Below are 60,948 nucleotides of genomic sequence, written 5' to 3' on the forward strand. Positions count from 1 at the left end.
TATGCGGTATAGGCTTTGCTCATTGTTGAAGGCCGTACAGTTACCTATAACTGTTAATTTCTGTATCAATTTGGTCTCTTGTAGAAAGTTGTCTCATTGGCAATCATACCACATCTTTTTATTATATACTTTTGAAATATGAGCAAAAAGGAGAGAATTTTCATATTTCAGGTCCTAAAATTACCTTGACCTTTGACCTTTTCACCTCAAGGTTGAAGTTAATCTTATATCTAATGCATAAATCATAAAGTTATCATAATTATCAAATGAAATGAAAGATTATAGTACATAAAGGTAAGTTTACTATAGAAAATTGAGCAAAAAATGAGATCGTTGTCTAATTTTAGCTCCTAAAATTACTTGACCTTTTGACCTATTGACCCCTAAATAGTGAAACCAAACCATAATCTTTTGAATATCATCAAATGGTCTTTATTTACAAAGATTCTGAAGATTATGGGACCAATAGGTAGAAACACTTTTGAAAATTTAGCAAAAAAGAGATTTTTGTTCATTTAAGCTCCAAAAAATGACCTTGACCTTTGACCTTTTGAACTGTATATGTTATAAATATCATAGTTTATTCTTATTATAAAATTTTAGGAAGTATGGTTAGTTTTGCTAAAGATTTACATAAATTATACCAAAAAACATCAGAACAGGGATACCAAGTCTCCATTTAGGAATTGTGACCTTGACATTCTAAATCAAAATTTCTCGAAATTGGTACGGTAAAAGTTTCCAAATTTTTTTTTTAGGATGGAACAATATATTAAGTTTATTTAAATGTCATTTTTTAATGCTCTGCTAAAATATTCACTTTTGAACTAGCGAAGATATAAAATTGGCAATTTTTAGACTTCTCTCCTTTTTCTATTATTAGTAACAATAAAACAGTTCTAAAAATAGAAAAGCAAAAAACAATTTTTTTTTTATTTTCAATTTTACAAGGTTACATGTCAGGTTCCTTTTAAAAGATAGATTAGTAAATTATACTATACAGATTTTTTTAAATTACATACTACTTAAACCCCTTATTTGGCATTTGAGGACAAAAAAGGGGGGGGGGCACTGTAACCCAGCTCTGCTGTTAACCCGAAATATTTTGCGGATTTTTGTTTTCATAATAAGAATTCTTAGACCCCCCTTCTCACAATCCTTGATAAAAATGTAAATTATTTTCCTTCTTGTATATTGGCCTATTATGGGACGAATACCTTAAGTATTCATACAAACAAAAAAAATATCCTTTTAAACACAACCGAAACAATCAAATTCATAGAATAAAAACAAAAATAATTGTTTACAATATTTTACCTTCTGAAACACTGCGGTAGGCAGACTTCAATTCAGACATAGCATGGCTATGAAACCTTCATTTTGTTTTAAATACAAAATATCATAACACAGTGCGATTGTGTACAACGTCCATTTTATGTAACTTTACTTGACCCCACAAGAAGCTTTCTTGAGATGGAAATATTTTTGGGTTTCCTAATTTGCATGCTATGTTCGTAACAAATGTAAGCTGCATTGTTGATCTATTTCCAATTAATTTCAGTCGAAAGATCAACATTGTCTTTATAAACCAGGAAACTACCGTGTAGCTATTGGCCATATGTCACACTGCCTTTAGTCATCTGAAGCCTACAAAATCACAAAATCATTATTTAGAGTCTACGTTTGTAAAACTTGTATGCTTTTTGATGTTTCTTGTGTATATTTTGGAGTATAGTATAACGTCCGTTATCACTGAATTTGTATACATTTTTGTTGAGGGGGCCATCTTAAGCAAGCTTCTCGGTGCGGGAATTTCTCTCTGCATTGCACACCCATTGGTGGCCTCCAGCTGTTATCTGCTTTTTGGTCGTTTTTTTATCTCTCTGACACATTCTCCAATTCAATACTCAATTTTATAACATGGGTCATAATATTTCCAAAGAATTATGTCGTCTAGATTCAAGAATTATATTGTCTTCTCATTATATTATTGACGTGTTGTTATATGTATCATGTGATGCAGTAACGCTCATTAAAGTATGAATTAACGTTTAATAAACATGACAAAATATATATGATTTAATAATCTTTAATTTTTCAATAGTCACATGCCTGCCTATTATTAGTATAAACATATTAATGAGCAGTGTAAAAATATGCAATTTGAGGACGAGTTTCATTTTTGAATAGAATGCGCTGGAAATAAAAAAAAAAGAATAAGATTTTATTCCTAATGTAGCAGTCATTCAATGTAAATACCTCCCTTATATTACAAAGTATGAACAATGTATTTGGCTGATGTCGTATGAATCTAAAAACGTTAACACGTCAGTGTCAAGATTAATAAGTACTCGTTTTGAAATAAGAGAAAATCTACATTCCAAAAACTCAATATACATGATATACATGGTGGTGATGTAGTATATTTTTAATTTTGATTTTGTTTGTGTATAATATGATTATAAAGACTGAATATTCTTTTTTTAAATTCATTTATTTTCAAACACCATCATGTAGTATGGATTATAGTTATTTAATCATTTATGATTAATGTAATATATCTGCAAAATGATTGTCACGCAAAAATAACCACGATCGCATTTTACATCGTTATCGGTAGTCAAAGCTAAAAAATAACGTACGACAAACCGATACATTGTCACGTTGAAATTGAGTTTTTTTTTAGTAAAACGTTAACATGTTAGCATACGAATCGAATAGTATATTCTTATGACATTGTTTCTGTAAACAAGGATTCAAAATCTATACATAGAATGATTTCAATTTTGCGATAAAATTCTATAAAAACCTTTTAATTTCTTGTTTTAGAAATAAACGGTATATTTTTTCTGCCTTTTGTTAAAAGTAAAAAAAATATATACATATATATATATATAGGCGTATAAAATAATTTTCACATGTGCAGATATATATATATTCATGAAATAAATTAGTAAAATACATAAATACATCAGTTATCCTGTAGAGTCCCAATGGAAGGATGAAATCGATAGAATGGAACTGTTAACTGTTTACTTATTTTACTATTTAATGAACATATATACAACTCGTCTAAACATCAATCCAACAACGTTAGATCTGTAAATTTGCTTTCACTAATGTTTTGTTCCTTCCTCGCCGAGATTCGAACCCATGCTACTGTGAAATCGTGACACCAAATCGCCTGCACTGCAGCCGTCCCGCTAGACCACACGACCACCTGGGCTAACGGCGTACTACAGTACATGATATATAAGGCATGGAGATGTTATTGGTACAGATCAGCTCAATTATCTATAATATGTACATATGTACACAGCCATGTATTACCATCATTGGCACTTACTCAGACGTACTCATATATATATATATATATATATATATGGCCTTCCAAATACCTTTTCGATCCCTAACATCACTGAAGAGACATTTATTGTCGAAATCCGGATCTGGTGTACTAAAAACATATTGACACCGTATGTTTGTAGCATAACATCGTCGCCACAAAATAATGTTTATCTGTTTAGTATTAAATTGATATCAAGATCCATTTTGTTACATCTTGTGATCAATTTTATTTGGCAATCGCCAATGGCAGTCAGCAGGGTTAAAGAACATCTGTTGTTCGACCTGTTAGTCAAATGCGTTTTGTTTAAATATACTTTTCACTTTTTTGGTCTTTTGGAAAATGTTGTTTTTGCTGTTTTTAGACCCTCCTACAACGAAATTTGTTTTACATGCACACGTATAAAATTGCGGTTTTTATCCATCGCAATCATAGGTTTGAACGTAGTTTTCAATTTAGACTCGTTTATATATAGATATATACATATATACTGTATGTTTGTGGCATAACATCGTCGCCACAAGTTAAACAAATATCTGTTTAGTATTAAATTTATATTAAGATCCATTTTGTTACATCTTGTGATCAATTTTATTTGACAATTGCCAATGGCAGGCAGTAGGGTTAAAGAACATCAGTTGTTCGACCTGTTAGTCAAAAGCATTTTGTTTAAATATACTTTTTCACTTTTTGGTCTTTTGGAAAATGTTGTTTGTGCTGTTTTTAGACCCTTCTACAACGAAATTTGTTTTACATGCACACGTATAAAAATTGCGGTTTTTATCCAACGCAATCATAGGTTTGAACGTAGTTTTCAATTTAGACTCGTTTCTATTATATGTTTTTGGTTTGGGCTTGTATCATATTTTCCCTCTGGTTTATATGATCCGTTCATCTTATATTGACTCTTAAAATTCAAGTGTTTATCTAAAAATGAGGGTACTTTTTCTAAAAATATGGGTACTTTTTCTAAAAATGAGGATACTTTTTATATGGCCTTCCAAATACCGTTTCGATACCTAACATCACTGAAAAGACATTTATTGTAGAAATCCGGATTAAGTGTACTAAAAACATATTGACACCGTATGTTTGTAGCATAAAATCATCGCCATAAGTTAACAAAAAATCTGTTTTGTATTAAATTCATATAAAAATCCATTTTGTTACATCTTGTGATCAATTTTACTTGGCAATCGCCAATGGCAGTCAGCAGGGTTAAATAACATCAGTTGTTCGACCTGTTAGTCAAATGCGTTTTGTTTAAATATTCTTTTTCACTTTTTTGGTCTTTTGAAAAATGTTGTTTGTGCTGTTTCTAGACCCTTCTACAACGACATTTGTTTTACATGCACACGTATAAAAATTGTTTTTATCCAACGCAATTATAGGTTTGAACGTAGTTTTCAATTTAGACTCGTTTATATTATATCGAACAACTGATGTTCTTTAACCCTGCTGACTGCAATTGGCGATTGCCATATACATGTATATATATATATATACAACTCGTCTTAACATCAACCCAACAATGTTAGATCTGTAAATGTATATATATATATATTATGTGTTTAAACAAGTTGTATCAATAGAATGTACACAGTCATATATCACCATTGCCATAAGATAGGACAATTTTATTTTGTTATTATCTTTTAAAACACCAAAGCTCAAAAAACTTTTTTTTATTTCATAATTAGGAGTTATTTATTGACAGGGAAGTCTCTGATTAAGTAATCACCAATCAATCGCTAGTTGTTCATTCAATAAGGCATTATTAAGTTTTTATTAACCAATTTGAAACAACACGTTTTTTAGCGAGAAAAAAATATTGAAACTTTAGAGAACATTGATAAAGAAAATATTTAAAGAGATTTAAAAGAAAATCATACTGGACAGTTTAGATATATGTACACTACATGCCTTAATATCAGAATATTCAGAATTAAGTGGATTCTCTAGTTTCGTTAGTACCAATTTTCGTTGATTGAGAAGAACTTGCATTTTCATGTAATTTGATTTCGTGGTTTTGTAAAAATTCTGCATATATTCCTAAATTTCCGGGCATCCAACGAATAATAATGAATCCACAATATATGTTTTGTCCTTCCAGCATTAACAATAGTCACAGTTGCAACGTTGATTAACACTGCATCCATAACAACAACAAGGACAACGTCAACAACAACAACAACAATGTCTACAACCCCTGCAATCACGGCACCAGCGATTACAACGAATGTCCTTATAAAAACTACGACAAGTATTAAATTATGTCTGAATGTAGTTTTAACACTATCGTTTTATTTGCTACTTTTTCAAAATTATATAATCTTATATATAAACATCTTAACTGGTTTTCCTTAAAGAAATCAAACGGAAAAAGTATGGCAACATTTCAAGGGATTTTCACTGTACCGAAAAACTGAAGCAGGCGTTCCTTCAGTTTCCCTGACAATTATGTGTAGATATGTTAAATTTTTTTTTCACATTTTCTGCTCTAATTAATATTGTCTTTTGCGTTAGCAAAGTTCGAAAAATATTCCTAATAAGGGGGAGAGTATGGCTCTAAATAATTTATGTTATAAAGAACCAAAAGAAAAAAAAAGAAAAATAGAAGACAATATCACGAACAATAAAAGTAAGTGTTGCCACAGATATAAATACATATATCTAACCATGGCTATACATGTAGAAATATTCTCGTTTATAACTTTTTCAATTCCTACGGTAAAAAGTTACAAGGATTACAATTTAATATGCCAGACGCGCGTTTCGTCTACATAAAACTCATCAGTGACGCTCAGATGAAAAAAGTTATAAGGCCAAACAAGTACAAAGTTAAAGAGCATTGAGGACCCAAAATTTCAAAATCTTGTGCCAAATACGGCTAAGGTAATCTATTTTTGGGATAAGAAAATCCTTAGTTTTTCGAAAATTCAAAATCTTGTAAACAGGAAACTTGTTAAAATGACCATATCATTGATATTCAGGTCAACACCAAAGTGCTGACTACTGGGTGATACTCTCGGAGACGAAATGTCCACCAGCAGTGGCATCGACACAGTGGTGTAAAACGTTATCAGAGATACCGGATTATAATTGAATACGCCAGACGCACGTCTATATAAGACTAATCAGTGACGCTCAGACCATAAAAGTTATAAAGCCAAATAAGTAGAAAATTGTTTCAGGCTTTTGCCTCCTTTATGAGAAGGGTTCTTAAAAACATCCATACATACTGAAAACCCAATGGCACAAAGTGAAGACCGCCAAAAAGACAAACACATAGAAAAATGAAGACTAAGTGATCACAGGTGCTATGGAACTGTGACCAAACCAAGATTTACACATTTTTAGTGTGTGCTATAAACGTCAACATGGGTAAGATACCAAACAACAAAGCTATAATTAATTTTTAATTTCAGATCCATGTGCATCCGATCCTTGTCTGAATGCCGGTACTTGCCAACCAATGGGAGAGGATTTCATGTGCATCTGTCAACAAAGATTTGATGGTATCAGGTGCGAAATAGATTTAGGTAGGAAATATAAGACTGCTAAATTTAGAAAAAAAATCAGGCGAATTTGATTGATTGATTTAGGTGGGGTACGTTGGATTGTTGATTATTATATATACCATGTATACCATAGATCAGATATTGGTGTTTGTGGGGTTTTAATTCTCAATAGTGTATTTATGTGTGTTTTCGAATTACAGTGTGTTGCCCTTTTTTTATATTTTTTTGTTATAATTATTTTGAAATATGACATAGAAAAATAGAAAATATTATGTTTATCTATGTGTTTCATTTAATCATATATTCTTTTTTTAGTCTAAGCCTTGGTAATTGTTTTTGTTTGTTAGAGACGATGAAGTTTTCTATAATTTTGATATAATTTGTCCCAAAAGTATTTTAACACACTGTAAAAAATTCATTGAGAAAGCGCTGGTGGGATTTTTTTAATTTTCATTTATGTTCTAAAAGAAATGCACTACGAATGTATTGTGGTCTCGGACCTAAGAGGTGAAGTCTGTAAATATAGAATCTGTACGTTAGCAACTTCCCTAAATGATTTGGTGGTGTCAATTTGTCGAATAGCAGGAAACTAAAGGATTTAAACTTTTATTTTATAGAATTTCTGCAAAAATTGACTAATTTTGGCATTTTATGGTCAAAATAGGCCTTTTAAGGCTTTTTCAATATTGATGCATACATGACATCCTGCCTTTCTATTTGACAGGTTTTCATGTGTCAATACTTGTGTTTCTATGCCTTTATCTAGTTCTTTTACTTGTTTATGAACTCAGAATCTACAGAAAAGAAGATTATCTCAGACAATATGTGCAAATGTGTTGTATAAATGACCCTTGTCTAACGCCCTGTTTGGATGAAGTCAAAAGTAGGGTTCTTGGTACATAAAATTTGAAGTCCACAATTAAGACCTCACTAAATGTGTATCAAAAGCACTTTACAATGTCTATTGTACCTGTTCCATTTTCACATTATATATTTCTTTTCTTCTGAAGGATAGCAAGTGGTTTAAATATAAGCCTGTTGACACTAAAATTGCATTCAAGTTTTTCACTAAAAAGGCAAAAATATTTTTATCAGACCATACTGTCTGCAAGAAAAGTTAATTGCAAGAGTCTGTTTGTGCTCAGATTTGTTGCATCATGTCACATGAGTGTACAAGTGATAAAAAAGACATATTTTTTTTAATTTCTTATAGTCTCAATATGCATTTTTTATTGTGAATATGTGGCACGGCCTAAATTGACCCTTGATTTTTTCCAGTCTAACCTGGCCTAAGACCCTTTTAAACTAATATGAAATGTTATTTGTAACTTTTCCTTCCATTTAAAGTACATTCAATACATATGTACGGATTATCTATAACCAAAAAGCTTCACACATTTAAAATTGCTGGAAAATGTTACATCTTCATGTAAGGCCCCCTTTCATTAAAAAACCTCAATTGTTAAGCCCAGGCTGATATAAATTAGACTTTTGAAAAATTATGCTCAGTCTGATAAATCAAATGAGTACTCTTCTGCTTTCAGTACATAATGAATGATATATCAAGGCATTCAAAAAGTTTTTTTTGCAATATTTCAATTTTTAAAGCCCAAAATGTTGATACTAGTAGTTGAAATTTCTCAATGTTAACGTCAAAATTTTACACGCAAAGATGATTACAGAATTTAACATATTGTCTATAATATATATCCTATAGTTATGAAACTTTGCAAGCTGTGTTATAATTTATACAGCTTTGGTCATACCAAGTTTGTTAAAGATTTGTCAACTCTTTCTATCCTATTAGGTCCGAGACCACAATTGTCGTCCCTTGATTTTCGTTGTTCACGAATATAGTCCCCTGTGTTAACAGTGGGTTACTTGATATTAATTTTTATAACCCTTCCAAATTTATTTCTCCATGTTTAATGCCTCAAATTGTAAGTAAGGGATGAAATTACACTGTACAGAAATTTGGGTCCAGAATTTTACAGGAAAGTAGTGATTTGGTCCAGCTGAAAAAGGTTAAAAATTAGCACTTCGGAAGCTGTCAAAAGATTTCAAGACACCCTTAACACAAGTTTGTCCATATTTTAGGTTAGAGACAATGAAGTTTTCTATAATTTTGATATAATTTGTCCCAAAAGTAGTTTAACACACTGTAAAAATTTCATTCAGAAAGCGCAAGTGGGATTTTTATAATTTTCATTTATGTTCTAAAAGAAATGCACTACGAATTATTTGTGGTCTCGGACCACCTGGCGTAATATAAATGTAATGAATAAAGAAATGCATGCATCATACTGTGTTATAGTCATACACTATAGTAATAACCTAACGATAATGTGACGTTGATTTTTAGACAAATCTTAACAGGTATATGTGATATCATTAAACAAACTGACTCTGATAAAAAAAAAAAATAATGTCAAATTGTTCATGTGTAATTGAATGAAAGCATACCATTTGGTATGTCTTACACTGTAAGATCCATATAATATTTAACAATCGTATTGTCATAATGTGCTAACATGTTAATCATGAACTATAAACGTCAAAATAACAGACAACGTAAACTGCATTTTTTTGGTAATTTCAGAGCCATGTGCATCAGATCCTTGTCTGAATGAAGGTACTTGCCGAGCGATAGATGGGGGTTTCAAGTGTGAATGTTGGCCAAGATATACTGGTGTCAGATGCGAAACAGATACATGTAAGAAATATGCAATAACCAAATAACTCAAAAGACAGGCGAATTTGATTGATTGATTTAGGTTAGACACATTGGATTGTTGATACATATGTTCCAGACCGTATGAGTATTTGGGCCGTACACGTACGGTCTGGACCGTATGCGTACTTTTTCAAAATACTTATATGGTCGGAATAATGTCATTAAGAAGTTGCTTAAGTTTATAGCTTACAAATGCATGTAACATATCAACATATCTCAACTCTCAAATTAATATGGATAAGTTCATTTGTAATTGAAATAAAAACTTTATTTTTTAACTACATGTATTTAAATAAATCACGCTAATTAAATCTGTTAATATCTTGTTTTTATCATGTCAATCAGTAAAATTGAATACATTAATTGATTACATGAAATGCGATCTTTAAAATTGACTATATCGGAAGAAAACATAACGTGGGAGGACAATTGTTTAGAATAGTAAAAACTTTACAAAAAACTGCAAATGCAAAGTAACATGAATGAATTGCAAACATTTAAATGTAAAAAATATAACATAACTTGTGGTAGCAAGTTTTTCCTTGGGCGAGAGTACCAAAATATAATTCAGATAAACAATTAAACAAATATTTAATTTCAATTGTTCATGTATTCATTTTATCCATCCAATTATAATAATTACAATTTATAAAAATAAAGAAAAATATTGTGAGAAATGTTTGTTTAAATATAACCCATATGATCCAATAACGTGTATGGTCTTCTCGTACTGGAACATACGCGTATTCGCATACGGTCCGGTCAAACGCGTATGGTCGGACCGTACGATTATACGTATACGGTCCGGACCGTTCGCGTACGGTCCAAATACTCATACGGTCCGAGACATATATAAACCATGTATACCATAAATCGTTAATGGTGTGCATGGTGGAAGTCTTTATTTTAGATTTGATTTCATTTTTGGTCAACACGACTATCAATTAAACGTTTTTCTTTTATCTTACTACATTGTAGTATTAAATAAGTTTTGAAATGCAGATCTTTTTTACTGATATTGGTGCGGGGTTTTATTGTTTTAATAGTAAATGTTGTGTGTTTTCGAATTAAAGTTTGTTGCTCTTCTTTTATACATATTTTTTAAAATCATTTTACATTGTTACCTGGAAAATATAAAATATTGTGTTTACTTAGATTTTTCATTCAGTCATATATTATTCAGGCTAGGCCTTGGTAACGGTTTTCGTTGACCACGCGTTACAGACAAATGTGATGAAAAAAGAAATGTATTCATCAAATTGAGTTAAAGTCATACACTATAGTATTAACCTAAAGATAATGTGACGTTCATTTTAGACGAATCTTAACTGGAATATTTGAGAACATTAAAACACAGACTCTGATAAAATAAGATAAATCATGTCAAAAGGTTCAGGTGTCATTTGACAAAGCATCCCATCTTGTATGTCTTACACTGTAAGAGCCATCAAATATTTAACAACTGTATTGTTATAATGTGTAAACATATTGATTTTTAGTTATAAACGTCAAAATGCCAGACAACATAACAGCAATTGATTTGTAATTTCAGCTGCTTGTGTATCAGATCCTTGTCAGAATGGCGGCACTTGCACACCGTCGGGTCAGGCTTTTTTTTGCAAATGTCGTCAAGGATTTACTGGTTTCTTTTGCGAATCAGAATCAGGTAAGACAGATGTGATACCAAATTTAGAAAAAAAATCAGGAAAATTTGATTGATTGATTAAGGTGGGGCAAATTGGATTGTTAATTAATATATACTAATTATACCACATATCATTAATGGTGTGCATGGAAGCAATCCTTATTTTAGATTTATTTCTTCATCATAGGTCAATTAAACGTAACAAATTTATTTATCTAATTAAAACACTTTTTGAATGCATATGTGTTAAACTGATATTGATATCAATAGGGTATTTTGTTTGTTTTCGAATTACAGTATGCCCTTCTTTAACAAATGTTTTTAAATGATTTTGCAATGTAACCTGGTAGTATGAATCGCAGTGTATTATTTATGTGTTTCATTCAATCATACATTTTTATTTTGTAGGCTAGGGATTGGTAATGATTTTCGTTGACAAGGCGTTGGAGATAAATGTAATCAATAAAGACATCAATTTATCAAAATGTGTTATAGTCTTTAACTAGTGTATTTATCTAACGATATTGTGACAATGATATTTAGACAAATCATAGTAGGAAGTTGTAAGAACATTAAAAATCTGACACTGATAAAATAAAATGATCAGTGTCAAAATGTTTAGAGTTTAAAGAATTCTTTGTTGGCTTTTTATGCTGGGTCTTTCAACAAAACCTCTTTCTTAATTATCATCATCCATTTCATCAGCAATGAAGGTCGGGTTCCGAATTTGTTGTGAAACTGCATATTCTAGAGGTGACGTGAATCAGATGTCAATACTAAAAAAAAATCAAAACATGTTTTAGAGTTCATACATTGAGAATGGATAAATCCTATTTTGTAAACAACCACTCTAATTCAAATTAATAATTTTCTGAAACTGACATTATCTAGATGGTTGATTTCTTGATTGACAACATATTTGTTACGTTTGGATGACTTGCCTTTATATATATTGTCAGCATTCCAATGGAAACTAAATGTGCCCCTCTTTTAACCGACTTGTTTCTTTATTATTATAAGGCTGTTTTCATACAGAAACTTGTAAGGACGAAAGACAACAAGCTAGCAAAATCCTTTACCATCACGATCCGCTATATAGATGATGTTCTCTCACTAAATAATACAAAATTCGGTGACAATGTTGAGAGAAATCTATCTCATCGAACTAGAGAAAAGGGAAACTACAGATACAGTTAAGTCTGCCTCACATCTAGAAATTAGCTATTTGGGTCGGTTGAAATAAAACTCTACGCCAAAAGAGATGATTTCAGCTTCCTAATTGTGAACTTTCCATTTCTGTGTAATATTCCAGCAGCGCCTGCATACAGCGTATATATATCTCCCAATTGATACGATATTCCATGGCTCGTCATTCCTATCAGGATTTCCTGGACAGATGATTGCTGGTCACAAGAAAGCTATTAAACCCAAAGTTTCAAATTGAGAAGTTGAAATCATCCCTTTGTAAATTTTACGGATGCCATCACGAGTTGGTGGAATGTTATGGAATAACCAATTCACAGATGATATTGGATATGTTCCTTATGTCGTAACTACAACACCCTTCCCTTTTCAATAATTTGACATACCAGTTTAGACTATTAACCGGATTTGCAATAACATAAGCAACACGACAGGTCCCACATGTGGAGCAGGATCTATTTTCACTTCCGAAGCACCTGATATCATCTAAATAGTTTTCTATGCTGTGTCTTCTGTACTATTTTTTTTCTGTATGTCTTTTTATTTTTAGCAATGGCGTTGTCAGTATTTTCAATCTATGAATGTAACAACCGTATTGTAATAATGTATTAATATGTTTTAAAATTATGAGCTATAAACGTCAAGAATTTGGTGAATTTTCCCCATGGCAAGTAGTTTTAATAAGATTTCTAAGGAATATTCTTTACTGTGGGTTACCATTCATTAGCTGCCATGAATCTATAGATTGAGAACTGTGGATTATATTGATAATTACGGATTTTCATTGAAGCTGGGACACGAAAGTTGAATGAATTAATTCGTTAAATGTGTCATTTGTACGCAAGAGTGACATCCTGATATAAATGTTTCAATTTCAAACAAGTCTATTGAATCAATATCTGTATCGTCTCCATTGAACGGGTTCACAATTTCATCTTCACATAAAGTTATTTAACTTAATTTCAAATAATTACAACATTTGTAATAGATAGGGTTGACAATGCTTTATTCAAGACAGTGAGTACACCTATATTTTCATTTACTTGCTATGAAACTTTTTTCAATTTTCATATTCCAAAATAAAAATTCTTCCTCCAAAATACTAAACTAGTTGACGCAATTTACGTGCAAGGACTGTATAGCGAGTCAAGTTCTTTAAAAACTTCCATTATCATCCGTGAGACTAGATATAGTGCATCTTTTCGAATAGGGTGAATATAATAATGTCAGAATTTAAATGAAGAATGAAACAACTCAACATTCAATTCACCTTAGGTCAAAGGACGATCTTTAACACAGAGCATATGCTCACACCAAAAAGCAATTTATAAAGGTCCCCAAAAGTTACAAGGTAGGTGTTAAACCATTCAAACAAGAAAAATCAACGTTCTAATATGTATGAAAAAAAAAATCTTGAAACAAACTTATAAACCACATAAACAAACAACAACCACTGAACGTCATGTTCCTGTTTTAAAACAGGTGCTTACAAATACAGCGGGTTTTAACTTTTTGATAGCAACCATCCTTACTTGAAACAAAGGTGTAAAATCATAACATAGAAAGACACCCTACAAAATATCAATTGAAAGGAAATCAAAAACCATATTAATATATCTATTAAATTCTTTGACGTCTGAAAATAATGTTCAACTTCTCAATACATCAAAGTGTATTGTTTGCACAAAATTATCTCATAAAAACGTAATGATAATACATACTTATGCATCAATAATGCAGTTTATCATGCGACATGTTTGATCACATACTTAGAACATTTGCTAATAATTTGCGTACGATTTTGCATGAGAAAGAGGAGTGAAAGCTAAAGAAAAAGATATTATTCTTAACAAAAATAATCTTGTGATGTCATTAGTTTTGACAATGTACCAGTCCTTTTTATCAGTTATTATCAGCGAAAAGTAAAATCACAAAAATACTGAATTCAGAAGAAAATCTAATCGGAAATTCCATAATCACATGGCAAAATTAAACGACAAAACACATCAAAACTAATGGACAAGAACTGTCATATTCCTGACTTGATACCGGCATTTTCAAATGTTGACAATGGTGGATGAAGCCTGGTTTTAAAGCGCTAAACCTCTCACTTTGTTGACAGTCTCATCAGTTTCCGTCATATTAACAATGATGCTTGAACTAAACAGACATAGTAAATAAAATAGTCAAAATGTTGGTACATGAGTCATAATCGTGTAACAATTTAAAAAGGAAAAAATTTAACAGAACAAAAAACGTCTATTTACAAACACATTCATCGATTCGCATGTCTGACGTCAGAACATTGCATACATAGTTATTTATGAATTATTGTCATTTTGTTTATTTTCTTTGATTACATCTTCTGACATCAGACTCGGACTTCTCTTGAACTGAATTTTAATGTGCGTATTGTTATGCGTTTACTTTTTACGTTGGTTAGAGGTATAGGGGGAGGGTTGAGATCTCACAAACATGTTTAACCCCGCCGCATTTTTGCGCCTGTCCCGAGTCATGAGCCTCTGGCCTTTGTTAGTCTTGTATTATTTTAATTTTAGTTTCTTGTGTACAATTTGGAAATTAGTATGGCGTTCATTATCACTGAACTAGTATATATTTGTTTAGGGGCCAGCTGAAGGACGCCACCGGGTGCGGGAATTTCTCGCTACATTGAAGACCTGTTGGTGACCTTCTGCTATTGTTTTTTATATTTGGTCGGGTTGTTGTCTCTTTGACACATTCCCCATTTCCATTCTCAATTTTATTTTTTGCAGAGTTTGTCTTTAGTGCCGTGTGACGGCAGTAGAGTGCCTCCCCGTGCTTCAGGCTTATGCTCTTATAATATACTAGATTATGGAGTGTGTGTCCGAGCGAGAACTGCTCTAGTTCATTACTTTAGGAATTTTTATCAAAAAGTAGTATCTCAATATTCAGCCCCATTCTACTATTTAGTCAGCCATCAGTCCAACCCTGATATATACTATCTTTTTCGGGTAATTAATACTGATAGCGTTTGACACTTTCAGCCGAACAAATTTATCACTTTTACATAACTTAAATTATTGTATGCTGGTTCATATTCTGGACGCCAATCTTTGCTCCTTTATTATGTAATTCACTAACAAAACAATTATGAAACTTAGAAATGGAAAAATACTAAATACTAATCTTATTCAAAGGGTATCCACACGTCTCAATCTTCAAAATCGGTTATCTAAAAATACTACCATCGCTAACATTTTTAACAATAAAAATCGTGGTTACCCTTCTATCGCTAAGTGTCATGGCAAAAAATGACTTACATGTCCCCGTCTTTCCACCAACAATACGGTAAGGTCCACGTTTCATGGTCGCACATTTTCTTTAAATTTTGAAACTGATATTACTTGAAAAACAAACAGTATTATTTATTTACTCACATGAAACAAACCGGGGTGTGGTATTCAGTACGTAGGAGAAACTGTAAGATATTTATCTAAACGCACTCAAGAACATCTGTATCGTTTTAAAAGACCAAATAAATTCAGAAGTATCATTTACCAACACCTTAAGAAGCACAACCATCCTTTTAAATATTTAGCAGTTCAACCTTTAGAAGTAGTAAATAAGCAGCCTGGTGAATCGCATTCAAAGTTTTTACGATCACGGAAAATAATTGAATTAAATTGGATTAAAAAATTACAGACAGTTTACCTTCTCGGTCTAAATGATAATATCATGGGAATTGGTAATATATCTAGAACCAATTCCGTTAACATTTTGGGTATAGTTTCTAAAACTGTTCGTAAAAACCGTTCTCACGGTCGTAGAACAAATCGCAATCAAAGAAAATTTCGAGCCAATTATACCAATATTTCGGACCTAATTTCTATTTCAAAAAACAACGGCAGACATTATCTGTTAACAAAACTCTGTTCGTTACCAGTTAATATATCGGATATGTTCCTTACGTCGTAACTATAATCCCCTTCCCTTTCTTGAATTTGACCTACCGAATTAGACTATTTACCGGATTTGTAATCGCATAAGCAACACGACGGGTGCCGCATGTGGAGCAGGATCTGCTTACCCTTCCGGAGCACATGAGATCACCCCTAGTTTTTGGTGGGGTTCGTGTTGTTTATTCTTTAGTTTTCTATGTTGTGGCATGTGTACTATTGTTTTTCTGTTTGTCTTTTTCATTTTTAGCCATGGCGTTGTCAGTTTGTTTTAGATTTATGAGTTTGACTGTCCCTTTAGTATATATCTTTCGTCCCTCTTTTAATAAGTTAAATAAAATTTTGGAGGATTGCAACACAATTTCATATAGCAGTCCTAAGTATGAAATTGTTCAAATTATTATGGCATATTGTTATTCTAAATTATTTCCCAAAATTGATCGCCCTGAAGATCATAAAAAACATTTTATCAAAATTAAGTATGTCAATAAAGGCTTTGATTTTGTAAATATTGCCGGTATATTTGACGACCATTCTGTTAAAGAACAAATTCCTGGATATTTTGACAATACTGAACTACCTCTTATTTGTTATATTTACAAGAAATCTACCCGGAAATTTGTGTTTTATTATAGTCAATTGTGTAAAGATGTTAATATCGGTGAAAATACACCTACTTCATGTAATTGCAGTAATTCCGAATATATTTATGGACCCATTTCCCATGTTATAACAGGAGATCTTAACATCGTTCAAGACCGAGAGTTAAAATCATTCCTCAGTAAAGGACCTAAATATCGTCCCCCGTCAATTATTAATTGGAATGAGTGTCGTAATATCATCTACGACTCACTCCATACTTACTGTATGCAATGGATAAAACGGGAAAAAGCTGACAAAAAATCTTTGGACTCTTTTTTAATTCAGTAATGAATATAGTTGATATACGTATTCAACATTTTAAAGAACATTTTACTATTAACAATAACCACAATAAACCTTTTTCTCGTATCAAACATAAACTAAAAGAACTAGCCAAGGAATTTGTTTTTGTCCCGGCCGATAAAGCTGCTAATAATATTATTATTGTTTGACGTAAATTTTACATTGAGGTTCTGAAAAAGGAAATCACCAATTCACCAACATTCCAACTGACTCCATTTTCAGAAAACGAAATCTGTAACAAACATAAACTTTTAGCCACCGCTTTACAAGCAGAGCCAAATACAATGAAAGTCCCAACTATGTATTGGCTTCCGAAGCTACGCAAAACCCCTTACAAATATAGATTTATTTCGTCTTCAAGCCATTGTTCAACTACTAAATTGTCTATTCTTCTTACCAGCACACTTGGTTCAATTAAAAACCTTATAATAAATTGTTCAAATAAGCCTTCGAAAATAGTGGAATAAATTACTTTTGGAGAGTCAAGAACTCGTTGGAAGTACTTGATAAATTGCATGCTTATATTGGTGATTTTGAATCTGTTCAAAGTTTTGATTTTTCTACCCTGTATACCACATTGCCTCACATTCTAATTAAGAAAAAATTAAATGGGGATTCAAAAAATCAGAATGTGAATATATATGTTCAAACTCTTTTAGGTCTTTTTTTAGTAGCAATAAACAAAAAAACTATGTTAATTGGACATGCTTTGATACTATATATGCCCTTGAATTTTTATTTGATAACATTTTTGTTCGCTTTGGGGATTCCGTATATCGTCAGATTATCGGGAATCCCAATGGGGACTAACTGTGCACCACTTATCGCGGACCTCTTTTTGTATTGTTATGAGTTACAATTTATGACAAAAATAAGAAAAGACCCATCAAAACAACATCTGATAAACAAATTTAATAATACTTTTAGATATTTGGATGATATTTTGGCTCTCAATAATGACGAATTCAGTATGTATATTAATGAAATTTATCCTGGTGAACTTACATTAAATAAAGCTAATACTAACAATGACCACTGCCCTTTCCTCGATCTTGATATCTATATCACTAACGGAAAGCTGAATACTAAAATTTATGATAAAAGGGATGATTTTTTCATTTCCTATCGTTAATTATCCGTTTGTAGATGGTGACGTTCCCTTGTCACCATCTTACGGTGTTTATATATCTCAACTTGTACGATTCGCTCGTGTATGTAACAATGTTTTAGATTTTAACGAGAGAAATTTATGTATTACTGAAAAATTATTACACCAGGGTTTTCGATATCACATACTAGTGAAAACATTTACTAAATTTTATCATAGGTATAAAGACATCATTCGTAAATATAGCTCAACATGCAGATTTCTTATACGTTCAGGTATTTCACATCCAATTTGTTTATGGAAATATTCTTTATAAAGCACAAAGGTGTCAGTATTCACCACATAAACTTACAAAACCTTTAAATAGACTTATTAAGAAGGGATATAATTACGATAATGTTGTCAAGTCATTAAAGATTGCATATTTTGGCGTTAATATTGAGTCACTGATAAGGTCTTTGCGTCGGAACTAAACACATTTGTTCTAAAAACAGTTGTTGGCATGACACGGGTTATGTTCTTCTCATATATGTTATGATGGTATGATACTAAACCCCTAACGAGAAGGATTGTGCCTGATGTCCATATGATGAAATCATAATCTTTCAGTCAGTTTAATTGAAGTCTGGAGCTGTCATGTCAGTTAACTGTTGTTATTTATGAACTATTGACATTTTGTTTATTTTCTTTGGTTACATCTTCTGACATCAGACTCGGACTTCTTTTGAACTGAATTTTAATGTGCGTATTGTTATGCGTTTACTTTTTACATTGGTTAGAGGTATAGGGGGAGGGTTGAGATCTCACAAACATGTTTAACCCCGCCGCATTTTTGCGCCTGTCCCAAGTCAGGAGCCTCTGGCCTTTGTTAGTCTTGTATTATTTTAATTTTAGTTTTTGGAAATTAGTATGGCGTTCATTATCACTGAACTAGTATATATTTGTTTAGGGGCCAGCTGAAGGACGCCTCCGGTTGCGGGAATTTCTCGCTACATTGAAGACCTGTTGGTGACCTTCTGCTGTTGTTTTTTTATTTGGTCGGGTTGTTGTCTCTTTGACACATTCACCATTTCCATTCTCAATTTTATTCATATATTTTTGTCGTTATATAAACAATTTTGAAATTTCACATGAGCAATATTAGCATACAGGGTTAAAAAATCAAAAGTATGAAAGAATTATTTTCAGAAATAGACCGAGATTTGAGATAGGCCAAAAGTTATATGGGATTTATAAGAAAAGTTACACTACACGATCGAATAATGTTGACGTGTTTGGCCATGGTTCAACGTATATACTAATTCATAATAGAAATATCCTAATCACATATTATATAAAACAATATCATACTGACGGGCTATTTTAAAGTACAGAGTCATGTCATTAGAACTAAAAAAACACAAGAAGTCGCATATTCAAAACACACCAGCAAAAAATGAAAGATAATACAATAGTCATCAGAATTACAATTTAGTACGCCAGACGTGCGTTTCGTCTACAGATGACTCATCAGTGACACTCAGATCAAAATCGTTATGAAGCCAAACAAGTACAAAGTTGAAGAGTATTGAGGACCCAAAATCCCCCCCCCCCCAAAAAAAAAATGTGCAAAATACGACTAACATAAAAAGCAGATGTGGCATGATTACCAATGAGATAATTGTCCTCAACAGACCAAAATGACACAGAAATTTCAACTAGAGTTCACCGTTTACAAATGACCATATAATTGATATTCTTGTCAACGCTAAAGTGCTGACTAATGGACCGGTGATACCTTTGTGGCAAAACTTCCACCAGCAGAGACATCGAGCGAATGGTGTAAATAGTCGTAAAAGGTAACATAATTATAATTTTATACGCCAGACCCGTAAACCTCTCAATCGTTTATGGGTAGATTGAACATACATAAACACAGATAAAAAAAAATTAGGGAATTGGGTTATCATATTTAGTATTTGCCTTTTGTGCATCATTGTTAAATATCTCTTTCTTTTTATTGGTTTGAAAACACGTGTGGTACGTGTGCATTATGTTAGTAGCTCCTAGGGGCCCAAAGAGTCCAATATGAGCTTATGTCATCACGTGCCTTCTGTCGTCGTCTGTCGTCTGTCGTCGTCGTAAACTATTTCAAAAACCTTCCCAGGAACTACTGAACCAAATACCTTCAAACTTTAAAAAAAAATCCTTAGGGAATTTAGTTTATAAATTGTATTCGAAGTTTTCATCCATCGACAAACATGGCAACCATGGCTAAAAATAAAACGTAAGTGTCAAATGCAGTTATTAAAGCCAAAAAAGTACAAAATTGCACAGCATTGAGAATTCAAAATTCCAAAAAATTAAGCCAAATACGGATAAGGTAATCAAAGCCTGGGATAAGAAAATCCTTTGTTTTTTTCAGAAAATTCAAAGTTTTGTAAACAGGAAAGTAATAAATATGACCAAAGTTTTGACTACTGCAAACACATTGACGGGATATTTAAGAACCGAGCCACGTTAATTGGACATCTCATAAAACAATCCCACAGTAAAAGTAATATTGATAATAGAACAAACAAATAAAGTCAAAATATACCATGTTGCTAAGATGATACACCACAACATCAGTACGCAGAATCTATACAGCAAGACCATCGTGTGATATTTGTGAAGTTGATACGGAATGTTTAACAACAAGGTTTGTACCTTCCGATGATTTTTTTTAAAGAACCAGACGTTCTTTGACATACCCCTGGTTCATAAACTTTCTGCTCAGACACCACTGATGACGTTTTACAAAGTATGAGTAGGAGCTACAAGCTCTCGAATATCGAATGAATTGGGAAATATATATTCCAGGTGCAGGTGAAGTTGGTAAAATGCTACTAAGGTGGGGGAAATTTATAATTTCAAAATTGAAATCGTCTCGTTTGTCATAGATTCTGGTACTGAGATGACTGTGTGAGTCAAATTCGAGATATAAGTCTAAAAATGAGCCAGAGAAATCCGTGTCTGTTGTTTCTCTAATATTAAATTCTGGAGGAAATATTAATGGAACCCATGCAGAAAATTTGAGATTGCTTATGAAACGAACATTATCAATATATCTGAAAGTAAAATGATATAATCTGGCTTCCTTGATTCTTTTGTATTTGACAAGTATCTGGAGGAACATCAATATACCGAAGTGCCTACAACCTCGATGTTAAACACGAGAAACACTACAGGGCTGTCATTATGTTCTCTGGTCAATTTGTGTTTTGCGTCGGTAAAAATCAGTATTAAAACTCTTCAGGACAAAACCGAGCCGCTCCATAAATCATGTAGCGTTAACACAGATTGATTTTGAAAAGTGCTGTAGTTGCTGCTAAGCTTACGCTTCTGGTATCATCTAAGAAATGTTCATATACCATATATCAGTCCTGAATGTTCTTGCATTTACTTTTACCTTATTTCTGTCATGTAATGTTGTCATTTTTGTGATAAATTTAACATTGAAATCAAAGTGCGAGGTTTGGCTAGCCACAAAACCAGGTTGAACCTACAATGTTTTTCTTAAATGTCCTGTACCAAGTCAGGAAATTGGCAGGTGTTTTTAATAGTTTGTTTTTGTGGGTGTTGAATTGTCGTTCGTTTTTCTGTTGCACTTCAGTTTTTCTTTTGGTTAAGTTGTTTTTCTCTTATAGTTGATGTGTTTCCCTCATTTTTAGTTTGTTACCAAGATTTGTTTTCTCTCAATCGATGTACGACTTTTGAACAGCGGTATACTACTGTTGCCTTTATTTATTGAGACAGTAAAAAAATTAAAGGCTTTGTCGATGTGTTGTTATTCAAATTATGGACTACCTGTTTACTGTTTTCAAACCTATATCTGTTATCTATTCTTTTAAAATGTTCGATGATTGTAACTGTTTTATATGAAATTGGATTTTTGCCATCTTTTACTTGACACCTATTATCAAATACTACAACCTGACAGTTGTTTGGAGTGAGTTTGAAACAACCCATTTACCATCCTCTACATGGTCCTTAAGAAGAACTGTACCTAAAAGTGTTCACAGTTTTTATCTTAATTTATCTCTGCTAACTGTTATTTACAAGAAGGTTCAAGATTCAAACTATTCGCATTACTTTCTGTTAATCTCTTTCTTAACAGTGCCCCCTCTAAGCATATATGATAATGCCATTAAATTTTATGGAAACGGTAACAAAATGTCAAAGAAATAACAATCAGAATATTTTTTTAAGGGAAACTGAAAACTATACATGTACCCCCAGTCTTTGGAATGAAATGGTCGTTCCCGAAACAAAACAAAAAAGATCGTGTACTGAATTCATATAAATTGAATGTCACATTAACCTACGAAAAATATAGTTGGACTGAAATTTAATGGCCAGAGGTTCTTGACTTTGGACAGCCGAAACAAATGTAGCGGGGTAAAACCTATTTTTTCATACATGTATCCCATTGCTCCCCTATAACTCTAATATATATATATTCATCATATATACCAGGACTAAATTTTGTTTATGTGCCGGACGCACGTTTCGTCAACAAATGACTCATCAGTGACGCTCGAATCTAAAAAAGTTAAAAAAGCCAAATAAAGTACGAAGTTGTAGAGCATTAGGGTTAAGGTTATCTACTCCTGAGGTAAAAAAGCCTTAGCAATTAAAAATTAAAAAAATTTGTAACAGTAAATTTATAAATATAACCATATCAATGACAATTTATGTCAGCACAATAAGTGGTGACTACTGGGCTTGTGATACCCTCGGGGAAATAAATCTCCATCAGCAGTGGCATCGACCCAGTGGTTTTGAATAAACTCATCATAGATACCAGGACTATATTTTGTATATACACCAGACGCCATGTGTTTCGTCTACAAATGATTCATCAGGGACGCTCGAATCCAAAAAGTAAAAAATGCCAAATAAAGTACGAAGTTGAAGAGCATTAAGGATCAAAATTCCCAAAAGTTTTGCCAATATAGCTAAGGTTATCTATGCCTGAGGTAGAAAAGCCTTAGTAATTCTAGAAAATTCGAAGTTTTGTAAACAGTATATTTATAAATATAACCATATCAATGACAATTCATGCCAGCACAATAAGTGCTGACTAGTGGGCTTGTGATACCCTCGGAATAATAAATCTCCACCAGCAGTGGCATCGACCCAGTGGTTGTGAATAACTCATCATAGATACCAGGACTAAATATTTTATATACGCCAGACTCGCCAATTGTCTACAAATGGCACATCAGTGACGCTCGAATCCGAAAATGTTAAAAAGTCCAAATAAAGCAAATGCAGGATATGTCTGTCCCATATTTATAATTTTCCCTACGTTGACATGATCGACTTTTTGTATCCGGTGGAACTATTCTGACCAAGCTTAGTACCCAGGTCAATCTCAGGAAATAACCAATTAGAATAACAGAGTAACTGATAAATCACAGAGACCCAGAACATCTGAATGGAGTTGTGAAAAAAAAGAAAGGAAAATAGTTACCTGTACTACCAACAATCTCGTAAAATTTTAATTTGCATTTCGCCAAATTAATGAACATCATTGCCAGAAAGAAGATACAGAAACGAGGATTTGATCCTCATATTAAACATCAGACGTGCTAGACCTCAGAAATGAATAGATTGAGGCAAATTGCCAATGGTATTTATAAAAGCTCAGCGTTTGTGGGGGTTGAAGATGAGAGAGATGTTAGATTTCTAATCTTGGGCCACCTTATTTTTAAATTGGTTTAAATCAGTTGTGCAATGAATGTCAGTAAACACTGAGAAGTAACAATAATTTATTCAGACCTCCGTCATACAAAATAATGGTTGCACCCTACAGTAACCAATGTATTTCTGTCTGTTACACTCTGTTATGTAGTACGATTACCCAAGTTTGCATCAACGTGTTGAAATTTGCACATGACCAGATGTGGCCACCACTTATTTTCATCTGAGCGTCACTGGTTAGTCTTGTGAAAAAAACACGCATCTGTTCCATTAAACCTGGTACCTTTTTTTAGCTATTATTCGTGCGTTTTTCTGTCTTTTATATTTTCCCATTTCTTTGTATTGTAGTCCTGTCATGTAATGTTGTCATTTCAATGTTATATTTGACATTGCCACAAAAGCGAGAGTTTGGCATGCCACATAACCAGGTTCAACCCGGAATTGCTATTATTTTCTCAATCGATTGATGAACTTCGAACAGCGGTATACTTCTGTTGCCTTTATTGGATATATAAAAAAAAGAAGAAGTGGTATAATTGCCATTGAGACAACTCTCCACAAGAAGCCAAATGATATAGAAATTGATTCGGCCTACAACATACGGCAAAGTAGATAATTAAAGGGCCCGAAATGAAAAATGTAAACCAATTCGAACGAGGAAACTAACGGCCTTATTTATGTACAAAAATCAAATGAAAAAACAAATATGTAACACATCAACAAACAACAAACACTAAAGAACAGGCTCCAAACTTTGGACGGACACATACATACAACATGTTTACGGACAACCTATTGTTGCATCCATCATACCTTTGCATTCAATTGTTATCTCTCCTTCAAATCATTTGGTTTTAAACTACAAATGTATGCACTAATCTACGTAAATTGAGCAAATTGTGATAATTTGCGTTTTTTTTGTTGTTGCGTTTAAAGGCCTTATACATCATTAGCTTTCAATTGCAATAATACTTACATAATCAAAGACCACGACTGAGGCGACATATATAATCAATATGTATGATAAGACAACTACATTCCAGATATGACAAACCAACCAATAGTAGTTCTTTTTAAACCGTCATAGGCAGAATTTCTTCTTTTTTACATTTGAATACGGATAAGTTTTATCACTGATGAGTCTTTTCATCATCTGGCGCAAATTTATATTTCAATCCTGGTATATGAGATGAGTTTATTTTTCACAGTTAGAAGACTATATTTCAGTTGTAGGACCAACGTGTCTGCATGGTACATGTCAACCATAATACAACTCCATGAAATATAGTATTAACCTTCCGCTAGTGGTGTATTGTAAAATGACATAGTCACAAGTTACTACATTGATGAAAGTGTGGCTGCAAATACCATATAATGCATATATGAATCCATGTGTTCGTAGATAGTAGATGTTTTTGTGTCCTGTTAAATTGTTCCTTTTAAAATTGTTATACGATGATGACTGATGTACCCATATTTTGACTATTTTATTAATTGTGACTGTTTATTTAACGCATCATGTAAATGTAGCGGAATTTGATGAGACTGTTATTAAGGTAGATACATGGTATAAAAGCATATACCGCCATCTTGGATTGTATGATCACAGTAAAAAATCGGTCTAGTTATTTGACTAAATCTGCAAATTTGGAGACAGATTTGCAAATTTAAGGTTAGACTGTTTGATAATATAAAGAAAAGATGGTTATTTATTTTATTATTCAAAATATTTAAACAAATATATTTGTTTTTGCTTTTAGAATCATTTTTTTCAAATGAGTCATTTAAGGGAAGATAACTCTTTTAGTAAATATTTTATACTAGACTGATAGGGATTTTTTTTCGTTTTACTTGTAGCAAGAAAACAAGTTCGGTGACACCATTTTTTCTTTTTATTTTCTTAAACTATAGTACAAAACCTATCTTTTCACAATTTATTTCAAAATTCTATCTCATAGATTTTTTTTTATGCACGCAAATGTGTTTTTCCTTAAACAATCTAACCAAATTTAGGCAATTTTCAACGACACATAGCTTGAAAAATAGCACGGTGACCCATACTTTTTATTACATTTCTAAAAAGAGCATACTAAAATCTTCATTTTGGCTAAGTATAAGAAAATTCTGTCTCAAAAAATATTTACTTATGATCTACCTTAAAGTGGAAGGTTGGTGCTATAGAACCAGGTTTAATCCACCATTTTCTACATTTGAAAATGCCTGTACCAAGTCAGGAATATGACAGTTCTTGTTCATTCGTTTTTGATGCGTTTTGTTATTTGATTTTGCCATGTGATTATGGACTTTCCAAATTGATTTTCCTCTGAGTTCAGTATTTTTGTGATTTTACTTTATGCATATATGATTGTTTGGTAGTGATTAAGATTATGCATCATGTTAACTGCTGTCATCTATTTTTGACATTATACCTATAATGTATGATTTTTTTTGTTCACATATAATTGTCAAACAAGTTAAAGATTTTTCTAGCTATTAACACCAGGTTAAATCCATCATTTTCTACATAGAAAATGCTTGTGTCCAGTGAACTTGATGACAGTTGTTATTCATTCGTTTGATATGCAATTTGCTAACTTTAAGGTACTTTCCGTTAAGAATTTTCCTCGGAGTTTGGTGTTTTTTTTTTTATCTTATATCTATCAAACTTGAAATGCCTTCTACATAATTATGTATTGTGGTATGATAGTTGTTTTACTATTTCAATGTCAAATGGAAAATTGAATAAGAAAGCATTGATATAATCAATTGATAATTGTCAAACCAAAACTAAACAAACAATCAAATTTAAATCAATCTGGATATTTGTTTTGTTTGCATGAAAATAACCTATACATCATGTACATGGTAAAGGTATATACAAGGGCTATCTTACATATATTGATTTATCATATAATACATCTGTGTTAACAATTATTGGTGTTTTTGATTATTTCCAACTTTTAACACAATCATGACAATGTCATGCATGATTTTATAGAAATCTACTTCCCTTCAAAGGTTACAATAGCACTGTGTCTAAACCACGACGGCAACATTTGCTCGGACTCGATGGTATCTAACATCCGGCACAATGACGGAACACCAATAGACAAAAGAAAGGTAGGTTTCTCCTTATCTTTTAATTTTTTTATGATATCGAAGAATATATATACATATACAACTATTTTCTATTGTGAGATGCAATATTTTCTACAACCGTTCTATATTAACGGAGAAATAAGTCAAAATGCATGTCAAAATGACGAATTGAGTGAACCTTGCCTCGAAATTGTTTAATTTCTCGTCAAATAGTTTACATTGTACAGAAACAAAGGTACGGGAAGATAGATATTGACACGGAGATTACAAATTTATTTATTATGAGCATCTCAATAATTTTTTTCTCTGTGTATGGAACAAAAGAAATGGGTCATGTCAAAATTAAACTGGCCGGTTTCGTCAATGTATACAACCCGGTTTCGTCATAAATTCCAAAATGCATAACCCGGTTTGGTCAAATAAAAAAAATCATAATTGCATTACATTATAATTGATTATTTAACTTCAGCGTTCAAAAGGAGTTTTGTGGGTCGTTCGAAAACAAGTTCGTTCACCGAACAGCCGCTTAATATTTATATGAGTCTCAGATTCAAATAAATAATAAGCAAATTATTACTCTTTTAGAACACGAATATTTTAATTTAACTTTGAATTCCGAATTTTTTTAACAGCGTATTGAGATTAAAGCTCTCTAAATATGCGTTTTCTATATGAGTTATTGGAAAATATATTAAACATGTTTAAACTTGAAATTAAAGCTTACGGTCTTAAAAATTGAAAACACAATTGATATGCGATTTTCTCGCACAAAAGAATGGACACCTTTATAAGTAATCTAATCATTCAATGTATGTAATCTTTATACAGGAATCAATATAGTTTTGGCAACCAAAGGTGGGGTCGGGGCGTGCAACCTATACGTCATCTAGATTCGCCACTTATCTTATAAAGTGTATACCGAATTAAAATATTGTAAGAAATGAAAAAACATAGACATCCGGGAAATCGGATTATGTGAGTTGGATTATTTTTATTATAATTAATGGCGAATATCAAGTGTTTTTTTTTTTATCTATTTCTAAACATTTTTTTTAAATATATATAAAAGTTATATAGGAAAATGATAAGGCAGACAAATATACAAATAAATCGACTTGGCCGATATCCTAATAAAACTTATTGACCTTTTATTACGTTTTTTTTTCATTCTTTGCGTTTTTACACGCCCGTCCCAATTTTGACAGGACGTATTATTGTATACACCCGTCTGTCCGTCCGTCCTTCCATCCGCCCGTTTCTCCATCTTTCAGTCATTCGGTCCGTCCGTCCGTCCGTCCGTCCGTCTATCTATCCGTCTGTCCAGCATAAACATGTCGCACCGTTACTTCAGGACAGCTTATCTTATTTTCTTAAAATTTAACATAGTTATTTCTAATAATGGTCAAACGATCTGTAAACCTTATAGTGAAAATCGAATTAAATCTTTTTGAGTTACAGAAAATGTAAGTGAAACAGGAATGTGTTTTTTTTTAACATGTCCCGCCATATCTCAAAAACGAAGTATTATAACTGCATCAAACTTTATGCACTTCTTAGTTAAAAGGAAGCCAAAAGATTAGATTGAAAATGGCAGGATAACAAGTTATGTAAAAAGGGAATAAACTACCACTTAAAAGAGGACAGAATAAAGTGAAAAATAAAAAAAAGCAGGACAGAGATAAAACTGAAAACAAATGCAGGACAATATCCCCCCCCCCCCCTTAAGCCCCCTTTTTCATTCTTACAATAAATTAGTAGCTTCCTAAGAGTTATCTATAAATATAACTGAGGCATAAAAAATATTTGTGTCAGCGACAGCACTTTGACTCAGTCCATTCCCGAGTCTCACGCTTGTAATTCCATGGTTGTCTTTGGTTGCTTTATACCATATGCAATTTGAACATAAAATAGGCAGGTAGTTTTCTTGTTTGAATTGTTTTACATTTATAATTTAGGGCCCTGTTATAGATTGCTTTCATGCAGTTTGTGTGTTTTTCTCATCGTTTAAGGCATACGCTGACCTAAACTTGATTAATTCAACATCATGTTTGTGTCTAAAAGAAAGTTGTATCATTATCAATGTGTATGGGATAAGTGGTTACCGTCACTTCTTCTAAATAAGACCTAGATATAAATGGCGGTCATGTTTTGCAAACCAACTTTTATTCACATTGAAAATACAAAACTCTCAGATATTGTTTTCAAAGTTATCTAAAAGTTTCAATTGAATTCGAACTGTAAAAAAAAATGAATTTGAACTGTAAAAATAATGTGAAAAACATGCCTAGGAAAATAAATGTGCTTACCAGAAACAAAATAATAAGATACCAGTGTTTGCTATTTAGTATTTATATTCCATTTAAAATTAGTTTGAAGTTAAGTGAAATAAGGGATTCGCCTTTCATTAGAAAAATGTGTATTATCATAATTAACTATGTCCAAAAGTGCCGTTTAAAATAAATTTTAACACGCCAAGTTTACTTTACAATAAATATATATTTAAATTCTCGAAAGACAATGTTCAGATCAATGCCAAAGTTGCTTTTCATAAATTGTTTGTGAAAAATTAAAAAAAAAAAGGGTGATATATATAGACGAAACCGGGTGTTTGTGTAATAACAACATTGACGAAACCGGTTTATTTTAATTTGACATGACCCTTTTCTTTCGTTCCATACACAGAGATAAAATTATTGAGATGCTTATACTAAATACTAAATTATTCGAGACTTTTGCAAAAACATAGCTATGTGATAAAGCGAAAACGTGTATAATAAGGGTAAACTTGGTTGGGATCAGTTGTTAAGTCAGGGGAACCCCTAGTCAAACATTGATAATGAACTTTATATCATTATTGCAAGAAATCTTACTAACAAAAAATGAAAAATATTGTCTTATGACCGGGACGTCATCAACGTTTTTTATGTTTTACTATGGTTTAAAATACAATTTAGAATTAGATTAAAATTAATGTATTTAAAATAAGCTTTGTTTATTCGAAATATCATCTAACATGTTGTGCACACTGTTAACGTACACGTTACGCTGGTTATGCAGTGTGCACCTTTTTTTTCAGTTGTTTTAAGGAACTCTATTTTAAATACAAAGGTAAATAAAGGCAACAGTAGTATACCGCTGTTCAAAACTCATAAATCCATGGACAAAAAACAAAATCGGCGTAACTAACCAAAACCGAGGAAACGCATTAAATATAAGAGGAGAACAACGACACAACACAGAAACTGACCAAGCATCAGACAAAACACCACGAGAATAACAAATATAACATTAAAACCAAATACATGAATTTGGGATAGACTAGTACCGTGCCACGTCTTATCTCAAAAATAAGAGAAAACACAAACAACTCAACTTTAAAATGCAACACACACAGAAACGAACAATAATATAACAATGACCATCTTCCTGACTTGGTAAAGGACACTTTTAAAGGGGAATAAAAGTGGTGGGTTGAACCTGGTTTTATGGCATGCCAAACCTCGCACTTTAATGGCAAAGTTAAATATAACATTGAAATGACAACATAATATTACAGGACAACAATACAAATAAATAGGAGAACATATTAGACAAAGAAAAACATGATTAAAAGATAACAAAAAGCATCAGGTTTAAAATTCAATTCGCCAAAAACGCGCCTTGTTCACACAAGACTCACCAGTGACGCCCAGATATAAAAGATCGAAAGTGAAAAAAGTACAAAGTTGTACAGTACTGAAGATCAAAAGTTGAAAAGGTTTCGCCAAATACGGCATTGTTTTTATGCCCCGGGGTAAGAACATTCTTATTATATAGAACAATTCATCCTATTGCAAACAGTAAATTTTATCAAATGAATAGGAAAGAGATATACACAAAGAAACTGAAGTATTAACTAATTACATGAAACTAAACCTGAATACATAACGCCTAGATATAAAAGATCGAACGTGAAAAAGGTACAAAGTTGTACAGCACTGAAGATCAAAAGTTAAAAAGGTTTTGACAAATACGGCATTGTTTTTATGCACGGGATAAGAACATCCTTATTATATAGAACACTTAATGCTATTGCAAACAGTAAATTTTAACAAATGTATATGAAAGAGATATACATAATGAACCTGAAGTATTAACTAATTATAGAAAACTGAACCCGAGTTTATCACAAAATAGACACATCCGAATCAGTCCAGGCGTCAACGTAATTAAAAAAAATGTGACGTCACATACGATGGCGAAAAGGCAGAAACGTTATGCCACATTTGAATTTATGAAATTTAGAAACAGCAAGGACGTCACATATGAAAAACTATCATTCAAAAATGAGATAGAATTAGGATTGATTTAAGATTGTATTAGAACTAAATACTGATAATTCATTTAAACAAAATGCATTTTGAAATACTTATTAATAGCAATTAACTGTAATATATATATATATGTCCAGTTTGTTATGAATCCAACTTCAAACGTAAATAATCGTACAAAATTTAATATAATAAATAAAACACATTGCTATGGAATCGATAGAGAAGTGTTGATACATACAGAACCACAATCGTATTGTTAACAAATATATGTATTTGCTATTAAATATATATAAGAAAACATTTCGATATTCATCTGCAAATAGTCGAGTTTGGGCTGAAAAACACACATGGTATCGTTAATGACTGTTTTTGAAAATACAATTTAAAACTTTATTCGGTTTATTAACACAAACATACCATACTTAGAAATTGAAAAAAAAAGATCTACAAAAGAAAATAAAAAAGAGATCACACAGATAAGTCTTCGATGGCATGTCTTATGCATAAGGTGTTATTATCTTTTGATATAATGTAAGGTACTTGATTCGCACGCACTGATATAATGGTCAGTTTCTTTTCAGATTTTCAAAGGTGAAGTTTCGGTAAACGCTAATTATTTCGGCCTAACATTCGATATTTGATGAAGGATTTTTTACATTGTATTAACACTCCTACCTTATTTGATTCAAATGGCAATTTTTGCCGAATTTGACTGACATTGAGCATTTAACGCGGGTAGATTGAAGCTCTAAAATTAGAAAAATATTTGAAGATGGAAGTTAACGGCATTTTCCCGATGATTTTAGTCTTAAATTGAAATGACCGTATTAGTGTTCATTCTCAACATGTACAGGTAGTATGCTTTGTAATGCAATACAACATACATTTGTATATGAAGAATAACTACAAGTGCTTCACTACCATTTTAGACAAAACCTTTTTTTTTTAATTAGCAATAACGTTAAAATTATGAAGATATATTGTTTTTAAATGTAATTGTCATGTTTGAACCTGATTCATGTCCTTTGTATCGTCAAAAATTGCACTTGTTTATGTAATAAAGGTACATGTAGTCTTTCTAAACAAAATAACTAAAATTAAAAAAATGAACAACATTGTAAAACGCTACATATTGGGGCTAATGGAGGTAACCGAGGCTGCTCCATTGATTAACTCAATATAAAGGATTTAATACACTAACTTTTTATAACATTACTACAATAATCTTTGTTACATATATAGTCATCACAGCATTGTTCACAAAGGACTTTGTCTCCGTGTTTCCTCTCTTGCCAATGGCTATAGTGTTAGTACTTTTGTAATCCTTTAGGATTAGGTCGTTTTAACTGGCGTAATGAGGAGATAATTTTGACGTAGTATAATCCTGACTGATAAAGTATCACCGCAACCAGCAACTACAAAAAAAACCAGTACTACACGAAATAGTAAATACTGTAAACCAACTTATTTTCGCGGATACTTTATTTCGCGTTTTACTCTTTTTTGACAACTTCGCGGCTATTCAATTTCGCGATTATCTGATTTACTTAATGAAGTTTATTAAGGAAAGATCAAAGATTGACATATTCGTGACGATTTATATTCGCGTTATTTTTCTACTCGCGAAAGTCGCGAAAATAAGTTAGTTTACAGTACATTTTACATCTTGAATCCAGTCTAGATGATTTTCAAGTTAAAGGAGTAGGGCCACGAAGGGTAAAAAATGGCCCTGTCTTAGAAATTCACGAAATTAAGTCAGAATGATCCCTTACTAGGGTAGTTTATAAATTGATAACCATCAGACTTGTAACTCTGTCTGTATAATTTTCCTGAGCGTCAGAAAAGACCACGGTGAAATCCTATTTTAACAATTTGTGCGTAACGTCAAAATTGTTTTTTCTTGACGTTCTGATACTAATATAATCATTTTGCCACATGTATTATTTTGCAAAGTATTTCTTGAATCTCGTACACATAGTTCTTTCTTTATATATATATATATATATATATATTAACAGAAACTTACTAAAAGCCGGAGAGATTAAAGTGGCAAACAATGCTCCAGTTACATTAAGTACAATTGCACCGAAAACTCGTTTTAGTCTTTGATATTCACGAAAAAGAAATTGCAGACTATCAAAATTCTATAGCATAGATTAAATTCAAAGTTATATATAGTTTCCAAACACATTATAGCATATTAGTCTTATATTTGGCAGAAGGCACATTCATTGAAAACTGTAAAATATCTTGGCGAGCGGAGTACAGCCGATTAAACATCTTTAAAAATGTTTAACGATTGTTGTCTCTTTGGAAATCATGCCATGTCATCTTTTACATTAAGGTTCCACTAAAGTCAAAATATAGGACACTTCATAAACATCTAAACTTTGCCTGTATTTTACAACCTATAAGGAATAAAGTCATAAACTATGAGAACATATGTTCATTTAAACAAACTTTACATATACACATTGGGTAAATTGTAAATAAACTTGAAATTGTTATGTTGTGGCCAAACCGGTTCTCGGGGTGAACAATAAATTTTCAAAAAAATCTAGAGGCCTGCAAGACGACTTAATTTGCTTAAAATTGGTATGGACGAATACTATTACATGTAATGCAGGGCAAGCGCATGTTGATTTTTTATAAAATGTATTGATACTCGAGTTTTGGTTAATTTCATGTGTCTAAGTGAACGAATATCGAAGGTACAATACAGAAATTGGACAAATATGCCATTAAAACATATGCATGATATGTATGTGACAAATCAGCATGCGCTTGCCCTGCTTAATTTTAAAATTAAGAATGAAAACAATTCATATAGACAATACATATAATTCCATATGATATAATCATATAACACATAATATACAAAAGTACCGCACGTGCACGCATAAGCACCACGCTCGTTCTGAAGGATTTACATGCCTACTCTCATTTCAGCTTTTAGAATAAAAATACGTATGAACGACAATTTCATTCAACACTGCTCTGCATGTATACAACAACGGCCACTGACACACACAATATTTATAATTTATAGTTTTACCGTCTCTAATTGTACCTTAAGCGCGTGAATATATGTTCAATGTACAACTCTAAAATTAATAAGAATATATTTCAATTGTTCAGTGGATACGTTTCATATTTTCCCAAAGGTTTTTTTTTATCTAGTAAATGTTTTTAAAAAAAGGCTATACAAAAAGAATTGACAAAATGCTCCATCTTAGTTGTCAAAAGCGGATAAGTTCATTTACGGATTTACTTGTTAACTATAGAGTTGAATGAAATGATATAAATGATATTAAAGTATAAATGTAAGCTGTGTCAATTAAAGTTATTTATTATTAAAAACTGTAAATTACTACTATCGGTAGATAAAATCTATTATTAGGTCTTTCCACTTTTCTGTGGAAAGCCTATTGTATTTGTTCTGATTATTTTTTTTTTTTTTTTTTTCTTCCGCCTAATTTTGTTCTTGCGATAAACATTTGTTTCGCAATATGTCGCTTAGATATTTGGTATATGATATCGAACAGTTTATGCGCTTTTGAAATTTACCCTGCGTAAACGAATACTTTTCTTTGTAGGAGTTATCTCCCCAAACACTGTTTTCCTTGTTAGCGCAACTCCTTCGCAACCGTTAAATATTATGACAAATTTTAATTTACAAATTGTTCGTAACATCCTCAGAAAATTTTGGCTAATTTGGATCGAAGCGATTCGATGAAATTTTATAGGAGTTACCTCTCTTTACGGAATAAATTTGTCGGTATTTTTTTTAACTCATAAACCATTAACCGCATAACCCTGGAAGGTTTTTATTTGAGTCCCCTGATTCCTAACTTAGAAAATAGGGTCAAGGTCAAAGGTCAAGGTCATATTTTAGATTTTCATATGTCTTTGATTTCCCTATAATTCTTGAATGGTTATAGATACAGAAAATTTAAGCAGTGAAAAATGTTGAGTACTTCAAGGGGCAACTTTGTTACATTATGACTATATTAGTTTTACCATTGTGTAAGGGACATAATCCCCATTGATGGTTTATATAAAGCCATTATTAGACAAAACTCTTAAACAAAATGACCTTGACCCATAGGGTCTTTTGCAATGACATTGTGAAGCAATGACCTTGACAAAGGTTACAAGGTCAAATGTCAAGGTCATGTACATATGTGATTCGGGGCACTACTTGAAGAGTTTTATGTGTGTTTGCCTGCCAACCAACCAACCAACCAACCAACCAACCAAGCAATCAATCAATCAATCAATCAATCAATCAATCAACCAATCATTATCATGATCAATCAATCAATCAATCAATCAATCAATCGATCATGATCATGTTTAATCAATCATGTTTCCGCCTCATGTGTTTAATATAGGGTCCAAGATCTTTGTTTCTTTTTCGCTGTTTCAATTGACCCTATCCAACGTGTTTAACCAACCAACCAACCAACCAACCAACCAACCAACCAACCAACCAACCAACCAACCAACTAATCAATCAATCAATCAATCAATCAATTAATCAATCAATCAATCATGATCATGATCAATCAATCATGTATCCGTCTCATGTGTTTAATATACGGTCCAAGATCTTCTTTGTTTCTTTTTTGCTGTTTCAATTGACCCTATCCAACGTGTTTAACCAACCAACCAACCAACTAATCAATCAATCAATCAATCAATCAATCAATCGATCAATCAATCAATCAATCATGATCAATCAGTCATGTATCCGTCTCATGTGTTCAGTATACGGTCCAAGATCTTCTTTGTTTCTTTTTCGCTGTTTCAATTGACCCTATCCAACGTGTTTAACCAACCAACCAACCAACCAACTAATCAATCAATCAATCAATCAATCAATCAATTAATCAATCAATCAATCATGATCATGATCAATCAATCATGTATCCGTCTCATGTGTTTAATATACGGTCCAAGATCTTCTTTGTTTCTTTTTTGCTGTTTCAATTGACCCTATCCAACGTGTTTAACCAACCAACCAACCAACCAACTAATCAATCAATCAATCAATCAATCAATCAATCAATCAATCAATCAATCGATCAATCAATCAATCAATCATGATCAATCAGTCATGTATCCGTCTCATGTGTTCAGTATACGGTCCAAGATCTTCTTTGTTTCTTTTTCGCTGTTTCAATTGACCCCATCCAACGTGTTTAACCAACCAACCAACCAACCAACCAACCAACCAACCAACCAACTAATCAATCAATCAATCAATCAATCAATCAATTAATCAATCAATCAATCATGATCATGATCAATCAATCATGTATCCGTCTCATGTGTTTAATATACGGTCCAAGATCTTCTTTGTTTCTTTTTTGCTGTTTCAATTGACCCTATCCAACGTGTTTAACCAACCAACCAACCAACTAATCAATCAATCAATCAATCAATCAATCAATCGATCAATCAATCAATCAATCATGATCAATCAGTCATGTATCCGTCTCATGTGTTCAGTATACGGTCCAAGATCTTCTTTGTTTCTTTTTCGCTGTTTCAATTGACCCTATCCAACGTGTTTAACCAACCAACCAACCAACCAACTAATCAATCAATCAATCAATCAATCAATCAATTAATCAATCAATCAATCAATCATGATCATGATCAATCAATCATGTATCCGTCTCATGTGTTTAATATACGGTCCAAGATCTTCTTTGTTTCTTTTTTGCTGTTTCAATTGACCCTATCCAACGTGTTTAACCAACCAACCAACCAACCAACTAATCAATCAATCAATCAATCAATCAATCAATCAATCAATCAATCGATCAATCAATCAATCAATCATGATCAATCAGTCATGTATCCGTCTCATGTGTTCAGTATACGGTCCAAGATCTTCTTTGTTTCTTTTTCGCTGTTTCAATTGACCCCATCCAACGTGTTTAACCAACCAACCAACCAACCAACCAACCAACCAACCAACTAATCAATCAATCAATCAATCAATCAATCAATCAATTAATCAATCAATCAATCATGATCATGATCAATCAATCATGTATCCGTCTCATGTGTTTAATATACGGTCCAAGATCTTCTTTGTTTCTTTTTTGCTGTTTCAATTGACCCTATCCAACGTGTTTAACCAACCAACCAACCAACCAACTAATCAATCAATCAATCAATCAATCAATCAATCAATCGATCAATCAATCAATCAATCATGATCAATCAGTCATGTATCCGTCTCATGTGTTCAGTATACGGTCCAAGATCTTCTTTGTTTCTTTTTCGCTGTTTCAATTGACCCTATCCAATGTGTTTAACCAACCAACCAACCAACCAACCAACCAACTAATCAATCAATCAATCAATCAATCAATCAATCAATCATGCAAGCAAGCAATCAAGCAATCAATCATGATCATGATCAATCAATCATCTTTCATGAAAAATTGAAATTTAATATTGTTCTTGCGTCTCTTCTGAAAAAAAAAATCCACATGTTCTCTGAAACTACAAGTCCAATCGACCTGAAAATTTGCAGTCAGCAGGGCATACATGTACTGAAGGTTCATAAAAAAACTTTTTGCAGATATCTCTCAAGACTTTTCCTAGAAAAAAGAAACGGCAATGCCGTAAAAATCGCTTGCTTGGTCCGTAAATCTCAGTGAAAACCTACAATAAAATGTCCGCTCCTAGATTGAAATACTTATCTGTGTTACAAACAGGTGCTGAAAAATGTACATTATCAGAAAATAATCAATAAATGTGTTTCAAAGTTACACCGGATCAATTAAATCCAAAACATGCACTGCCCGTGGACTGTCATCAAGATGTCAATTTCCTACAATGACAAAAGAAATTACATTGTGTACATTCCATCTCTATAGATGTTGTCTGTTTAACGTCCCCACCTAAAAAGGAATAAAAAGACTATCTTTTCGTTATTATAAACCCGTGTCACGTGATGTGGCGCGCGCGCTGTACCTAAAATAAAAGAAAAACTTTCCAAACTAAACATGAAACTTCTCCGGTAACAATAATATAGACCCCATACAGAAACAAACAAACAAACAAACAAACAAATAAACAAACCCCCCCCCCCCCCCCAACCCCCCCAATTCAATTTATTTTAAAGGGGGAAAGACCCCCTACAATTGCTTTTTTAAAGCAATTGATTTATATTTGTGTCTATATTTTGTTTTCTTTAATGTTGTATGAAATGTCTGATGAATAGGTTATATTCATCAATAAAATACTTCATAACTTTTTTTAAAAGTTTGCTTAATTGAAAAAAAACCCAACAACATTGCAATATATTTAAATAGAGTTCACCATGTTCAAATACATTAGCAAGTGGAATACAAAGATAAAGTCAAGGAGACAGTGACCGAACAAGGATTGATACAATATTCTATTCTTCAACGACACTCTCCTCACTATCACTTTCGTCTACAGCTTGTGGAATAGATGCTTCATCTTCTAGATATGCTCCCAAATTCTGGACTCCATAAGATAAATCCTGATTATGCCTTGCATAACCAAGATACCAGAGTATTGATGCAATATGCGCACACACTCCCACAACACGTGATCCTGCTCTGCATTTACAGTACCATGCGGTAATTTCAGCAGATGTGTATTCTATCCACAAAATGTAGGTTTTAGAAGAAACATGACGGCTCTGAAGTTTCCCGCGTATCAAATGTTCATCCTCTTTATGTATAAGAATTTGACAATTGCCCTCCAAGTGTTCCTGAATGTAGCTAGTGCTAAGTTTTAGTTGATATACACCGCACGTTATGTTTCTCAGATCTTCTTCATCAAGAAGTTGAAAATCGTCTAAAGTATGATTATCTGGCTCTTTCCAAATTGTCTTACGTCTCTCCAAATTTTCGTCTTCTACCCTCTGTTTCAGTGTATTTACTCTTTTCGACAGATGCAACATTTTTGCAGCCAATGCTTCTTCATTGTCACATCCTTTTTAAACAAGAAAATATCAATTATAATACAAGTTAATAGTTTCACAATTTTTTGATCAAATATAAAAAAAAAGTGTGTTGTGATTTCCAATACAACTATTTTCAATTTAACCAAAATACACAAAAATTACTAACTCTTAGTCGCAATATGGAGAGTTGTCTCATTGGCACTCATGCCACATCTTCCTATATCTATATGCAAAAGAACAATAAAAATTGTTGCTTTATACATGCATTATCATGTGGTATTATTTATCATTTGTCTTATATATTTTGTTTAGATTGCTTCTTTGATTTATTTGCTTTCTAATGAATAGTAAGGGAAGGGTAAATAATACTTTTCAGAGAAAGTTTGTTTTCTTCCTACGTTTTCTTACAAATACATTTTTTTTTAACTAAGTGGGAAATGACAGCTCTCACAGTGCAAATTTCTAGTGACAAAAATGTGTCTTTAAAATATCACAAATTCGGTTCGATCACTTTTTATGATTTGATGATACACATACACAGTTACCAATACGAGCTATCTTAGTGAGAATGTTTACCTGGAGACAACGGCGGTAAATATTCATTTGATATTCCACATACAATGCAAACATAATCTCCGATATATGGAACTTGTTTATTTGGTAAAACATGACTCAGATACTTCCATCTCTTGATTCTTGCATTAGCAGATTCTACTACCCAACGGACCTAAAATGAGAAAAAATAGTAATTTAGGGCTATTTTCCTAAAGCATGTAGATCAAAGGTTTGGTTGGCTTGCTTTGTATAACTGTTTGCCCAAACATTGTAATACAATTTTACAATTGTAATAAATACATAGGTAGGGCTTTAGTTTATATATTGTTAGTGGTTGCTTGACTAAACATTTATACGATAAAAGCAAGCAATCCAACCAAACCTCTGATCTACACGCATTAGAAAAATAGCTCTAAACATAAAGTCTGCAATTTATAATTGGTTGCAATTAAAACTATGTCTGTCGATGTCAATTATATTATATACATTGTCATTTTTGCGAACAGTAACAGCAATACCGTCACGTGTGCAGAATATAAAACGTTTATGGAAGGTGTGCTACCTCAAGTTTTTTCGTTATTGGTTTGTTTAATTGATATTTGTGTGTAAAAAAAGCTAAAAATATTTTAACATGATACTATATAAAGTGACACAGTTTTAAAATTTGTTTTGAGAGTTATAATACAGTATTTTTGCTGTAGGGGTACAAACCTTAGTAACTAATCTGCTTGCATTGGCTTTATCTGTTGTCATCTGTTTTGGCCTTTCGTTAAAAAGCTTGGCATCTGTGCCTTTATCCCTAAATCATCAAGCAGCTCCAATGAGTCCCTGAACCCTCTATCAACTACAAATATATCATTTTCTTGTACCCATTCTTTGATATCTTCTACATTTGTGTTAAACACATGTTTGAGGATTGCCGCATCATTATTTTTGCAGTCGGCCATGTATGGTCCAAGAACAGTCACGAAGTATCCCGTAGTAGTAACAACTACCATTGGTTTAACAAGCGGTCGTCCCTTGTGTAAACTATATGACCGTCTTTGAAAATGAAAATTTCCGCTCTTCTGAATATACATATAGGTTCCATCAAGCACTAAGATAGCCTGTGTGTTTGTTCCATCCCCAAATAAAGTCTGAGCTAGTGGTCGTGTGTGCAGATTAACAACATCATCATGGCTGACGTGTTTAAAACCCAAATTTTCAGGTACGAAATTATTAACTAAAGCTTGTCTGACACACGAAATGGCTCGGCGTAAACTTGATCTTGATATGTTGAAAATGGTAGATAGCACTTTATTTAAAATTCCAGATTTTAATTTAAAAAGGAAAATTCCAAGAGAAGTTCTTGTGCTTCGTGTAGGTGTATTTCTTACTATATTTTTGATGTAGGAACGAAGATCATTAAAGTTGTCCTTATTTATACCGGTTAAATTGATAAAGTCAGAGTCAGATAACACTTTATCTGTATCAAAGTCAATTCTTGATTGTTCATTTTGTAAGGCTGTATATCGTAACTTCTTCAAAAGATCCATAATTGTAGATCTGTTAAGGATGACATTATCATTTGTACAGTTTATTTTACTTATTGCATCTTCTGTAAAATTGTCTTCCGTCAAATGTCCCGGACAACAGCGACATCCTGCAGGAATTATAACCTCTTTTTTAAGAAATGCAGAAAATCTTGCTTGTGATGGAACAACAATTAGCTTTGGTCCAGGCTTTTTGCATATGAAACAGTATGAATGGCTTTTTGATGTAGAAGGTATTGAAAGAGATATTGATGGTGGACTGGATAAAACAGTAGATCTACGTTTTGCTGGTGGAACATAATCTTCATCGTCAGATAATATATGCTTTTCAACAGAGGATTGTCTGGTTTCCTTAACATAGTATGTGTGCCTACACGTATTGCATATTTTGTCTTCTTGCTTATGTGTTATCAAAAAATTCTTCTTCAAATACTTTGCTACAGATTTATTGATTGATCTTCTTTCGTGTGGTTTAGTCCTTTTATTGCATAGAACACACGGGTAATTCTTTGGACCGCTTCCAGGCATTCTGAAGTGAAAGAAAGAAATGAATCTTAGTACGCGAACCACGATTGCAGTTTAGAACAGAAGATTTGATGCATGTGATAATGAACAGCAACCCAACAATATAAAACAGAGCAACAATTTTATAACACATCTGATTTTTATTATTGTGTATAAACATATGTATTCAGGAATGAAGCTTGAACGTACAATGTGTAATAAAATAATTCAGTTCCAAATTCTAAGTCACCGACACTAGTAGTCAGACTACAAACAGTATTTATAGATCATATCATTTTTAATCATTTATGTTGGACTGAATATGCAAGTATCTTAACTTGCTTAATTTTTATTACACATCAGAAAGGCAAGTTCTATATAAAAATAATTTGTTGGATAACAATTTCTTCTTTAAATAAAATCAAATGACAAATAGAAACGTTTCAAAAAAATGTTATCAATCAATCAGTAAGACTAGAAAATAATTAAAACAAAATAATATCAGTGGATCCATTCAAACAATCACAGGAATGAAAGTAATGCATTAGGTTTAATGATATTATATAAAAAAAAAAAAAAGAAAGAAAAACAAACTTTGTATACCAGTGGGCCGCGAACCCATGCTAAAAATGACACGCTAGTCTGAAGCGTAACACTCTAACCATTACACCACGTCGCCGTCCTTTCCAAAAGATGAAAACAAGTGGTACTTAAATTTAAGTCGGTACTGAAGCTAGTCGTCTGCTTTTGTTTATTTTGTTTTTAACATCAGTATAATATTACTGCTCTAGCTTAGTTATAAAGATATTTTTAAGACGGTTTTCATAGAATTAATTCGGCCTTAATTAAAAGCTGCCCCATTTCTTTTTGTAACAAAGCAGACCAATCTTAACTTGACATAACACTTCAAAATCTTTTTTAAGTGTTAAAATAACCTCGAAAGTGAACTTTTAATCAATTTTTTATCTACTTGTCATTTTATTTTCCTCAACTTTGTCCTGTGTTTCAATAAAAAAAAAATGTAACTACGGGAAAAAAATCCCCGTCGGCAGTTGACGAAGCTAGACTACGGAACTTTTTTTTCCAATTTTTATTTGTTATTTAAATCTGTTAATTAATTTTGACTTACCTCAATATGTTATCTCCATACTTCAATTGCAAGAAAAGATTCACATAATAGTCTACAGTATATGTCAAAGAAAACAAAAAATGCCGATCATGTCACCGCCCAGCAAAACGGCCTTCATCCACATTTCTTTAGGTAAGTGCAACAAACATGCGCAATGTAATTCCAAAACACACACACACAAAAAACCCAGAAAAATGATAGAATTTATTAAAAATAATATAAAAAGAAGATGAACTATATAAATTGTTTCTATTTTAATATAAGTTCGTGGTACATTCATTAGTTAGTTCGCCAAAAAATCTATCGTACCTCGGAAATAACAGTGTCGAATCCAGATTTGCTTGTTTGCAAAAGTTTACTTTTCGACTTGGCCACAGGCCTCGATCGACCACGCTAACAATTGTTGCAAACGATTTCAAAGTGTCAAACAATTAAAATGAGATTAGAATTACTTTGGTCGAGGCCTGTGGCCAATGCGAAATTGAACCAAGAAGTGTGAAATTCTTCGAAAATTTCGATGTTTTGAGCGTTCCGGTTCGATTTCGGGTGTTACGTCACATAAGTGACGTCATGAAAATATTTTTTTTTTACAAAATAACAAACAACGATGATGGTAGATATGTTTTAACTACAATATATCTACCTTGTTTATATTTATTTTTTGGTAATTTCACAGGGCCAATATAGGCACTTCGTGGCCATACTCCTTTGTACATTTTGTGTAATATAAGTACATTACTATTATTTTAAATTGTCAAGTTACACTAGTTTAATCAAACATAAAACATCATTTGCAACGTCGTCTTCTGAAACAGTTGACACAATTGTTTTATAATATAGCATTGCAACGTAAATTAGGTTATCGAACATGCGCATAAATTGTCCATCATCTAACTTCCGGAGTCTGCTAAAATAGATTCTACCCACCAGTACTTTAAAATCTAAATAAGTATTTGGAACGCTTCTATTTTTGTGTTGGAATTGTTTGTTTTCATACTTATTTGACGAATTTGGAAACAAAAGAAGTGTAGTATTGATACACGATTTGTATTTTTATGTTCACAGTTGTCTTGCAATATGTACACACTTGACCAACTATTGAAATATTTTTATTTATTTGACATCTTCACTTTTTACTACATAGTCATCCACAAATAGTAGAGTCAAAGCACGTTTGATCTGAAAAAAATAAATAGAGCAACCTTACTATTCAACATATGTGTTCGTTAACGATTTCATAATGAACCAGATATGTATCTCATTTTGAAGAAATATGAATAAAATGTAACAGATATTATCAGTGCGTACATTGTTGCCTTTTGCTGATATAAAAGCCATAACGCACTGTTTGGTTATAAAATTGAGAATGGAAATGGGGAATGTGTCAAATAAAGGCAACAGTAGTATACCGCTGTTCAAAACTCATAAATCCATGGACAAAAAACAAAATCGGGGTAACAAACTAAAACCGAGGGAAACGCATTAAATATAAGAGGAGAACAACGACACAACACCGAAACGCAACAGCACACAGAAACGGACCAAGCAACAGACAAAACACCACGAGAATAACAAATATAACATCAAAACCAAATATATGAATTTGGGATAGACAAGTACCGTGCCACGTCTTATCTCAAAAATAAGAGAAAACACAAACGACTCAACGTTAAAATGCAACACACACACAGAAACGAACAATATTATAACAATGGCCATCTTCCTGACTTGGTACAGGACACTTTTAAAGGGGAATAAAAGTGGTGGGTTGAACCTGGTTTTATGGCATGCCAAACCTCGCACTTTAATGGCACAGTTAAATATAACATTGAAATGAAAACAAAATATTACAGGACTACAATACAAATAAAAAGGAGAACATATAAGACAAAGAAAAGCATGATTAATAGATAACAAAAAACATCACGTTTAAAATTCAATACGCCAAAAAACGCGTCTAGTCCACACGAGACTCACCAGTGACGCCCAGATATAAAAGATCGAAAGTGAAAAAAATACAAAATTGTATAGCACTGAAGATCAAAAGTTGAAAAGTTGTCAAAGAGGAGAACAACCCGACCACAGAACAGACAACAGCAGAAGGTCACCAACAGGTCTTCAATGCAGCGAAAGGCGTCCTTTTAGCAGGAAATACGATACGTTCAGACGATTTAAACTGATACAAGAACTTTGTATTAGTCAAATAATTAGTGTTGATTTCAGTTATATTTCCTCAGAATTATGTTTCTTCGTGTTGATGTAACACAAAAGAGTACGTTTCATGTTATTGTCGAAAATAAAACAAACAATTAACAAATTAATAAGTTAAAGAGATGTCTAGGCCAAAAGCCAAGTCAAGGTGATATATTTACCATTGTTGACTGAAATATTGAAAGATGACTATCGAGTACTTTTGAAATGGTGCGCTATGCATTGTGTTCGTATGTGATTATGATTCATGCCGATATTATGAGTATATATGTTTCAAACTATATTTTCATCCCAAGTCAAAAGCTTGGACTTAGTTGGTTGTCGTTAGTTGCTGTCAATCATATTTGTTTTTTTTTCAAATGTTGTTCATAAATTAGTTCACATTGCGTCATGTTCATTTAAAAAAGAAGATGTGGTATGATTGCCAATTATACAACTGTCCACAAGAGACCAAAATGACACAAACATTAGCAAGTATAGGTCACCTCACAGCCTTCACCAATGAGCAAAGCCCATACCGCATAGTCAGCTATAAAAGACCCCGATATGACAATGTAAAATAATTCAAATGAGAAAACTAACGGCTTGATTTAGATAAAAGAATGAACGAAAAACAAATATGTTATACATACACAAACGACTACCACTGAAATACAGGCTCCCGACTTGGGACAGGCACATACATAAATTGTGTGGCGGGGTTAAACATGTTAGCGGGATCCCTACCCTCCCATAACCTGGGACAGTGGTATAACAGAACAACGTAAGAACAAACTATAACAATCAGTTAAAAAGGCTTAACTCATCAGATGGACAAAAATACAAGTGGACGTGGCCGGGAACTTGTACATCCTGACAACAAAAAGACACTAGGAACAGTTCTGAGAGTACTCGCAGTTATTTGACAGCTAGTTCAAAGTCACTAACAACTAATAAAAAAATAATGCATCTAAGACTAAATGCCTTGGTACAATTTATACACACTGACTTCATAGTTTGGGTTCCGCTCTTTCAAAAATGTCGATTGGTAACTTTAAATTGCTTATCCCGATTTTTTGGATATTCGTTGATAGTTGTCTCATTGCCAAGTGCATCACATCTTCTCTATTCAAACTCGCTAAACTTCCATATGAAGAATGAAATTATAAAAAACACGATGATATATGTTGCACAACTAACATGTGACTCCTAAATATTCAATACCAGAAACGCTGGATACTTTTAGATGTTTGAAAGGTTTATAATTCGATTAGCTGGACTTATTTGTATAAGGATACACAATTGTAATATTTGACTTACACTTACATTGTGTGTGTATGAACAAAGAACTTCACAAGCAATGCAAAAGGATGTAGTGCATTGCAGCAAGAACAAACTGAAAGTTATTCTTGTTCTATCGTTTCTAATTTTGTGTTTTATATTTAAGGTATAAAGGATAATTCAAACGTACTTTTTTGGACCTCTCTACATTGAGCTTTGTTACAACTAAGTCCGTCACAGCATGCCGAACAGAGGACAAGGTCTCCATGATCTGCTCTCTTACCATTGGTCGATGTGTGAGTATTTTTGTACTCCTTTAACAATGAATCGCATACCTGAAGTATACAGAAATTTGATAGACAAACATTTTTTTTCAATTTTGTCTAGATTTTGTTTGATTGGTTGAAAGGTAACTTGCAAATACAATATAGCTATTGATGTATTTATTATGTATTGCCCACAGTTAAACAATAATTTAACCATCTGGTAAATCTATTAACTATCCGTTTTTGAACATATGTGTTTTTTACAAAGTATGTGCTGTTCACAGGGTAATGTATACCCAGTCTTCTTTATTGTCAATACTTATGTTTTAAAAAAACTGATTATATAAACTGCAGATACAACAAAGATTTATGTGATGTTACACTTGTTTACAGGATGGAAAACATTGCTATAGGTAGTTGTGTATTCACACCATTCGGAATATTCGAATTATACCACTAGACCGACGTACTAGCTCTCGACACATACTTATGAGATTATTGAGTTATATCAAAGATACAAACCATGTTTAAGCCGGTGTAATTCTCTGTAGAGACATTTCAACGACTTTGTTAATGAAAAATTCATAATATCCTTTTGAACGATAATTGAAATAAAGCTAAAATCACATAACTTTCATTCAAATTGTGGTATTATATTGTCAGTATACTACATGCATGGTCATTTAAGCATGATGACAGACAACATAGCATTACCTAACGCGGTGTTATACTATAATAATTTTTTTTAAACGGGAAAGTTCCAAAATTCAGGTAAAATTGAAGATTAAAATGATTGTACAATATGGTCAAAATCATTCATTTTTAGTCACTATTGCTCAAATGATGGCATACACTGGTACACATATTGAAAACATTATGTATAAAGGTTTCAGATGAGTTGTACCTATAAGTTGTGAATTCTGATCTATGATCTGCATGATGATTACAAATATATCAATGTGGAAGAGTTTTCTGTCAAAGGATTAGGTCCAGTAAAATCCTATGTTGACCCCAAAATATATTAGTTTTACAAAATTGTTAAAATGTAAACTTTTATTTAGTCATTGGAAATTGGAATGCTTCTGCTGCAAAAATATGGGCTGTTTTTGACCGTACAATGTACATATATCGGGTACTATCAGCATTAAGTCATGCTAAAGTACTGAAATCTTCAAATATTTTGCATTTTTGTTAAATTTTAGACAGTTTCCGTCTTAAATAAAATTGGCCGCATTTGTGTTCATTCTTAATATTGAAATGTAAGTTGTAATTGATGATATTACATAACACATACGTATTTAGGTTGAGAATGAACACGTAATTGTTTAAAAAGTGTCTAAAATCTTCCGTCCGATGAACCTGAAATTTGAGGCCAAAATCGGCCCTTACCGGACCTACACTTTTCATTGTGGAAACACGTGCGAAAACTGTCACAGTTTAACAAAACAAATACATAGTCGCATCCATCAATAAAACAAGATTGACACTGTGTCAAATGGCGAGGAAAATAAACTAAGATCAATAAAGCATGATAACTGTATGTACTGATTTTTACTCGACCAGTCTGGATAGGTCTGAAATTTACTTTTTATTGCTCGACTGTAGTACTTTACTCTACCAATACTGAACCATTATATGTGTGTCTGAACCACGCCTGGTCTGAGCCATATTCGACCAAGCTTAACAAACATGATTGTTATTTGGATGGAGAGTTGTCTCATTGGCACTCACACCACATCTTCCTATATCTATAAACCATTTAATGTACATATCTATTGAATGTCATCAACTTAGGATTTGATTGATTGAGTTGGGTGTTGCTACCTCAGTTAGAATAACAACGGTTTTATACAATCATGTTACCTTTTAAGTTTTACTTCAAAACTAAGGAAAATTATAATTTTACTAGTTGGCAGTATATTGTCAAATTCTCATAACGGATAATGATTATATCAAGTATGAGTTCTTTTGTTTGTTTGTTACAATGCTTTATACCACAACTTCTGTAAATATGATCGAATGAAATATGCGATACAAGTTTGACCTTTAAAAATGATGGCAAATACTTATACATACTATAATGAATTACTGTTTCACGAAATCTGAAGAATAACATTCGGAAGTGTCAGTAAAACAATACAAAATTTCCCATAAGCATTGCCTAATTTAACTGACAATAAAGCAAAATTGATAAAAAAAAATCTGAAATTAATTGTGAATATAAAAAAAAATGAAATGTGATGTTGCCCCCAAAAAAGAAGAACAAAATGTGAAGTCACTTATAAAATAAGTATGAATATATACATTTATATTCACGATGTCTATAGCTGCTTCTTATTAAACTTAAGGTGTAGAAAAGATGAAGGTTAAAAGGGTAGCATACTATGTTGCTTAGTCTTTAAAATGTCCCATGTTGTGTCTTGTGAACTATCATTTGTCTGCTTGTCCTTTTCCTTTTTAGCCATGAAGTTGTCTGCTTATTTTCGAACTCTGAGTTTGTCTGTCCCTCTCTTTTTATATATGGATAAATTGTTTTATTATAGGTACACAAGTTGTTCCATAATGGTATGATCTGATTATATTACAGTCTCTGTTTCTTTTTCTTAACCTTTTTCATTTGTTAAATACATTTGTTGAAGATACCAATTTAAATTGCTTAATTTTTTGAGGGATGTATAAGTACCTAGCCACGTTCTTCTAGTTATGCTTAGTAAACAAATATTATTACATTTTTACGGCCGTTTGTTCACGATGTTTAAATATTCAGACTCTGTTGTAACTACTTTACTCTCAATTTCAAATATTTAGATCGTTCAGTGCTGTCTATTTGGTAATTTTACAGACGTTATCATGCGTATACCTGTTATACCATCATAATTGTCGTTCCCGATACAGTTTTAGAATTGTGCTAGTTCAAATCGCACATTATTATTTGTATTTAAAGCATATATATGAGCTCTCTGTTGTAATAAACCATATAACCTTTAGAATGGTGCAAGCGTCTTTACTGATGTTCGGTTTGACTTTTTTTATTGTATATAATTCAAGATTTAGTAAAAGTTTAATCTAACGAGACTCAAAGATGATTCATTTCACATTAGAATCTGACTGACGAAGGATATCTGTTATCCGAAATATTTTGGAGTTGTTGTGTACACTTTTTTAGGCGTTTATATTGAAAACTACGTTCAAACCTATGATTGCGTTGGATAAAAACCGCATTTTTTATACGTGTGCATGTTAAACAAATTTCGTTGTAGAAGGGTCTAAAAACAGCACAAACAACATTTTCCAAAATACCAAAAAAGTGAAAAAGTGTATTTAAACAAAACGCATTTGACTAACAGGTCGAACAACTGATGTTCTTTAACCCTGCTGACTGCCATTGGCGATTGCCAAATAAAATTGATCACAAGATGTAACAAAATGGATCTAAATAAATTTAATACTAAACAGAAAAACTTTTTAAACTTGTGGCCGCGATGTTATGCCACAAACATACGATGTCAATGTATTTTAGTACACCAGATCCGGATTGTGACAATAGATATCTCTTCAGTGATGTTAGGGATCGAAACGGTATTAGGAAGGCCATATAAAGAGTATCCTCATTTTTAGAAAAAGTACCCTCATTTTTTAGATAAACTGTTGATATATCAAAAACTAGAAACGAAAATCAAATTAACAAACGAGAAACTGCATATCAAATTCCTGACTTAGGGGACGACCATTTGATATTCTGGGGGAGGGGGGCCAGGAGGATTTGTTTTTGATCGGTTATTTATTTTTGTAAACTGAGAGGACAGATTATTCATTTTCTGCACTGTTGAAGCAAGATTTTTCATTTTCATTAAAGCAAGGGACTGATTATTCATTTTCACAACTATATTTATGATAGTCGAAAACATACATTTTTTTAAATATTTGTTAATTATGAATAATACATGTACAGTCAAGTCATTATGTACCATTTAATCAGAAAAGATCAGTATCCCCTGCAGAAATTTTAAGATTCAAGATTTATTTCATAACCTCAGACACATACTTGCATGACTTGTGTACAAGAGGACAATATATATACAAATATACTAAGATAATACATAGCGAGACAGGACTAACGAAACACAAATACATAGTAATAAATATATTATAAAAGACAATTGATATAATTAGATTAAGTATTTTATAATTTTCTTCACGAAATGAATCATTTATATTCACAAGCAATATACATGTATTGCATACAACCTACATACATAGTATTAAAGTTAATTTAGTTTGGTTTTGTCTAGCCTTTTTCAAAAGTATTGTTAAACATATTTTGCCGAGCGGAGCGAGGCCAAAATTTTTTGAAGGGTTTTGATACCGCTGAAGGCCCAAGAAGCTATAGACCTGCTAAGTTATTTATTTTCAATACATTGCAAGTCAGGTTATTTATTTTCAAACTACCACAGAACAAACCATTTATTTTTGTGATTATCAAGGCTGAGTTATTTATTTTCAAAATCCTCCTGATCAACCTAATAAAAGGGGGAAATTCAATTTCAATTTTTTTTAATTCTTTTCATATCATACACACAGCTACTTACACGTGTCTGCTCACATCCGAGCTCATGTTTAATAGCGCCACCAGTAAACACTGTCGTTATTATACAGACCTACAAACAGAAAATGATTCTATCGAATGACATTTCTGGCAAGTGTCAAAGATTTTCTGTGTACCATTTATGACATTTGGTTATATCCAACAATTCTGAACATAAAAAAAAAAACACGCATTTCAAATTTCAATATGTAACTTGCATGTCTTTCCAATTTATCAAACTACGTTCAACCTTACACCTTACACAACAACCATATATGTTTGAACAAACATACTAGTTTTCAAGTATCATTGATCATACTTTCAATAAATGAACAGTTAAAACCCTTGTTGAAGGTTGTGATTATTCGTGTACGACTTTGACATTTAATTTATCCGTACTACCTATACAACAAGGTTTATCACACTATTATGTTAGGAGCAATGCTGTATAAAGTACAGAAAATGGCACCGTTTTCACTTGTTCTGTTTTATTTCGTCCGTTTTTATTTCAGTATTTAAATCTGACATGATGTATGATTATGTTGTTGTCATTAATTTGTTAAAATAAGGGTCCGCAGATGTACTGTCTATATGTCATATCAACTTTCAATTCATGAGTGGTGAAAGAGAGCTTTGACTACTTAACAATTATTTAATATCAAAATAGGAAAACAAAGGCAGATTTTAAGAGAACGTTCGAAACTGTAATTAATGACATATGATAAACCATAGCGATTCAGCGAACAGACCATTGCACGTCAGTATGACTGTCGCACTTCAGCGTCGTCATCGCATTTCTGAGTACTACATACATAACAGAGTATTGAAAAGAAATTGATGTCTTGCTTTAATTGTTTTTTCCATACTTCATTTGGTTGACATGTCTGGTCCACTGCACAATCATTTGGATTGCTAACCTGGTCACAAATACCACAAGTACTTCCTGCTGCAACAGGTGCTGAAGTAAAAATTATTTGTAAGGTTGATTATTTAACCTTTTCACAACTATATTCTACAAATCGTAAGGTACAAGTAATACATTTTTCAGATAACATCATCCGTGTGTCGGCAAAACATAAGTAGGTTTAAACTAGTATATGTCTTACAGTATTGAGAGAGAGAGCTTCAGACGATTGAATTTGTATAAAAAGCTATATATCCATTCTATGTTGAACAAAAACACTGTTTAATCCATTCATAAGGTTTTTCTTTCCTCATTGAAGAAAACCATGTTCTGATTACCGTAAACCATGGGCTGCACATATTTTAAGTCGCTATTGAAATTAAAAAGTTAGTTAGAAAATATATGAAAAAAATGGGGAAAAAAATCGAGAAACAGAGAATGCGTGCATAACAAGAAAAATCACCAAAAAACTGAACTCCAAGGAAAATTCAAAAAGGAAATTCCCCAATCAAATGGCAAAATTAAAAGTTCAAACACATCAAACGAATGGATAACAACTGTCATATTCCTGACTTTGTACAGGCATTTTCTTATGTAGACAAAAAATAATTGTGTCGTTCAAAGTATGACGGGATACATAATTACAGTCACGTAAAATAGATGTAGCAAAACACAGACTTAACAGTAAAAGTAATATTAATAAATAAAATAATAGTGTGGTTCAAACTATGACGGGATACATAAGTACAGAGTCACGTCAAATGTATCCCACAAAAAACAGACTTAACAGTAAAAGAAATATTAATAAATGAAATAACTTTGTCATTCAAAGTATGACAAGATACATAGGTACAGAGTCACATCATAAAATAATTTTGTCACTTAAAGTATGCAGGTGAAGTTGGTATATTGCTACTAATAATAAGGTAGGGTAAATTGATAATTTCTCAAAATCAAAATCGTCTCGTTTGTCATAGATTCTGGTACTGAGATGACTGTGTCTGTCAAATTCGAGGTATTAGTCTAAAAATGAGGCGGAGGAAGCCATGTCTGTTGTCTCTCTAATTTCTAGATCTGGTGGATATATTAATGGAACCCAATCAGAAAAGTTCGGATTGTAATGGAAAGAACATCATCAATATATCTGAAAATTAAATAACCTGGCTTCTTTGATCTTCTTGTTTTTGGAAAGTGTCTGAAGGAACTTCGATTCATATGAAAAAAAGAAGTGGTCAGCAAGGAGAGGCGCGCAGTTCGTGCCCATAGGAATGCCGACAATTTGTTGAAAAAGTCTTCCTCCAAATTCAACAAATATGTTGTCTACAAGAAACTCCAGCATACTGATCACTTGTTCCTCTGCGTAGCATGTTCTACCCTTTTGTTCACTATTAACAAAATATGCCTTATAGGATCCCAAAGTATAGCGTATGCTACTATTTTTATGATGAAAAGCATTGTGGATTATTTCTTTTAGGCGGTTTTTCAATTTCACATGGGGAATGGTGGTATACAAGGTTGAAAAATCAAAAGTTTTGATAGAACTAATTTCAGAAAAAGACCGAGATTTAAAATTATCACGGAGTTCTCTAGAGTTTTTAAGAATCCACATATGGTTAATAATAATTAGTGGAACATGCAGATGAGCCGGCAATGTACTTTTGTTTGTACGGAATTTTGTGAAGTTTAGCTATCCAATACAAACTAGGTAATTCCTCCAATGTGTTGCTCAATGCAATGTTCATAACAGACTTATGACTCGCCATAATCTCATCCTCATAAAATGATATGCTTTTGTATGTGACATGCATGAGACAGCAATCCGACCAAACCACAGAAAAACAGCCCATAGCCACCAATGGGATTTTTACACAGCACCAACACACCGCACCCGGAGTTGAGCTTTCGCTGGCCCTTAAACAAAAATGTGCTCCAGTTCAGAGAATCAATGGTCAGAGGCTCCTGAATTTGAACAGACATTATATGCCAAGGTGTTATTGTTAAAACGGTTCATTTTCAAAAGCGTGTTGGCTTCATCAAACCAAGAGTGCTGCCTTTCAGACGTGTATGATAAATGTCTAAAACGTGTAATCTGTCCTCATTTGAACACACTTTGTACTCATCCAAATGAGACAGGATGATCAAAATTTATTTGTTTTTGTTAATATTTTATAGATTCTATAATGTTCATTTCAACAGACATTTGATTTTAGAACAATGTTGATATTTCCCTGCCCATGCTTACTGCGGACTAATTTATTTTCTTTAATGACCTGACAACAGTATCGTAACTATATCCCTTCTTAATAAGTCTATTTGAAGGTTTTCTTAGCTTATGAGGTGAATACTGACATTTTTGTGCTTTAAAAAGAATATTATCACAAATTATTGATAAGAGGTGAAATACCTGAACGTAAAAGATGTCTGCATGTTGAGCTATATTTACGAAAGATGTCATTGTACCGATGATAAAATTTAGTAAATGTTTTCACTAGTTTGTGATATCGAAAACCCTGGTGTAATAATGTTTTCAGTAATAAATTTGATAAAATTTAGGAAATGTTTTGACTACTTTGTGATATCGAAAACCCTGGTGTAATGTTTTCAGTAATTCATAAATTTATCTCGTTAAAATATAAAACGTTGTTACATACACGAGCGGATCGTACACATTAAGATATAAAAACACCGTAAGATGGTGACAACGGAACGTCACCATCTAAAAATGAATAACTAACGATAGGGAATGAACATTTTTATATATTAAGCTTCCGTTTATGATATAGATATAAAGCACGAGGAAAGGACAGTGGTCATTGTAGGTATTATCTTTATTTAAAGTAATCCAACAGGTTAAATTTCTTTAGTATACATACTGAAATCGTCATTATTGAGAGCCAACATATCATCCAAATATCTAAAAGTTTGGATACATTTTTGTATCGGATGTTGTTTCAATGGATCTTTGCTGGTTTAGTCATCACTTGTAACTCATTGCAATACAAAAACAAGTCAGCCATAAATGTTGCACAGTTAGTCCCCATTGGAATTCCAATAACCTTGCGATATACGGAATCTCCAAAGCGAACAAAAATTTTATCTAGTAATAATTCAATATCACATAAAGTATCAAAGCATGTCCAATTGACATAATTCCTTTGTTTATTGCTCCTAAAAATGACTTAAAAAAGTTTATCAATTAATGGCTAAAGATATACAGCTGTCTATAACTATTATATTTGTAATCTTATAAAGTTATTTAGAGGCGTCAAACATGAAAGTCTGAAAAATATAATATCCTTACAGAACTGCCTGCTCTCAAAGCGTATAACTAAAGACTTTTGTTGGATAAAAATGTCGGTAATTATATACTATCGATGGCCATCTGAACGATAGAGATTATTTCGCTTGAGCCGGTACGCCTGAGAGAAACAATTGAGTTGCAGATGATCAATGATAATCTGTTTCTAGCAATAAATGTTCACACCACTCTACTGTGTTGTGAAAATAATTTATCATCCATGAAGATCAGTTTAAAATTTCGTAAATTAGCGATAGCAATGGATATTTGAAAAATACTATGGAAAAATATATTTATATATTTCACGAACAATGCAAATCTAACAACACGAACAGATTATTAGCTGTTCAGATTTTGCTTATTTTCTTTCGTACTGATCTGTATTTTGATTTCGATGTTTCAGTGAAAATGACTCACCTTGCTTGCATAAGTAACCATTACATGGAATGAGTGTACTATTTGGCGGGCTATTGCAGCACTGAGAACACCCAATAGTTCTCTTAGATGTTCTCTTCCCAAAAGTAGTGGATATCAAATTACACACCTGAAATACAGAAATTATTTTAATTATTAACTTTTATTCATTTTTTTGGTAAAATATTTTTTTTTTTAAATTGTAATTTATTTTTATTTCATCTGAAAATACACCAAGCATTTTGATACATAAATATATAGATAATTCATAATACATGTATTGATATTAAATTTTTAAAAAACAGCCTATAATTAAAAAGTTAGATATGCTTATTGTTATTATATATTTTCTACTCGATCATACACATCATTTATCACTCTGAATTAGAATACCTGAATATGCTAATAAGGTTAATGATGACATCAGCCTTCTCCTCTAGCCACATGCATCACTGCCTATACAATGATGTTGAATATGAGAGGTACTAGGAGAGGCCACCAGATATTATTAATATATAAGGGTCACACATGACATGTTGGACAAAATCACATAATAAATGTCAACCTAAGTCAAGGGGAGATAATTCAAATACAATCATACAAAAACAAATCACTGTCCAGTTGTGACGTACATCAACATATTATTAATTCTACATGAATTATTAAAAAGCCTTACGTAAGTACAAAATAGATGGATCTCTCCTCACATGTGAACTAAGTTTTTAATTACTTCCCATTTACTATCAAATTTCTCTCTTGCTTTAGGGGATATGTAAAAGGAGGTAGATATTTTTTCTATTCGGTAGGAATGTTTAATCATAGCTATAACACTTGCATGAGTCGATCATGAAGTATTAAAGCGACGTGTATAAATGTAATATTTAACAGAATAGTGAATAAGTTTCAGGAAACATCCCAATACTCTGACCAAAGAACAATATTTTCCTCTTTAAGTATTGCAGTTAAATATTTTTCCACTAGAAAAAGTGCTGCAATTTCTAACCACAAATTTCGAACCAGGGTACATTCCCAGAAAAGGTGACCTATAGTGTCTTTAGTTTCATTACAGGAATTACATAAGTTAGTTTCTTTTAACCCATATTTCTGCAATAATGCATTTGTAGCGAGAGTTCTATGTAAAATCTTAAACTGAAACATACTAAATTTGATGTTTTTAGTGCAAAAAAAAGGGAAAACTATAAATGAAATCCCAATTTTCTATATGAGTGCCTAGTTCCTTACACATTTTGTCTTCTTGTTTTGTAGGACGTTCTGTATGCATTGACAATAAAAAATAATTATAAAAGAACTGACATGACTTTTCATTGTTTTTTATAATATAATCTTTATAAAAACCAGAAAAAGAATCAGTTATGAACCATATCAGGAAACGACAACCACTAAGCAACAGGTGCCTTACTGAGGATAACATGTTTATGCCCTCCTCTAAATAGTTACCAGGATTATAGTTTAGTACGCCAGACGCGCGTTTCGTCTACATAAGACTCATCAGTGACGCCCATATAAAAAAAAATTAAACCAAACAAGTAGAAAATTGAACACCACTGAGGATCCAAAATTCCAAAAAGTTGTGCCAAATACGGCTAAGGTAATCTATGCCTGAGATAAACAAAGTTTATGTGATAGTATGCAATTAAACTTGATGACCCGAATCGCGAGTATCATTTGCGAACAAAGTAGTGACATTCACGTAGTGGCAAAAGAAAACAGATAAATGTCACCATATATACTATAAAGCTGAAGGACGCTTCCGGGTGCGGGAGATACTCGCTACATTTAGGACCAATTGGTGGCCTTCGTCTGTTGTCTGCTCTATGGTCCAGTTGTTGTCGCTTTGACACATTCCCCATTTCCTTTCCCAACTCTAATTAACTTAATAAATCATTTAATTACCAAGAGTTCATTGGTTTAAAATGGGTATATTCCCACAAATATAAGAAATGATATGCATCTACGTACTTGTTTTGATCTACACCCAGCATTAAAAACAGCAGATAGATCCGGGAGTATCTGCCAATCCAGGAAACATTCCTGTAAAAACAAGTTTTATTCATTTTCGAACAGTAGTATTCAATAAAGGTTAATTAAGTAAATGACCAATGAATAGCTAATGCATATGTTTGTTGGACTGAATGCTCCTTATGGTTTATCCAGAAAGGTGTTTTGAACAATATTTAATGCAACTATTAAAAGGTTGGGACGGACATTATGCAACTGCCACAACTATTAGAAAGACTGTAATAAATAGATTTTGTCTGTGACAACACCGCAAACCACTGAAATGACTGATGGTAGCATTTTTTGACTTTCATAACCCGTAGAAAAGTTGAGACATACATAAATGAACTGTTGCAACGAAATATGACAGATTTGACAGTCATTACTTGTCTTTTACAGACTAAGACAGTCGTACAACGACTGTTACTGGTATGGACAGGTTTTTTTCGTCCAGTAGTGTTATAAAGTGCATTGCATATAAAAAGTTAGTCATTTCCTTTATATGTACTTAGTGCAAGTATAAAACAAAATAAAAACGATAAGTTGGCGATTTAAATAATCCCAATGAATTGAAATACATTCTTTGAATTTGCATGGAACGACACGTATGCAACAATATTTGTTTTCTGTTTCAAGAACATGCATTATGTGATAACTGCATCATTTGTGAGTTAACAAGTATTTGTCTTTTCTTCTTACCAGTACACTTGGTACAATCAAAAACCTGATAATAAATTGTTCAAATAAGGCCTTCAAAAATAGTGGAATTAATTTCTTTGGAGTTAAAAGCACTCGTTGGAAGTACTTGATAAGTTACTTGCTGATATTGGTGATTTTGAATATGTTCAGAAGTTAAGATTTGTCTACCCTGTATACCGCATTGCCGCACTTTCTCATTAAGAAAAAAAATCACACACCTAATTAAATTGGCATTTAAAAAGTCAGAATGTGAATACTGTGGATTCATTTATTTTCGTTGGTACCAATTTTCGTGGAATAATGAAAACTTGCATATGTGTGGATCTTTAATTTTGTGGTTTTGCTGAAGTCTGCACACAAACCTATAGAGTATTCATCGATCGTTGAATATTTAATTTCGTGGTTAAAATGTACCCACGAATTTTACGAAAATAAGTATTCAACGAATGCTAATGAATCCACATCAATATGTTCAAACTGTCTTTTTGTCATTTTTTAGTAGCAATAAATAACAAAAACTATGTCAATTGGACATGTTTTGATACTAAATATGCCCTTAAATATTTACTAGATAACAGTTTTGTTCGCTTTTGAGATTCGATATATCGTCAGGTTATCGGAATTCCAATAGGGCCTAACTGTGCAACACTTTTTGCGGACCTGTTTTTGTATTGCTATGAGTTACAATTGATGACAAAAATCAGCAAAGGCCCATCCAAACATTATTTCATAAACAAATTTAATAATACTTTTAGATATTTGGATGATATTTTGACTTTCAATAATGTCGATTTCAGTATGTATACTTAAGAAATTTATCCTGTTGAACTTACTTTAAAAAAAGCTAATAAAAAACAATGACCACTGCCCTTTCCTTGATCTTGATATATATAACGGAAAGCTTAATACCAAAATTTATAATAAAAGACATGATTTTTCATTTCCAATCGTTAATAATCCATTTTTAGATGGTGACGGCCCTTGTCACCATCTTACGGTGTTTATGTATCTCAACTTGTACGATTCGCTCGTGTCCTTAACAATGTTTTAGATTTTAACGAAAACAATTTATGTATTACTGAAAAAATATTTTATCAGGGTTTTCGATATCACAAACTAGTTAAAACATTTACTAAATTTCATCATCGGTACATGTATAAGGACATTATTCGTAAATATAGCTCAACATAAAGACTTCTTATGCGTTCAGGTATTTCACATTCATTTTTTTATGGAAATATTCTTTATGAAGCACAAAAATGTCAGTTTTCACCTCAGAAACTAACAAAACCTTTAAATAGACTTATTAAGAAGGGATATAGTTACAATACTGTTTTCAGGTCATTAAAGAATGCATATTTTGGCGTTAGTATTGGTTCACTTATAGGGTCTTTGCATTGGAACTAAACACATTTATTCAAAAACCATGACCAGTTGTTGGCATGACACGGGTTAAGTTCTTCTCATATATGTTATGATGGTATGATACTAAACCCCTAACGGAAAGAATTGTGCCTGATATTATTATGATTAAATCATAATCTTTTAATCAGTTTAATTGAAGTCTGGAGCAGGCATGTCAGTTAACTACTAGTAGTATGTTGTTATTTATGTATTTTTTTTATTTTCTTTGGTTAGATCTTCTGACATCAGACTCCGAATTCTTTTGAACTGAATTTTAAATGTGTATATTGATATTCGTTTACATTTTTACATTTTAGAGGTATAAGGAGATGGTTTAAATCTCATCAATATGTTAATTTAACCCTGCCGCATTTTTGCACCTGTCCCAAGTCAGGATCCTATGGCCTTTGTTAGTCTTGTATTATTTTAATTTTAGTTTCTTCTGTTCAATTCGGATATAAGTATGGCGTTCATTATCACTGAACTAGTATGTATTTGTGAAGGGGCCAGCTGAAGGACGCCTGCGGGTGTGGGAATTTCTCGCTACATTGAAGACATGTTGGTGACTTTCTGCTGTTGTTTTTTCTATGGTCGGGTTGTTGTCTCTTTGAAACATCCCCCATAACAAT

General features: G+C 32.3%; 1 long non-coding RNA gene and 1 pseudogene across 1 annotated transcript; both read right to left on the reverse strand.

The window, feature by feature from the left end:
- Window positions 1-39,002: 39,002 nt before the first annotated feature.
- On the reverse strand, window positions 39,003-42,154 carry LOC134698110 (uncharacterized; annotated as a pseudogene).
- Window positions 42,155-44,357: 2,203 nt separating this feature from the next.
- Window positions 44,358-58,251, reverse strand: LOC134696199 (uncharacterized). The gene is made up of 6 exons (XR_010102915.1): window positions 58,178-58,251; window positions 56,201-56,327; window positions 52,448-52,539; window positions 51,586-51,654; window positions 46,921-47,065; window positions 44,358-44,438 (listed from the first exon to the last, which is right to left on the reverse strand). It is a non-coding gene; the product is annotated as an uncharacterized LOC134696199 (long non-coding RNA).
- Between the last annotated feature and the right edge of the window lie 2,697 nt (window positions 58,252-60,948).

Source organism: Mytilus trossulus, chromosome 14 (genome assembly GCF_036588685.1).
Source record: "Mytilus trossulus isolate FHL-02 chromosome 14, PNRI_Mtr1.1.1.hap1, whole genome shotgun sequence".
Taxonomy (NCBI): domain Eukaryota; kingdom Metazoa; phylum Mollusca; class Bivalvia; order Mytilida; family Mytilidae; genus Mytilus; species Mytilus trossulus.